General features: G+C 42.8%; 7 protein-coding genes across 7 annotated transcripts in view; 1 reads left to right on the forward strand and 6 right to left on the reverse strand.

Annotated features, from left to right (window-relative positions):
• Positions 1-1021, reverse strand: part of LOC125761307 (uncharacterized) — a 1750-nt gene extending 729 nt beyond the window's left edge. Inside the window, exons 1-2 of the mRNA XM_049422302.1 lie at positions 348-1021; positions 1-85 (exon numbers count right to left, since the gene is read on the reverse strand). The exon at positions 1-85 is cut by the window's left edge and continues 729 nt beyond it. Of these exons, the coding sequence (XP_049278259.1) occupies positions 1-85; positions 348-780 (518 nt within the window). The 5' untranslated portion in view covers positions 781-1021. The remainder of the gene's footprint in view (positions 86-347) is intronic.
• A 16229-nt stretch (positions 1022-17250) lies between these two features.
• LOC125761301 (uncharacterized) lies at positions 17251-19098 on the reverse strand. The gene has a single exon (XM_049422295.1). The coding sequence runs from the start codon at positions 18881-18883 to the stop codon at positions 18092-18094; it is 792 nt and encodes a 263-aa protein (XP_049278252.1). The 5' UTR covers positions 18884-19098; the 3' UTR covers positions 17251-18091.
• Positions 19099-22138: 3040 nt separating this feature from the next.
• Positions 22139-24884, forward strand: LOC125761286 (uncharacterized). The gene has a single exon (XM_049422279.1). It carries the CDS (start codon positions 22679-22681, stop codon positions 23939-23941), a length of 1263 nt encoding a protein of 420 aa, XP_049278236.1. The 5' UTR covers positions 22139-22678; the 3' UTR covers positions 23942-24884.
• A 1462-nt stretch (positions 24885-26346) lies between these two features.
• Positions 26347-28440, reverse strand: LOC125765888 (uncharacterized). Its single transcript, XM_049431386.1, has 2 exons — positions 27835-28440; positions 26347-27680 (listed from the first exon to the last, which is right to left on the reverse strand). The coding sequence occupies exons 1-2, from the start codon at positions 28438-28440 to the stop codon at positions 27456-27458; spliced, it is 831 nt and encodes a 276-aa protein (XP_049287343.1). The 3' UTR covers positions 26347-27455.
• Positions 28441-30556: 2116 nt separating this feature from the next.
• Positions 30557-32169, reverse strand: LOC125761323 (uncharacterized). The gene is made up of 2 exons (XM_049422329.1): positions 31894-32169; positions 30557-31517 (listed from the first exon to the last, which is right to left on the reverse strand). Exons 1-2 carry the CDS (start codon positions 32048-32050, stop codon positions 30823-30825), a joined length of 852 nt encoding a protein of 283 aa, XP_049278286.1. The 5' UTR covers positions 32051-32169; the 3' UTR covers positions 30557-30822.
• Positions 32170-40293: 8124 nt separating this feature from the next.
• On the reverse strand, positions 40294-44400 carry LOC125761310 (uncharacterized). Its single transcript, XM_049422306.1, has 3 exons — positions 44025-44400; positions 42919-43177; positions 40294-42740 (listed from the first exon to the last, which is right to left on the reverse strand). The coding sequence occupies exons 1-3, from the start codon at positions 44160-44162 to the stop codon at positions 42421-42423; spliced, it is 717 nt and encodes a 238-aa protein (XP_049278263.1). The 5' UTR covers positions 44163-44400; the 3' UTR covers positions 40294-42420.
• Positions 44401-69640: 25240 nt separating this feature from the next.
• Positions 69641-70771, reverse strand: part of LOC125761300 (uncharacterized) — a 1943-nt gene continuing 812 nt past the window's right edge. The window contains exon 2 of the mRNA XM_049422294.1: positions 69641-70771. This exon is cut by the window's right edge and continues 101 nt beyond it. Coding sequence (XP_049278251.1) covers positions 70471-70771 — 301 coding nt within the window. The 3' untranslated portion in view covers positions 69641-70470.

A 70771-nucleotide genomic window follows, 5' to 3' on the forward strand; every position in this document is an offset into this window, starting at 1 on the left:
GCGATGGCGACGGGAACCATGGCAGCCATCTTCATCATGAAACCCATGATCATCATGCTCATCATTTTCTTCATTTTGCCGCGGCCTGCAATCGAGAATTCAGGGTGGGGAAAAGGTACAGAGAACGATAGAGATGAGGAAAGGGACTCTGCTCGTAAATTGATGGTCAGCTTAGTAGCCGAAACTGAGCAAGAGTGAGCAACAGATTTAAAAGTATATGTAGATGGAAAATTCAAATTGATGGTTTTTAGCGATACTCATCTCAAAAGCTTTATAGATTTCACGTCCTTTAGGTACTTTTTTACTTCACATTACTTCCAACAAATTCTGGCTTCCCAACAACTCACCTTCCTCTAAGCCACGGCCGAGTTCCTCGCTGGAAAGTTTGGGCAACGTAACCTGCACCGTTCGGCTGCTGAAGATTCCGGCAACCTTCTCCAGGAGCATGTTGGTGAGTGCCTCATCGCGTGCCTCCAGTCCACGGGGCAGACTCTGCTCAAGCTCAGCCTCAGTCAGTGGTTTGCTCGGTTCCGTCGCCGCCCGCTCGTTCCGTACAATCTTGAGATCACCGAGCGCAAGGGCATCCACACGGGACAACCGATCGATAAAGGTAATGGCGCGCTTCTTCAGACACGGAGTGAATCCGGTCTCCGCCTTGGAGCACTCGTCGTACACCCGCACGATAGCCCGCAAGCTTTGGCTTTGGTAGTCCTCGGTGGCAGCAACCACACCGAGCAGCACCACGACGGCAAAGATGATACGCACAACGGATGGATTCATCTTTTTTTTGTAATACACTGGACACGGCTCACACACACACACACAAGCACAATCACGCACACGTACACAATAGAACACGGAATATCCGGTACGACACGGAATGTCCTGTGGCACTGTTTGGCGATCTAGGGAAAATGGGAGACTCCAAGACGGTTCAGACACGAACGCCGGTTGCAAGATCACTGATGCTGTACTGCAACGGTAACGTCATATTTATACACACGCCACCATGGTTTGGGAGCTTTTCCCGCGCCCGCGGATACTCGGGCACCGTGAGTGACAGCGATGAGAGTGAGCAAGGGTAGAAAGCGCCGCTGAAGCACGGATCTTTCTCACTCTCGCGATCGTGCGCTACAGACGCGCAAACGGTTCAATCTCGGTGGTGCAAAACGTGAACCTTTTTCGCGCTTTTGGGCCGGAATGGTTTCGGAAGTGGAAAGGAACTCCGACCTTTTTCCGTTTCGCTTTATCGGTCTGTCTCAGGGGCAGAGCGTGATGGCGCGAATGTTTTCGCTTTTCACGGTGGGAAAAATCGTACGGATAGTTTTCACCAATGTAGCCCCACACACACACGTGGTTCCTCCATATGCTGTCCCATTCTGGGTGATTTTGTTGGGGAATTTTCATACGATTTCTTGATGTTTGTGGTCGTGAATTTACCTTTCCACATTCGGACACCGTTGCTTCGAGCAGCGATCAAGCTCTGGAACACTCTCTTTTCCGTTTCAACAAACGCGGCATAAACTTTGGCTCCTTTGGGAAACTTTTTTCCGGGGCCAACAGAACGGTTGGAGGAATAGGAACGCGTCGGACCAGGGACTTTGAAATGTTGGTGTGTCTGCTTAGTACACGCGCGTGTGATCGCATACGATCGTTTGTTTCTCTGTGTACTTTGCATATATATACACACACACACACACACGCCCATACATATCTTTATGGTTTCCCCGAGGGGCATTAGTCGTCCATTTCCTCACAGATTTGCAGGGTAATGAGGGCGAGTGGTGGTTAGTTGGTGAAGTGTGCCTTTGGAATGACTTTTCCTTTTCGATGTGGAATGCTTTTTTTGTTTGTGGCTGTGTGACGCTCTTGCCAAATGGGGTGGTTTGGAAAACTAACGGTGGAGTGAAAATTCCTGCCCAAGAATGACTCATGCAGGTGCACGAACACATTCGACAAGTGAATGGGGAATCATTGATACTTGACATAAGACCGGCTGCTTCATCCCGTTCCGGATGCTCACCGCGGGTGATGAATAATTAATATTTAACTTTTCACCGGTTGTGGCAAATGGTTGTGATTTATTTTCGTACATTCGCTAAGGGGAGGAGGGTTGGTTAGCCAGGTTGAAAACCTTGAGGGCTGGAGTATATTCACCTGACGGTATCATAAAAGCACACTCGCATGATGAGATGCTTGTCATAGTTGAAGCTGTTTTTTTCCTCGCTTTAGTTCAATCTTAACTTTTCTCATAGAGAAAAGAAAAGAAAAAACGGTTCGACATCCTTCTTTTTCTAAGCGAAAATAACTATTGCGAGTGCTCTAGCTGTCTACTTTTCCTCCGTGAGCTCCCAAGGGAAGTAATGAATTTTGTGACCTCAACGTTATCGTTGGCTGGGAACGAAACGTACGGTGGTAGTAACCGTACGTGGGGTGTAGTGTTTATTTTCATTTTATTAGACAAAGAAAGTCACACACATGTTGGTAAGTGTGTTCCATTTGGAGAGCGTGCAAATGCCGACCGCCGATCCGGGAAGCGCTTTTGGGGGCTTTATGGGTATGACGGCAGCTTACCGCGACGTATTTAATGCGTTTTTCGGTAGGTCAAAGTAATGAACCTGTTTGTTAGTGCTTAATGAACGGGTAAGAAACGGAATTTGCGATCCGTTTTTTGGATTTTGGTTTGAAGGGTTGTTCGGAATGCTTTCCTTAGCTGTGGGGCGTACTGTTCCTTCCGGGGCTGTTTTCACGGCGATGGTAATGGTAACACCACGTGTTGGTGTAACCATGAATGTACGAATAAGTACGATAATTGATAGGGTGGTGTGTAAGATCGTGAATCTAATTGAAAGTAGGGCCAACATCGTGTTAAACAGCTCTAGTGGAAGGCAAATCGATCGCGGATGCTGTTTTAGCTCATTACGGTTCATTTCACATATTAACTTTCATAGATACGCTATTCTATGGATTAATAATAGTAATTGTGCTATTTTAGACATGTTGTGTTGTAGTTGATGGAAAACCAAAGAAAGAAATAAAATTAAATGCCCGGAAAAAACCTTTTATAAAGAGATCTATAGGGGCGGCCCGGTGGTGCATGTGATAAACGGCGCCAGTCCACACGGCCGGACCGGGTTCAAATCCCATCCGGATCGTCCCCCCCGTAGCAAGGTCTGACTATCCGGCTACGTGGTAAAAATAATAAGTCTAGTAAGCCAGAAATGGCCGGCGTGACCTGTAATAAAATGTAATAAAATAAAATAAAAAATATATAATAAAATGGAAAAATTTTAAGTTGGAAACATTAAAGAGCTTTGACAGAAAATTTGACGATGCCAATAAAACGCGAATTAATCAATTTCAAAAGAAAAAGTTCTCAACTTTTACTACCAAAATTCTGTAAAGAATATTTGATGAACATGTTGAGTTAAAAGGTTGTCAATTGTCTAAGAAATTCCAGATAAAATATTCCTCAGAACTTTTATTGAAAAAACGTGCCTTGAGCTATTTCTACTGGAAGTAATTTGCTATAAATAATTCATAGTGAATTTAGAAGTTATTTGTAACAATATATTTCTTAGAACCACCATTAAAAAAATCTTTTTGGAACTATCTCTACTGGGAATAACACGCTATAATAAATTCATAGTAAAATTAAAAGTTAGTTTAGATGCATACAACATCATTATTATGGTTCTGAATTATGGATTATGAATAAAAAGAAACATAATTATTATGGTATGAAATTTAAAAAAAGTAATACAAATGGTCACTAACAACAGCATGTGAACACAAATCATTTACACCTGCTCTCTAATTAATGCAAATATTTAATTAATTTGGTATGATTGTTTATGAAACAGTGTAGTTTTTCTTATCATATTTATTTACCAACTCAAGAGAGAGTATTGGATCAAGTTGTGAAGGGCTTACTGTATGTTGTTTATAAGATTACAATAATACTTATTCATGTTCAACTTCCGGCATAAACGTTGCTTACCAACCGTGACGACACCTTTCCCAATAATACTTTCATTTGCGCAGAGTGATTAGTTTGAAGGTGGCATTTTTTTATATTTTGCTTCAATTCCGTATTCCCCGTAACCCCAGAGTGTATTGCGAATTGCTCATCAATAATTTATGAACCCTAAAAGGGACAACTCTAGGACGCATAAAATTTAATCATTGCTCGCCTACCATTAAGACACTGGCCCGCAGCTTCAAGGATGCGTCTGGCCGTGTTGACTGTCTTAGTCGTACCCATTCACCGTGGGCTTGTTAGTGGCAAAGCGTACGGAGTACAGACGGGGTGCAAACAGTCGCGCAATCGCACACGTCGTCCACGACCGTCACTTGAAATTAACAATTACAATTTTATTAGATTTACTTTCACCCCGTGCGATCGCATCGCGCTGCATGGTTAAGTGCGGCCGAGAGCAATAATCTTTCTCGCCTAATCTCGGTCCCCGGGTCTCGATGCTGCCGTCGCCGAACCATGCAGATGTGTCTGCTCCCTCTTTGTGTGTGTGTGTGTGGATGTCTTTGGCAGGAAAGTTCCTGCAAGTTCCCGAGTAGGGAATAATAAATTTCGGTTCCGCGTACCTTCCACGTTTACCGCGGGCCCGTGCTTCTGTTTTCCTGTGGATGGGGAATTTTGGGAAGGAATATGCTGGTTGCTGTTGTGTGACGCGCGGTTGTAACTGTGGGATGATTGTTGCTTAGAAGTGGGTAAGGAAAACAGGTACTTCCAGTCTAGTTTGAGCTGGTACTGGCTATCTGGTGTCAAAGATCGTATGTTAGCATGTGCAAAAAGCGCTTCCACTTTCGTTTTTTTTTTAAAGATGATTTAGTGAAGAAGACTATCCAGTTTGGTGAAGGTTATGTTTGACGAGTTTAATTTCTATCGTACTGCTATTCTGGTAGAGATCTTTAATATCACACTCACTATCAGATTTACTTTGTGTTTCTAATGCAAGTTGAAGGAAACAATTCAAGCTAATTTGACAATCTTAATGAATTGAAAACGATGTTAGTATTCATTTTGATTATCTACAAAATTATGAATTATTGTTCCGAACTGAAATCAAATCCGTTCACAGTATTCTCAACGTACTCCACAGTACATTGGCTTCTTCTTTTGTGGCTCTACAATTTCATAAGGTTTACTTGCGATTTCTGGTGTACCTTGACTTGATTTACACTTAGCAGGATCAATCTGTAAATTCACATTTGCAAAGCATTCTGTTTGTTTGGTACAGAAATGATTTTTAGTTTCAGAAATTGGAAAAAGATTCCAGATCTATCTTAATACATTTCAGTTGAATATGAAAAAAAAAATCCGGAAATGATTGTCCCTGGAATTCGATCAAAATGTTCGAAATGTTGACGTTAATAAAATTAGAACCAATTCTGGATTCCTTTCAAGTTAAACAAAATTGAGTTAAGATTCATGTAAAATGTCTCCAACTTGATCGCGCTTTAAACAAGGTTTTTAAATCAAATACGATGGAAAGCCGAATATCCTTGCTGATAATGTATGGTTGCAGCATTTTTTGCAGGATGCAAGCAGTTGTTTTAAGTAGCCTAATATTATATATTTACAATGACCAGTTCATGTGGCTATTTATTAATATTAATCATTGTCAATCATAGATTGAGATTGTAGTGCGTACTGTAATCACAATTACCTATTTATGTTTACACATTTTAATTTAACATAAAAAATGTTTCTTTATGCTATGCGCTAACTGAAGGCAAAAAGGTCGTGAATACTTGACCAACTTTCGACCATCATTTCGTCAACACATGTTTGATCACTTGCAGGAGCGACTCACAAACGAGACCTACTTTAACGTGAAAATTTGTCCAAAGTACCAGAAAAAAGCGAGCTAGCAATAAAAAAAACAAACAAAACAAAACGAAAGAATAATTTAATAATGTTCCAAAAATGTTCGACAACGATCGGGCACAACGGCACCAAGTGGAAAATAATCGGTACAAAATTAGCAGCACAATAATGGCAAACGGATCGTTTTCTTTCTCTTCTCGTGTACGCTAAGTCCGCTCCACCGAGCGTTACGAACTGAAATTTCGTCTAAATATTGATAAGCATCAAACTTTGTATTTTTGGACCACGTTTCTCTCTTTCCCCCAAAAACGGCTCACGGCCGGTACGTGTGACAGCAGATTGGATTGTTTCGTGATTGGGTTCACAATTTAGAGCACCACCAATTGTACCCCGATTTTGTGCCTTTTTGTTGACAGGAGTTCCATAAAGAGTTGCAATTATTAGGCCACTTTTCGGTCACTTAATGTGCTGTGGTTGTAGTTCGGTTTGAGAGCATGAGTTAAAATTGCAGTTCAATTTTGTTTCACTTCCTTCTTCAGCTGGGAAACATCTCCACAGGGCAGTACGTCGAGTGCACTTTCGATTGACCAGCGTTTATAGAGGATGTGTACTCTTTTTAATCGCAAATCGAAACCTCTTTACACGGTGATTGTTATATTTGCAGATGGCACAAAATACTCCTAATTGCAAATAAATAAATAGAAACAGCCTCAGACACACACACCATCGGTTCTCTTTTTGTGCGTGCGTGTGTGGTTTCGCACCATGGGTGGCGCTGATCATGGAAAAGCTTTTCTCGTGGAAAAATTTCACCCTAATTTGGCACCCGGAAACCTCTTCTTTTTCCCTCTATACGGCGTCCGTTGGGCTCACCTATAAAAATTAAACCGATAACAGACCGAAACGCCATGACCGTGATCATGGGCAATTAACGTGCGGGGCGAAAACATGATGGCAAATGATGGCTTTCCCTCTGACGCAACCCGGTCCCGTTTCACGCCTCCCCACAACCCTTCGCCCATCCCCACATGAAGGAAGGAAAATTTTCGGGGCCAAACGTTCCGATGCGGGATGTTGTGCCCGGGTTGGTGGTGCCTTATGTGCCGATCGGGTTTCGCTAATTCGATAAAGGAGAAACGAAACGTGTGAGGAAAAGCGAGAAAATCCACCAAAAAACACGGTCGCGCGGAAGTGGGCTGAGTTTTCACTTTTCATTTTCACGCCTTACACCAGTGCATCCTGTAGCAGATCGAATCGGATAAAAGATCTGCATAAACACACATCGGATGGTGTGATGGTTGCGCGTGAGCGGAACATATGTTGCCCATTATGCTCGATCGTGTTCCTGTCCGTTGAGGTGGTGTTTTTTTATTTTTATTTTGGGGTTGTTTTCCGCTCCGTGCGAACGAAAGTAACAATGGAGATGGTTGACCGTTTCGGACGTGCGTCATTTATCACGCTCAGAAGATGGAAAGGAGTTTGCTTTCGTTGGTGTAAAGTTTAAAAAGATCTATTTGCAACACTCCAAGCATCAAACGTGCATTGATCGGGAAGGATCGAAGCATGATCATAAAGGAGATCAAGGAGAATAAGAGCAATAACAACAACAAAAAACAGCCAACCTCACATCAATTCATTCGCTTCAACACGTGACAATTAATGCTCTCTTGCTGGTCGGTGAAGCTGACCGTGGGTGAACCCATTTGCTTTCATCGTTGCGGTATGCTATTGTTTGACGGAATCGGAATGTTCCCTCCGTCCTCTGGTGCGCTGAACAGAGGCGGGAGAAAGTATTGCAACTTCGTTGTCATTCTGGCTCTAGCACTGGCACGTGGACCACTGGCGGATGATGACTGTTATGAAAAGGGGAAGGTCCCGGTTGTGAGTGAACTAAAGAAAAGCAACATTACATTGCACAGTATGGCGGTGTTAGGAACGTAGCCAATAGTGGTGATAGAAGATTCGTGTCAAACATGGTGCCGATTAAACTGCCCGGTTGGGACGGGTTTGAAGGCGTTTCGATCGAATCATACCAACTCATCGTACTGGCTAATCACATTACGATTGACCCCGGCTCGCGTTCGTTCACCTTGACAAGATAAAAACAAAATCCTATTGCCACCATTCGCCGGTATGCTGGAACGAAACGAAGGTGAAAATCATTTGTCACTGTGCAGTGTGTTAGCAGAATAGAGAGGAATGGAGAAATTTTCTGCTGCTTGGTCACGTGTTTTGCATTCTTCAGCGGATAAAGAAAATGATGGCCACGTTCAGCGATGATTAGTACTGAATTTCGATTGCGCATGAAAGCAAGATTGGCCTGCGTTGGAAAAATTATTTGTTGTTCCTATTAATGTTACGAAACAAATAAAACTTTTTTAATAAGATATTTTTACAAATGCAATCAATTTAAAGTGCATTCTAAAAAAAGTACATAAATATAGTTTTCAAATTAAGCAATAAATGTACAACAATTTGAATAATGTCTCTAACATTACTCTTTTTGTGACGAAAGGCCGCAAATCGGAACCCGCCGCTAATCGCGGTTCACCAATGGCAAACTTTCCGCTGGCCACGGATGCAGACATTTTATCGGCGATTTATCAGCACTGCAGGGTTAACGCGCCCGTACGGCCTTTTTGCGATGATAAATCATGCACCGCGCGGGGAGAAATTTCCTCCGAATGCCACTTTCGGGGTCGAACCGCGCATGGCAAGCATCGCTGTCGCTGGATAGCGGACTACCGGACGAACGAATAAAAAAAAAATCAAACCAAATGTGTGCAGTGGTGAACATCGGTGCGCACATCGGTTGTACTACCGGCAGCAATACGTTCGATTGATGGTGCAAAGAAACCCAAACCCGGGCTACGACGCTTCGATAATCGATTTGAACTCCTGCGCAAGCGATGTTCGGAAGTTCAGTTCAGTTACCTTTGAACCTGGGGTTAGAGAAGCTTAGAATTGCATTATGTTTGAGGGAGGGGAGGGGGATGACGAACTGTGAGGAACCGTTTGTGGGAAGGAAAGCCACTCTCGGCGGTGGATGGAATGAACTCGTTTTTGTTGCATCGTTTTGTGGCGCGGAAAAGTATGTCAAAGTCGCGAAACAATGCTGCAGTTTGTGATGCTGCAAGAGAAGGTTCGATGCACTTTGCTGTGCACGGCCTGGCTGGTATGTACGCCACGGGACTCTTGGGATGACTTGATGCTTACGGTGCTGTTTGTGGAACAGCAATTGATCGAATGCAAAACGATGGCAAAAGTGTAAGTTTTGTATCAATTATTGATAAGGGCGTAAGGATGTTTTATCTACCCTGCCGATTCCGTTCTACAACGGTAGCTTGAGAGGATCGTCCTGGATTTGATGTTGATGTGCAAAACTGAACTCGAGCCAGTTCAACCACAACATGATGTGGTTTGATGTTGAGTGCACAGTCAATTGCATTCCTCTAGGGTCGGAAACACCAGAGTGCAACCTAGTTGTCACTGCAATCACAATCACAGTCGTAGTGAGTACAGTATGAAGCCGTTTTCGCAAAGGGCAGTGTGCTGGCAGACGGAGCGGGGAAAAGTACCATTTGCTATGAGGTTTGAGCTTTTATTTTCCCCGTTTGCTTTCTTCGAGGCGGCTGGCACGATGTTGCCGTCGGATGATTGGTAATCTAATGTGAGAAGAAATGATTGTTTGTATGAGATAAACCGACGCGAATGTATGATTCACAGGCGTGCATGAGTGTATGGCGCGCGCTTGCTGAAGTAAAAATGGAAGTGCTGCGGTACGAGTGCCCACTGTAGTGCGCTACACAAAATGTAGCTCGTGGAGGAGTGGTAGAATTATTTTCTTTACTAATTTGTGAAATGTTAGATATACACCGAACAGTGCCAGAATCGTGTGGGAAAAGGCACAGTAGCACGGGAAATGGGAACGGGAACAAGGGAATAATTTTGAAGTATGAAATAGAAGGTTCGCTGTCGTGGTGCTTGTAGGTTAAGCTTCTGCAGCAACAGCAACTATGTGTTTTTTCATATTTATGCAGGTCATTTGGAAAAGGTTAGCCTGGATTGATGTTTTGATAAGGGGTTCGAATTAAATCCCTAATTTATTGCAAATAAATATGTGAAAGCTTACTTGGAAAGATTGACTAAACTCATTCCAGTTGGGGTTCGTTGTCGCTGTGGCTGTTGATGTCACTCGATGTTTGATCGTTAAGATTTCGCATTAGAACAAATACGATTCTCATTCAAGTGATAATAGTGATAATAAGTGATATTTTTTGAGGATGGAATAATAAAAAATAACAAATTAATATTTAAATTGATTGCAAACAAATTAAGGATTTTATTTTTGGTAAATTGAGCTATAGATAAATCGTTAACTCTGAATTGTAAACGTTCGTTGTCTCTGCGACTGTTGATGTCTTTTGGGTAGCGCTTGAACGTTTAATCTTCGAAGAAGAATAAATATGGTTTTCCTGATTTCGTTGGGATATGGTAAATTAAAATAATTTTATTTCAAATTAAAATAATTAGTAATAATTATTTTAAAAATGGTTTCAAAAGTTTGACAAACCAGAAACTAATCAACCGGAGTGGTAAAATGTATCAAGTGCTTCAACAATAAAGCCATTTTCTTTTCCTTTACCCTCCACTATCTCTACTTCATGTTCTGATCTCCCCGGAAGCTTGTTTTTCCAGTGTGCGGAAAACATGTGTATCATACGAAACCGGATGAATGTTTTACAGCCTGGTGTTAAAAAAAACCCATAAAGGAAAAATACAACTCACTATTGCTGAGCTGAGCTCGGCTGGAACCGATACGCTTGTACGCATGCAGATAAAAACAATGTTGCTGCTATTGCTACCCAAAATTTCCACCGAACGCACCGGGACAGCGATGGAGCTGGTGTGCAAGTGAAGGAAAAACACCGAAAAACTTTAATTCAATTATGTTGCCATAGGACATGGCTTTCTCTCGCCATTAAAGGTAAACGCACAAAACGGCAGACGCTTTCAGTTGGTGCAGTTTGACCAAAGCTAAACGTGTGGGCCAAAAGGCGTAAAAGAAAAGTCTGACCATTTTGCCAGTGTTCGGAGTGTGGGGCCGCTAGGGACATGGATCGTTTTCGATTAATGCATCCAAAAACGCCGTCATAATTATCCAACCGGCACATTTAATGGGTGAATCCGACTACCGTTGTGTGAGGCATGGCTTTTTCGTTTGTATGGCGGGTGGCTTTGAAAACAATCGGGCCGGTTTTAGTTTTTGCCTCTTTAGTTTAAATGAGAATTTAATAAGTCATCACGAGTTTGAAAATTTTGAAGGCAAAAAAGTGCTTTCTCCCAAAAAAAAAACGGACGTGGCGCGAAAACGCCACGAAACAATCACGATCTGTTCGGTTACATTTAAAGGGCGTGCTCAGAGGTGTGAATGTGCGGGTGAGGAAGCTATTGGAAATTAAATTAAAATCGTCCTCCGGCTTGTAGGAAGTGGCCTCCACTAGGCCAAGAAGAGATGATCAACGATTCAGCAACCGACCGGTAATTCGTTCTGGCCGGAAGGTTTTTCGATTCACGGCCGCGTTTTTGCTCGCCTCGGTCACATGAGAAAGTGGTGCGCCCTTCCGGGTATCTGTCGAGGGAACCGCTTTTGTGGTACCGCTGCTGCACTCTGTATGCAATCGTGCGGTACTACATGCGCACCTTTTTGACATTTGTTGGCTGTTGAACTGTTGTGATAGTCGCAGCGCAGATAGTGGATCATTTAGCATTTCCTTTCCACTTGCTGCGCTGGGGCACCGTTCGGGATGTCCGGAATATTTCCTTGGGGGTTATAAATGGTTGCAGCATTTATGACTCCCACGGGATGCCATTAAATGGCAGCCGGCGGGATGTGAGCGTCAAAGAATGTAGTGCAACACACTCGAGATCTTGTGTGCGACACACACACACACAAATATCTATGGTAGAGTGTTTGTGGGCGTTGGCAAATCGGATGGGATGGACGATCGAGATGGTTAAAGAGGGAAAGTGACCGTGTGTGTATTTGTGATTGAGCTGTATTGGAATGACAGGCACTCGATGATGGATGTTTTTAGGATGATTTGTACAGTGAGCAAGATGGAGGACAAATATGACGAAGGACTCGATGTACTTGATCAGGGACCAGGAACTAATTCAAATATCACATAAATGTTAGAGGTTTAGCAATTATTCACCCTACACTGATACATTCGAAACATTACTAACTAAAGAGCATAATGCAGTACAAAAAAAATGGTTTTAATGATAAAGTTTAGAGTATACGTTTTAAAGTCTTTATTGTGAAGCATAAAATAGTAATAAATACATAAAGGTTATTTCAAAGTTATAGATATCGGAGCTAACAATAAAATGTTTTGTATTCTATGACACGCAATCATAGAAATTATACCAAACTCTTTGAGAATTTTTGCATCAATGCACTTTATGATATGTTCATTAATTTTATAGATTACTAGCTTACCTCGCAAACCTAGCTTTTAAACTTTTAAAGCTTTTTAAAACCTAGCAATTAAAGTTTTGTAGCAAATCCGTGTGGTGATTAGAGAAAATCGTTGATCAATTGAAATGTTTTAAATTACCAATCACTATTCTTGATCAAAATGATTTTCTCAACAAAAGCATTTTCTTCTTCTTCTGTTGTGGCTCTTTTTCTTCTTTTCTAGCACTTCAGGAGACATTTCTGGCTTTCCTTGTCGATTGGGATTTAATACCAGGTCCTTCCTTGTAAAGTGTCAATTCCACATATACCACCGAGGCGCAAACCAACACAACATTTTTTAATTATTCACACATTTATCTTGCTTTTTACTTACTTATCACTCACTTTATGTTTTATTGAATAAAATTATTTAAATAATTCTTCAGGTGTACCTTTGATTGAGCGAAAATTTCATAAAAATCGGTGCAGCCATTTAACAGGAATTTGCACACTAACACCGCGACACGAGAATTTTACATATGTATATAGATGTTATGTAGATGGTTAGATTATGCATTTGGCAGAATCAAAAAAGAGTGATTACGGTTGTTAAGCCAAATGAAGCATTTTTTTATATTATCCCTAAAACAAATGATCGTAACACTTCTCGTTAATATTACTCCTACAATTAAATCTGCATATGGTATAAACCTTAGTACAGCGAGCTCGTTGGCTGGATCAGGTGGAGTCAAACCTGTCGGAGAACGGATGCAGCCGTGGGTGGAGGACTGCAGCCCTGGACCGAGTTTCCTGGAAACGGATTGGTGACCAGGCCAAGTCTACACGACGTGCTCGACCGTGAGCAGGCCACAAAAGAAGAAGAAGATGGTATAAACCTTTGTTTTAGTTTTCTTCAATTTTAGATCTAAACTTTGGCTTAATATTTGAATTCAATATTATATTAGCTCAATAATATTCTCCTATCTTCAAAATAGTGATTATAGTATCAAACACATTTCATAATGATGAGCGCTTTACTCTTTACGTTTACTTTCAAGTGATCATTAATGGTATTTTGTTGCTCATACTAACTTTAAATGATGCATCTAAGGTTTCACTTTCGTCAAACTCACCGCAAGCGCAGGTGCACAATGCAGCAAGGTGCACAATTACTGTACTGAACGATTATTTTGCGCGACGCGCAAGATAGCTAGTTTCCGTCGGAAATGAAGCAGAAGGATAGTTACATTATTTGAATAACTATTAATTTACATTCCATCCCACCTTGGTGCTCGGTGCCGTTGATAGCGCATCACCCATCGCACAACCGAGCGAGCTTGACAAGCACCCGGACAGGTGGCTAGTTTGCTACAATCTGTAACGCCCCGATGATAGACGACCGGAGAGTAGTAAAAAAAGGGGCATCACTTAAAACGAGGGAAAATAAAAACGCTTCGAAGGCGCAACGGATACAACCGTTTTGTTGGATGGTTTTGCTATCCGTGGCCACTTTCTTTCGCCACAAGTTACTGCACAAGTGCTGCCCGGCACTGCCATGAAGCGTGGGGTCATTTAGGGATTTGCCCAGTTGGCGTGTGAAATGAAATCGAAAACATACGTGTACAGGGCAGTTACATGGCGAAGTGATGTAGGTTGAGCTAGAAGATGGTGCGATCTTTGTGTGTGTGCGTCGCTGATCGTGGGAGCAAAGGTAATATTGAGCACCTTGAAATGATCGGCACACTAATGACCTTCGATGCAGGTCAATTTGGCAAGATTTTAGTGCAATTTCGATGAATGGTTATTGACCCTTTACGGTGGCAGGAAGTAGGTGAATGTGTCAAAGTTTGATGGTAGTTGAGAGTGTGATTTGCGTCCGGTCAAAAGGTGGCGTTTGGAAAAGATTTCAACGGCTGTAGAGTGTGCAACCTTTATTCAGGTATTCACATATTAATTACGTTTAGATTTGCAAATATGACTTATTCGAATAGTTCTGTATAGTCAATTTAAAACTAATATTATCTATTTGTATGTATTTAACATAAGTTAAAAATAAAGTTCTTTAATAGTTCATTTGATAATAAAAAAAAAACAATAAAATAAATTTAGCCCATTTGCAAAATTGTTCAAAACTATTTTGCCCCTACCATTTATTGAACAAAGTTGTGCGTTTTGTTTGTATTTAAATTTAATTAAAAAAATGGTAAAACGAAGCTCATTATGCGCGTGAAGTTACATGCAACAAAACAACCATCACTAAAACGGCCCCCATATGAGAGGTATGAGCACGTCTTCCATGTGTACGGGGCTCGTACTCGTGATCATCGTCAACGTTGATTACCGATCGGTTCACAGCAAATCATGGTTGCAAGATTAATGGCTTGTAAAACAAGCGATTAACACCACGCTGGCCATGAGAAAGTGTGCAAAGTAAGGGTTGGAATCGTCGGGATTGCAGTTTAGTCCATCGCCAGCGGTAAGATGGAGCGGGATCATTTGACAGGGAGATTAAATCTTAGCACCAAGAAAGCTTCAATCACGGTTTGTTGATTGAAATTAAGGTAAAAGTGATGCTTTGTCAAATTGTCCAGAACTGGTTAAGCGTTTAAAGATTCCAATCTGGATGGTTTTATTTACATTCAAAGCAGTTAAATTAAGATGTGTGTGTGTGCTTTTTTCCTTCAAATATTTGTTTGTGGTCCGATTTTTTAAAGGAAATTGAAAGTGAATACCCATTGAAATATGCATTAAAGTCGAGTAGTAGTAGGTAACGAGAAGCGCTACAGTTCAATCACGAAGGGAAAGGAATTGCACGACAGTTCTGGCCGTAGACGATGGACAATGATGGACTGGAGCGTACGAATCATGGTAGAAAGTTTGCCCAGTGCACTGTGCTCCACCCAAATTGTGCGCGATTGAATTTGAAAGGGCAGTAATGATGGGAGGCATTGCACATTTCCATTACGCGGTCCAAAACCAAACCATCGGCGGGTTGATTTATGCTCCGGTTTTTACCGGATCCCTTCGGACACAGTCGTTCAGCCAGCTATGAAAGGGAACCCTTAAAGCCCATCGCGATTGAAGGAGCGAACCAATTTATGAGTCATTGAGGTAGACCCGTGGGTCGTAAGGGTCATGGGTTTTTGCTGGTCCTGGAAGCGGTTCCGGTAGCGTTAGACGTTTGTCGGACCCCGTTGGAGAACAAACGCGTCCGTTTATTCGCGTGCGCGCTCGCGCACATACTTATTTCGGATGCGCGTCGGTTCGGCGAAAGCAAAAGTGACTGCATAAAGGGCAACCGAATGTAAGTGTGTGGCATTTGGGCATTCTTTGCTACTTCTTTCGCTGTCCAGGAGTACTACTTCTCTCGGGGCGAAACAACCGCTGCCGTTGTAATGTGGTTGACCGGGATAGAGTTGGTAGAGAAATTGGTAAGCGTTTGCCGCGTGGAACGGAATTAATTTCAGCACAAACAAACCGTGCTCGGACAGAACGTAATGCCGTTTTGCTGAAGTAGGTAAATGTGCCTTATGTAAATATTTGTGCCGAACAATGTGCATAAATTGCGCAGTTAATGGACGTAAAGGTTCGACTGTGGTAGTTCCCGTGTGTGACTCAGGTTCGTTCACTTTCTCTAATCTAATTGAAGCAAAAATGTTAAAATACAGAAGAAACCCCAAATTTGAAGCCATAAATGCTGTGTCGTGTGTGGTTAAATGTTTTATGATTAATTAAATTTACTTTCGTTAGATTTCCTCAGTTTTCATTTTGATTTACGATTGATTACGGTACACGCATTTTCACATGACTGTGGAAAAAGCGACTTTCAATTTTACCGAAAAAAAATCCCAAGAAAAATATCTGGTAGAAAGGGGAGTTTCACAAATTTATATGAAACAACATCCGTTGAAAATCGATTTAATGCTCATGCTAAATACGTACAAATTGTTCATCAGTGTGATAAAATGTAAAACTTTTGATAGTGTACTGGAATTACTCATTTTTTGCTGGAATTATTTATTTTTGTGATGATTAATTATTTTATTTTTGTTTTACAAGAGACATACTCTTGTGTAGTGGCATTCCGGAGGTGTATCTAACAATCGGCGACGGTTCCACACGACAAGACCGACGATCAAATCCCATCGGGATCGTCCCCCGTAGCAAGAACTGACTATTTGCCTACGTTGAAAAGTAAGTCTAGTAAGCCAGGAATGGTTGGCATGACTTTAGACACCTCAGACTTTAGAGTTAAACCAAGAAGAGAGAGAGAGATTCTTATACATAATATTAGTCTCATTTATCTGTCTCGCCACGATGATGTTTGATAATTTTGCAAAATCTCTTTCTTTGGCATAAGTAACTACATAAGTTCTTTGGGGAATGGGTTCTCAATCCTTAACAACCAGCCACGTCACCAGTTCATTACTTTGGTGCCCTGATAGCATTGTTCTGAGAAGCGTTTAGACATCCCATATCAAACCACACCTTCTTCATTGTTTTAAGTTCGGCATCGAATAACAAAAAAAATTAGTTCCAGGGACGCAAATGCAAAATTTTGCTTTTGAAAAGAGTTATTTTTTTAAGATATAAAGAGAAATTGCAATTATGAGAGCGTTCACAGTTTGCACATACACAGCGATTAGTGGCGACTACAAGAAAGCCTGTTTTGGATATACATTATTGACATGATTAAATGAAAGAATTTCATTTAATTTTAATTCAGCATGAAATATTTTAACCACGCAATAGTTATTTATTTCATTTTTTTTATTTCAATTAGGACGGCCTGGCCTGGTATGACTAACTATGCAAAAGTAATGTTTTTTTTATGTTGCTATTTCCAGAATGGTTAAGAACAGAAAACATTCCGAGTATTTTGGAATGTACTCACTGACCACGATAAAAAAATGTTTCGGCAATGCTTGATTGTTGATAAAGTGAACACCCTGTTGGAAGCATATTTTTTGAATGATAATTCTTTATTTTGCTCGATTTGTTTTGGGAGTTTTAATTACACATTTCAACGTCTGCTCGCGGAAATGGAAGAAGACGACAAAAGATTCGCCCGCATCCGTTGGTCCGACCGGTACACCGTAACGCTTTCACTGGGAAAAGCTCTGAGCGAACCTGGGAGCAACGCGAGCTGGTTTTTTGGGGTGGGAAAAAGGGGGAGTTGTAGGGGGGTTTTGATTGGGAATCAAGGTTTAATAAATAAATAATTTAAATTAATTATATAAATACAAAACACATAAACCCTTTTGCGCCATGGCAGATTCGCTTCCGCGCCTTGTCTAATGGTGTGTGAGGGTGTGTATGTTTCTCTGTGTGTTTGTGTTCGTGTAGATTCCAGGGGTAATGGAGTGTGTAGTGTTTTTTTTGGGGTGTTCGTATGACTGATTGGAAGGTATTGGAGTTATCTGTTTTTTTCTGTTTTCAGGTTGCTTGGCGCACGTTGAACTGTGGCTGCTCCATCTTACGATGAAGTTACGGGAGCTTAATTCTATGAGCAGACCGCAGCAGTTCCGGATGGGTGTTCTTTGGGTCCCTGGATTGACGCCGTGTCCCCCATCCGCACGCAAGGGCGGCTGGATGGCTGGACTGGCGTTCGTGTGGCGCGTCGAAGCTCTGCTGCTCCATTCCTTCCGTTCCGGCGACACATGGTTTCGTAGTTGTTAGTGCGGTTATGGCCAGGGTTGCTTTTTTTTTCTTTCTTTTTTGGGGTTGGGGTAGTCGTCGTCATCATCATCATCCACACGTTTACGGCCGATGAAGCTGCCTTAGTTCTTCGGGACGTGAGCACGGTATGCGCGGTCCTGCATCACCATGTCGACGGAGTTGCCGAAGCTACGGTGGAACTGGCCAGCCTCGTGGGTATCGAAGTCACCGTGGTTGGACGAGTAGGTGTGGCTCTGCTGTACGTGCGGGTGCTTCACAATCTCGTAGGTCGTCTTCTCATGGCCTTCCGGGGTGACGAGCTTCTTCAGACCGATGATGGCAGAGATGACGAGAGCGATCTTGCCGATGATGAGCGCCTTACCGGCGACGATGGCGATCGAGTGGTAGACCATGGTCAGGATACCTCCCTTGATAGCCATTGCAGCGAGGAATGGTCCGAGGTATTTCTTCATCTTCTTGCGGCCCTCCTCGACCAGACGTCCGGTTTCCTGCTGACCCGAGGCGAGCATACGCGGCACATTCAGCTGCAGCTGGTGTCCGTCCATGAAGCGCTGGGCACGCTGGAACAGCAGCTCGTCGATCTTTGCCGAGGACAGCTTGGCCAGGTCGTGTTCACCGAGCATCGGCTCGTTCAGGGCACGGGTGCTCGATTCACCACCGTCCGCTTTCTTTACGATCGACATACCGTCGAGCAGCTTGATGCTCGGCAGCTTGATTGCCCGGTCGGTAAGCTTGAGGGCTTGCACCTTGATGCACTTCAGCAGCTCGTCACTATCCTCGCACAGGGAGTACACTTTGCGCAGGGCACGTACCGTACCGTCCTCGGCGGCATATCCACGGCCGGCCACTGCTAGCACGCACACGACCGCGCACACAAACTTGAACGAAACCATTGTTCCGAAGGGGGGGAGGGAAGGGGTTTTTATGTTGGGTGGGGTGGGACGAAGGACAAAAGGAGAGTCTAACTCTTCCTTTTTGCTTGTTTTGCCACACAAACGGACGCTTATCGAGCTGCTGCTGCTGCTGCTAGACTACCTTCGATCGATCGAGATACTGGATGCACTTCCTTCCGATCTTGGCCGCTCGAAGGTATTTATACTACTGATAGCTTTCAAGGAGCTGTGGGCCGATTTTATCACTCCGCAGAAAGAGGCGCCAGCTGTCCAGCCAAGCGATAACAGACGTGAACACACACACACACCCACGTACATTGTTTCCTCCAGCAGACGTAAACCATCCTGCCACCGTACCTGCTGCCTGCATTTCGGACAAATCAGCTGACTGACTGCACCGACATCATCAGTATCGCTTCGCGTACAAACACAGAAAAAAAGGCATTTGCTAGAACTTTTTGGAGCGTGAAAGCAAAGATCCATCCGCACGCAATTGCAACGAACTGCACGCCCGGAGGATCACTAGGAACGGCGCTCCGGCTGGTGAACGTTACCGATATTTCGCTACCCATCAGGAATGGGGTGGATTAGCCAACGGCGGAAGGCAGGCGGATGAGGTACGATCTCGACTAGCGATTTCTACGCTGGCAAAACACGTGGACACGCGGGTTGCAGAGGGTGGAGGTTCGCCTAACTGCTTCACTAATTTGTGCAACATGCAAAAAGTAAACATGCCTGCAGCGATCGAAGATCTTTTGCCGCTTTTTGGAAGGTGGTCGGGAAGGGTGCGGGTTAGGAGTGGGAGTATGTGAGAGTAGTGAAAAGATATGCACAAAAAAGAAGCAAACTCAGCAATACTCCACACATCCATGTAGCAGCAGATAAGGGGAAGCAGATAAGGAAGGAAGGTTGGTGTCGTGGGTGGAAAAAAGTCGAACTGAACTAATCCGATCCGGTGAGCTCTGATTCCTTCGAATGGACATGCAAAAACCCTCTTTCTCTTTATCAACCCCCAACTGCTCCTCTGCCTTCCCCTTAGCTACTGCTGTAGTCGGAAAATGCATCTACGGTGGATGCGCCGTTTGCTGGTGTGTAGTAGTGTGCAGAAAGCGAAAAGGAAAACTAAGCTGAAAATTAAGCGAAGGCGTTCTTCGGTAAAACATTATTAGCCTTCGAAGGCGAACGGTAGGATTTAGATGAAGTGGAAAGGTAAGTTTTAAAAAAATGCACACAAATACAAACTTACCGTCCGGTGAAATGGTAACTGGCACTGGTAGCAGCGCTTGTTCATCGCATCTGTTCGATGCGCTTGCAACGGATTTTTACTTTTAATTCGTTCGTTCGGACAGCCGTTTCGTGTTTTTCGATTCTTGGCCCCACGGATGCACCGCCAAGCAGCATAGGGGGTACCGAATGAAGTGGGCTGCGGGTCGTTTAGCAGCACGCGCCCGACAGACCATAACCATGAATGTATCCAGGGCCAGACCCGGGTGCCTGCGGTAAAGGGTGCTGAAGCCCTTGTTTTTTCGCGAGCAGATAAACAGTAGTTTTCACTCAGCGAGATTTACTATTTGCCAAGCTATGGAGGCAGCCGGTTACTGTGTGTGAAGGATGTTGCCAAGAGTTCGATGTCACTCGGGCCACTGATCGGGCGTTGATGTTGGTGGCGTTGAGGGGTGGAGTTGGAGAAGGGGCGCGATTTTCTGCACCCCGGAAGTGCTTTACATATTTAAAGGCAAGTCCCATGACCCTGGCCTACTGGCGTGCGGGGAACTGTTTGCTTTGGTTTGCATTGCGGGACACGAAGCCGTGCGGTATTGATCGTTACTAGCGGATTACAACGTGTTTTCAGGTGTCCGTTATGTCATACGGTTGGTAGTAATTTTCAGAGCAAAAACAGATCTAAGAAGCGTCCAATAATTGTTGGATAATAAAGTTAATGTGGTGAAGATTTTTTTAATGTATTGTTTGATTTTGTCTTTTTTATGTATTAGAAGTTATCAAAGATAGCATTTCATACAAAAAAAAAACTGCTTCCTTCAACACAGTAAAACATAAAAAGTAGATAATTTCAATAAAAAAAGAATTTTGAGATAAGGACCATAGCTAAGGAAAAAAAGGGTTGTTACACTGGAGGGAAGGACAAAGGATGAACTTCAATGGTTTAATAGTGATGACATTTTATTCTAAAGTTGTATGATCACTCTTTCGAGATGCAAATTTTTGGCGTTTGCCAGGACGCAACCGGTGGTTGGGCGGGTGCATTTGACGGAAGAATTAAAAAAGAAAAGTAGATGATTCTTCCTAAGGTATAAAGAACAAGGTTATATGGACAAGCCATATAGTCTGTTTTGAACAACGGCGAAAGAAGCCTCTAGGCTGGGTTTAGTTGATGGTTTGAACGTTTTTACTGAAGTTAGCTTATATTGTACTTTGAAACAAATATATATAATAATAACATTTTTTATTTTATAATATTACATAATTTTACGCAAACATAAATTAAGGACAAAAAGCCCGTTGATGTATGTGATAAATGGCACCGATTCCACACGACAGGACCGGGTAACAAAGTCCCCGTAGCAAGAGTCCCCGTAGTCCCCGAGAAGTTTTAATTATATTTGAATGGGAAAAAAGAAATCCACAATTGTAATAGTCGGAACTTAAATTCGGAATAGTATTAGTAGATAATATGCATCTGGTGACCTAATTTAAACTTCTGAGCTTATCAAGTTTTTTTTACAAATTTTTACAAACGTCTGTGATCTGGTGTAGTGAAAACATCTTCTTTTCTAACCATCTCTGGGTAGTTGCTAGCCGTTAGCGGTTTAATTGTTTATAGTAAAAAAGATTCAATTTAATTGTTATAGTCTTCTTCTTCTTCTTGGCTTAACGACCTTACAGGTCACGCCGGCCATTTCTGGCTTACTAGACTTATTTTACCACGTAGCCGGATAGTCAGTCCTTGCTACAGGGGGACGGTCCGGATGGAATTTGAACCCGGTCCTGGCGTGTGGACTGGCGCCGTTTATCACATGCACCACCGGGCCGCCCCCAATTGTTATAGTAAATATATTAATTTAGTGTTTGGCCTTATGGAAGCAACTCATAATCAATGATACTGTTCTAGTCCCACCAATTGCACATCACCAACTTCCTGTCAGTTTCAGATGTAATCTATCCGCTTAAGAAGTGGGTCGTTTACACAACGTATAGCCAAGGCTTTGTGGAAAGTTTTGCCAAGAACAAGTCTTCCACGCCAGATCGTACATATATAAACATTTCTACAGGGATTTTCCAAAGCCATGTCTGAATAACTGGTCCGTCGTATGGAGTCTACTCTACCAGTATGTCACCGGTTATATTATTTGACCCGCCTAAAGCAGTTACGATGAACGATTGGTAACAAGCACTAAGCGAAGCAAGCGAAATGCTAGACTTTTGTTATCTACACGTGCTCCTTCGCTCTAGGTTCCACAAATTAAGAAAAGCATTATAAATCATAGTGAATATAGTTTGTTTACACTAATGGGTGCATGAATAAGTACAAGAACAAGATATACACTGTTCACACGACACAAACACCACTAGGGGGCTGATAAATCATTTCCTTATCGGTGGTGTTTGGCTTCACTATCAACCAGCGAAAAATTCATTATCAAAAAGCGTTCTACAAACAGCTGCTTTATTCGGGCAAACTGTGAGAGGTCATTTAAAGGAATCATTTTAAGTAGAATCTTTAAACGAGACTGCTCGTTTTGAGTCGGGCCAGATTCATTCAGTACACGCCAAAGCATGGAAGCAAAGCGATTAAATCTGACGGATGAAGATATAAAAAAGATAGTGAAAGATCACTTATCATCTAGTGGGAGTGCTGTTGATCAATCGTATTGCGTTGTACGGGCGCTACTGGAACCGTTTAGTCCGTGCCCGGAAGGTTTTCTAGCAGATCATTATGCGCTGAAAGTAAGCATCGAGAGAAGCGGACGTAAGGAGGAGCTTAGCTTCTTCGCAAAATGTGTTCCCACCGAAAATCCCGTACTGAGAAACTACCTCGAAGAAATGGGTAGCTTCCATAAGGAGAGTAGTGTTTTGCAGTACATGATCGGTTCGATTCAGCGCTTCTGCCCAAGGCGAACTTTGGCACCGCGAGTGATCTTTGCCAAGGATAAAAAAATACTCATTATGAATAATCTCAAATCGGATGGTTATGCGATAATAAAGCGTCAAAGTGGACTGTTGGAGATGGCATTTGTGCAGCAAGCGTTAGAAACATTAGCCTGTCTGCATGCCGGCTCAATCGTGCTGGAAGAACAGCAAGGAAAACGGCTGCCGGTGCTGTTTCCAAATGTTCTCAACGAAAATGGTTGGGTTCAAACGCCAACCAGCACAAGAGTGAAAGATGTGGCCAATGTTATCAAACTGTACATGGAGTTGGTTAAGATATGTGATCACTGGCAGGGTGTACGCAAGCAAACCATACTGGAGCAACTGGCGCCGCTGATAAGAAGGATTTACTCGTACGTGGAACCATCGCATGAATTCCGCAACTGTCTCAACCATGGTGACCTCTGGTGTAACAATATCATGTTCAAGTGCAACGAACAAGGCCAGCCGATTGGCAGTGCATTGGTTGACTATCAACTGTCTCGCTATGTACCACCCGCGTACGACATCAATCTGTTACTGTATCTAACGACAAGCCGCGAACTGCGAGATGAGCATCTGCCGGCACTGTTAGACCATTACTACAAGTGTTTTTCGGAAATGTTGGAGCAAAATCAACTCAAAGTGAACGACATTTATCCGCGTGAAACGTTCCTTAGAAGCTGTGAATATTATCGTGTGGCAGGGCTCATTCACTCCACGATCATTAGTGGTGAGGTGACGCTGCCGAGCCGGTTTCTGGAGGAAATCTTCGGAGACTTGCAAACGACGGCAAGTTTCATGCCGGATAAGAAAGTATGGGTTTGTGTTAAGGCTTTTCAGGCAGATGAATGTTACAGGAAACATTTGATAGAGCTAATGGATGAACTGTTCGATTACATAAAGGATTAAGTTATAAGACGGAAGCTGTAAAGTGGGCTACGGCTATCAATTGAATGGCCATTATGTAACTTGAATCGAGTATAAGCGATCGGTGTTCAGACAGTCCGTAAGATACACGGTACCTGTCATATAATTTACAGATTTACACTCATTAAAAAATATCGTCTCAAATACTGAAAATATTAGGAGCAAAGTATAAAAACGATTCTTGAACTTTTAAGGATAAACGATATTGAATCAGGATTTAAAATTCATAGTACGCGAATCTCCACAGATCTTTGCCTTCCAATATGCAAAGGCATGTTGGAGATCTTTATTTTGTAATTCCTTCCTGAGGATCTTTAATATGAGATACAACTTTCAGATGTTTTTTAACACTACAATTCTTGTGTGTATATATAAAGTAAAGAAGAGGAACAGTTTCAAAAGATATAATTGCCAGCACAGAGGATAGATTTATACCTTCTTCCTTGTAATGATCTTCTAAATGCTTGATTAATATCTGATAAACACATGCATATACTGGATGATGTACAGCAGATTTTGAGTTCACAGTTAAGAAAATAATATAAAAATACAATATAAAATATAACACAAAAATTATAAACCTATGTGGGAACATATTTTACACTACAGGTTATTAGACAGGAGGCGCGAATCACAAGGATGACAATGTGACAAGGACACAGTGCAGAACAACAGTTTTTAAAGTGTAATAAATACAGGACAAAATGTTCTTCAATCTTCAAATTAAAAACAAACAACTTCTTGGGGAAATGTCGATAAATACGAAAGAAAGAATTTTATCCGAAAATGACGTGAAATGATTTTTGAATGAATGAAATGAATTTATTTCTTTATTCTTCAAACTGAAAACGAAAAACGGCTTTGGGAAATGTTGGTAAATCCGAAAGAAAAAAAAATATTGAAATATACTTCCCTGCAATACTGTGAAAATACTTCTTCTGCATGTTATTGATTTAAATCAATTAATAAAATTCATTACAACTTTCTTCAATCATTATCTATGAAAAGAAATACTACGAACGTAATAACTTTCATATTCAAAGCGAAAGGTCATTGTCGTGCCGGTGCCACGAAGTAACGGATGTCCGATGCAACTGGCTTTGGGAGTTGTTGTGGATTTTGTTTTTTTTTTTTTGTGCCACAATCCATTACGAAACGCTGTTTTTCCAACCATTCATCCATTTCCCCATTGGAAAGCAAAAGTGTTGTCCCTTCCTAGCCTGCCTTTCCCGAAAGCTTCCTGATTTCTTACGTTGAGCCACCGGTAAGGTGACTTATTGCCATCACTGAGTGCAAAATAAAAGAAAAGGTAGACACAGGAAAGCAGAAATGGAAGCTCTCTTTTTGGAGCCCTTGACTAAAGGTCCAACGGGGAAGTTCTTCTGTCGCCGTATCCCCTGTCGAAGGGTCTCTGTTTGACTAATCCAAAGCGAATGCAATGAAAGGTGGAATGAAAAATGTTTCGGCTAGGAACGGAAGTAGAAGGGGTGAGCGGATTTCCACCATTTCCACCGAGGTCGCGACAGGGAAAAACAACATGCAGCTAGTAAGACTTTCACCCGGCCGTAGCCCTGCGCAATCGCATCGGCCACAGGTTGCATGGTCGCATAAGCATTATAGCTTCCCCATTTTGTGCGGTGGATTATGCGGTACCGGGAGCCAAACTAGGAACGGGTGTAAGGCGAGTAGTACTGACTACTGCCAAAGGGCTCCGTGAGACGGTTCGATGTGTGTATGTTTTGGTCTGTGTGTGTGTATCGAGGTTTCTTCCGATGCATTTTCTCCTGCCTTGTCACATTCTTACTGAGCAGCTACCGAGCAGACTGCTGCACACGGCATTAGGGATGCCATCCGTTGTTTGTAGTTCCTTTCCCACTGTCGAGTTGAATGTTTGCTGCCTTTGCTATTTATTCTTTTGTTCGGTGCTATTGCTTTTGACGCACGGCTCACATCATCGTACACCGTTGGGATGCGATTGAAGGTGCAGATTGCAGTAAGAGTAGAAATTGGCAGTCAGCAACCTGTTTTTGTTTTCTTCTCCCTTTACATCACTCACCCGATAATATGTATGCGCGGTTGTGTGTGTTATTTTATTAGCTTGCACTCGGGTGCATCTGCCTTTTTCGCCGGTCGTGCCAATGTGTACCTTCACTTTATTCATATCGTTCCCACCTACGCCAGGTGAATGTGTTTCATGTTGATCGTAAACATTTCAACTGCGTAGTTTTTTTTCCATTGCAATAGAAACGTGTGTAACGGGTGAAGTTTTAATGATAAAACCGTAGGAAAAAGTTGACAGGAAAGGTTTTTTTTTAGTTATTTTATGGTTTTTCACAAAAAACAAAACAGTTATTAAAGTATATTTATAAATAAGACAACTTAGAGTCTTTATAGTGTTGCAGTCGGTATCATTTATCATTCACCCTATTTAAATCTATTGATTTTTAGGATTATCTGCACAATAACGTATGATCGTATACATCCCTACTGGGCGTTATCGTTAGAATTTATCGCACAAAATTAATCCCCTACGTTTAGCCCCCAAGAAAGGTCGTGAGTTGTAAAAAAATGGAAAGCGTTTTCTAATTTTCACCATAATATAACATCAAGAATCCGGGGCACACCTACAAGAGGATGGATATAAAACTGCAGGCAAAGCATGGTTAAGCTTGCTGTTTCGAATGCTTGCTCACGATCTGACCCATGTGTCGTTTAGCAGCTCATCAGCGGGAAAGTGAAGACAAGGAAACAGCGAACAAGAAGCCACTTACGCAGAAGCGCAAGAGAGAAAAGAACAACGGTTTCCCATTTTCCAATCGGCCCACAGAATGCGGAAGGAAGTTGTAGCGGGTGAGGTGTGTAAAAATGGCTTAAGCCGGCGATCGGATTAAGTGTGCTGCCTGTCGGGGTGACAGGCGAAGTATTGCGATTTCCGTTCGTTTTAAATCGTTTCCCCAATGGAGACGATTTCATAACAAAACGTTGGATAGTGTAGTAGCGGAGTAGTGTCGTGACATGAAAGTGAAATCGATTACGGTGGTAGCTCTGCACGCCCCCTTAGATGGGGGCTTTAAACCACAGCCCCTAATATTGTGCTTGAGAATCATCACCCTTTACCAGCTGAAGGTTGTGATATAATTGTTTTGCAGTAGCAACAACCCATTCCCGTCGGTCATTGACCAGATTTCCCACGCAATCGATCGGTAGTCACACGGCTATTAGCGATGGTTTGATGTGCGAACGTACGAGAGTCCTCAAGGACTTAAGTGGTCTATTAAGATGCAGCTGCAGTGGGTTAATTTTAATGCCTATACTTCCCATAATCAGGGCCGCCGCTGATGCTCATTCAAGACCTGCAGGCTTGGGGAGTGGTTTTCTTTTTTTTTTTTGCTGCCGTGAAAAGCGTTCCATGTTAAGGTAACGAGGTCTGTTTCTCTGCTATTTTTCCTACCCGGCTAATTGGAGCTATTTACAAAGTATGGAGCATTGTCTACATTTAGGCGCCTTCGTATGCATCCTGATAATCGTGCTCGGGGCGTCGCTTCCAGTATGGTAGATCGTCCTCCTCGTAGTAGTGGTAGCGCTGATAGGGCTTCCGTGGCTCGATACTGCGCTGCCAGCCACCACCTCCTCCACCGCCACCCCCATGGCTGGAGTGTTCGTAGACGACGTGTTCGGCCGCATGTCCTCCGCCGGAACCGTTCGATTTCTTCAGCCCATTCTGTGAAGGGAAGCAGTAGCCGTGTTGGGGAAAGGCGAAAGAGAAAGAAAAAAAAAAAGAGAATCCATTTTCAGCCGTTTCGTAGCTACGTACAGTGATGGTGAGCGCCTCCCTCGTGTAGGACCGCGCGGAACACCAGTGCGAGCGTATTTACCAAGGTGGAGAAGACCAGTGCGATCTTCGCCATGATCAGGGCGACCGCTGCCAGGACGGCTACCTTGCCAAGAATGACCTGCGCTATCATCGCCATCAGTGCCATCAGTGCCATCGAGAACATACCACCCTTGTTTTTGTGCTTTTTGCCACGGCCCTCGTCCGTGGAGTCAAGCAGCGCTCGTCCATCGACATCCACCAAACTGAGCTGAAACAGTCGAGAGAGTAGCAGCTCGCGCACCTTCCGGAACAGTCCAGACCAACCGGAAAGACGGGCAATATCCGTGGGGATGCGTGCACTACTACTGGACCAATCCGGATTTCGGCGCACGGTTACAAATGGAGTCACACGAAACGTCACGTTCGAGTCGATAGCTCGATCAAGAAGTCGAAGCACTTCACCACGAAAACATTCCATCAGCTGGCCACTATCAAAACAATTACGGGCTCGATTCAACAGGTGTCGCTGAAGGGTAGGAGAATGGGTATCGTTTGTCGTTGACGCTGTGGGTTCCGCACTTAATAAAACTCGCGCCTCGATTACGTACGATCCTCGCACTAGACAGCCGATCACTAGCCCTAACCAGTAACAACAACTCCGCGACATCTCGTCGAGATCACGGCAGGTCTCGAAGCACCGACGAGCGAATGAAAAATATCCGTCCGGTGTCAGATGGGTGACAGTTTTATACCGATGTGATACGTTCTAGTTTTATTTTTGGAGAAATAATTGAGGGTCGTAAAAAGTAGTGCAACCATCATCCGAAAAGTACACCTCAATAGATGGATAATACCTCATTGCCTTTCTGAAGGGGAATCGTTGTAGGGTCGTGGCCTTGAAACGCACCAGACGGAAAATGAGTTCGTTTTGTTAATTACTGTTCGCCTTACGCGTTTCTTCATTCTCGATTATTTTGCTTCCAAAATTGACCCCACTCTACCTTATCCACTGATCACTGGCTTGATGTGTGGCGTCTTACTCCGAAGGCATAGGAAGTGAAGTTTGGGAAAAGACCACCACAGAAGACCCCGATTGGACGGTTCATAAAGCGAGTATCCACCGTAGAAGATGGAAAGAATCAACAAAGAAAGTAAATTCCAACAGGAACGAACTGGTAAGTTCTTCATTACGCTGTAAGCAATGGAGGTGCGCACATTGTGTATGTGTACAGTGGATTAATTAGGCACAACATACATGCGTGTCGGTATGGTTTATTGTGGTGAAAAAAAAAGGTAGCTGAAAGAAAAGCGAACAAAAAACAGACCAAAAAAAAGCTTTACCCTCTTACCGTTCTTCCGAAGGAAAATGGGGTCTCAGATTTTCCATGCACATCTCTCACGCAGCCCATCGCAGGTGAAGGTGTTTGGCTTAGTAACCCGATTCGGGCTCACTGGTGGCCATTAGAGCGCGAAGAGTGGCTTATTAGTTGGGATGTTCTTCTATTTGAATACGTTTTGAGATGGAATGCAGTAGAATAAGGGGACATTCTGATTGGAACTTGCACTTTCTCCTTTTCTTGAGCATGATTGTCTAAAAGTCACTTTCTATTGTCTATTAATCGTAATTCTATTGCGAAAAAAGGCGTCCGATTTTAAAACTCAATACTACACATTGCCTTGTATAATTAGTAGAGAAATTTTCACAACATTCTTGATGTGTTTGGGTTTTTGGTATTGTGATACAAATCTCAATTAACATATTAATTGTGCTAGTGGTAATGTAGAATGGTAGTGGTTAACCGGTGTGGTATATGGTCCCGTTATCAAATCCCATCCAGACCTCTTCCTGGAACGCAGGACTGACATCCTACTCATGGCAAATATAGCTAAGGAAATCCAAAAATGGCAGGCCAAGACGTTCCTTGCGGTTGTCACATGAGAAGTATCACCTCTACTAGTATGGGTGATAAAATAAAGATTAAAAAAGTTATTCTCAAGAGAAACAATTTTGGATCATTAGTGATCATTAGGACTTTAGTGATCAAATGAGAAAGTTGGATTCCTTTGTGAGGTGTCAAAATGTGTGAGTTGAGCAAGCTTTACACCGAGTGGATTTCACCTTACAAAATTTGAGAAAGGTGGTATGGTTCTATTCAATCGCAATGAATTTTACTCTACTAAGTTGAAACGAATCCAGGATCGATTCTAATTTTAACATTTCATAAAAAATAGAATCTAATCGTATATTCTAGTTACAAAACCAATATAGAAGTGGGTTTTACTAATCCTATTGTCTAAAGAATATCACATATCTCAACTGTTTTCCGCTGGTTTGTGTATCTGCGCCTGACGTTATGCAAATAAGTTTAAAATCCCTCATCAACATCATGTGGGTTTAAGTACAATTAAAGGCACAGACTATTTGTACCATAAATAGGCCTCTAATTCTTCTAAAATATCAAATTAAAGAATGCTAAATTAACGAATGAATGCAACAATTAATGGAAACTGCGGAAGCTTTGAGCGGTCTGGGTGATGTATGCAATAGCCGCGACGGTCTTACACGACAGGAATGTGTATCAAATCTAATCCGGAGCGTACCCCGGTACGTAGGAGTGACTATCTCACTACAAGGTTATTTAAGCTTAGGAAAACCAAAAATCAAAGGCCAAGACTTCTCTTGAGGTTGTAGGTTTAGGTTGTAGCCACTAAAGAAGAATAACTTAGCTTTGCACGTTAGTATAATTAAAACATAACATGTGGTTCAAGTTGTAAAAATGGTTTCTCAGTTTAAAAATTAATGCAACTTTCAACTATAATGTATGATTACGATGCAAATGCATTTTATTTAGACAGAAAACCATAAGTTTCATATAATGAAAATACTGTGAATATTAACCCCGACGTTAATAACCGGAGCTGTATAAAATAAAAATAAATTCATCACGATTTACCTTTGCTAGGCAGATAAACCATCCTTCGTAATACTGAGGCATTCGATTTTTGGTACGATATTTAAGTGCAGTACTTGCGCTTGCTAATCTTCCTGCTAATGGTTACTCCAGGCAAAGTTTCGTCCACTAGTTCCAGTGCCACCTTCTTCCGGGAGCGAGCGTTCGTTTCGTTCGGTTGCCAAATCAGCGGTGACAAAGGGATAATCCGGACCAGCTGCTCCACCGCCCGGATGTTGCTGTTCCCGTTCGTAGAACTTCCGTTCGAATAGTCGTGCGGTTCGATCTTTTAGCATTTGCTGTTTTTCGTACTCGTAGAATTTATCCACCAGCGAGGAAGCTGTTTGCGGTTCTACACGCTCATCCAGATTGAGAAATTTATTATCCTTCTTTTTGTAGTACCCACCACTGGTATGAGAATCATGGGACACACCACCACCGTGATAATCATCGTGATGGTGATGCTGATGATGGTTTTGATGATTGTCAAAGTCAGGACTGTCGGCGAGCGGATTGTTGTAACGGAATGGTTTTGCACCGAACCCGAATCCTCCGAAACCTCCATGGCCGGAAAAGCCTCCACCGTAACCACCGAATCCACCTCCGTACAAGGATGGAGTTAGAAACGAACCGTAGCCAAACAGTCCGGACAGGAAAAGGGCTACCTTGCCCAGAATGAGCGCTTTTTTGCTGAGCAGTATCAAACCGCCGAATACGAGCGGTAGCAGTGTTGCCAGATTGAATTTCAGTCCAAGCAGGAACGGTACGATGAAGCTTTTGGTCAGTATGCGTGCTGTGGGGAAAATGGAAATGTTTAGCGGATTCACCATCAAGCCGCACAAGAGAAGAGCTTGCTTGCATGCAAGAAAAATGAAAGCTTAACCTTGGAAGAGAAAGTAAGCTTTCGTGAGGCTTTCTTTCCCAGATGCATAAAACGCTTTGATGAATGTAATATTCGTTGTTTGTTTTACTTTTTATGTTTTATGTTATGATGTAATGAATGAAATGAGTTATGTTCTAAATAGTAAAATGAAAAATAAAATAAAGTAATTTAAACTTTGCCTCACATTGCGATTGATTATAAAAAATATTAAAAATGCGAATTCTTATGTGCCAACTCGTATGATTTTAAATTTTTAATTAGATACCGGAAACATTCATATACTCACCGGTAGATTTTTCCTCAAACAGCGAACGTTCGTCGTTTTGCACGGATGGATCTAGCACAAACTCCAGCAAACCGGCAGCACCAATCGTAGGGCCAAGCTTTAGCTTCAACCCAGGGTAGATGATACCCATGTCCCACAGAAGCTGCCGCTGGGCCATCACGGCGCCTGCATTCTCCAGAATTCCTCTGCAAAGGGTGTCGGATTTCGACGGTGCGCGTGAAAATGGCGTGAAAAATGCGAAAGGAAAAATTAGGACGCGTTGAAGCAAATTTTCATCCCCACAGCCGATGGTTGATGTTCCGATCCAGCATCGATGATAAAGCTTTTCGCACCATCACTGAGCAGTGGATCAGTGACGCATTAACGTACGCGGGTGGTTTGGTTCCGTTACGAATGGTGCTTGATATTTCCCGTGCGGGAAAAAGATCAAAGCGACATCGCGAGTGGGCAGAAAGCATGGCATTTCGGTGAATCCGAGGAAAATAAAGAATCGAATAGATATTATACCTCGTTTTGTGTTCAGCAATAGGTTTTATCTCGCTTTGAGGAGTTTGATATCTTTGAAGCGTGGGTTAGGGACGGTAATTAGTTTAATATGAGATTAATCGGAAACATTAGATATCTTTACCATGCGCGGCGGAACTTTTGCGATGATGCGAAGAAATGAAAACCACCGGTAGGAGCTTTCGTTCATGTCATTGATTAGAATCCAAGTGTTAGATATTGTTTAGAATGGACGAAATAGCGATTGATAGAAGAAAGAGGAATATAAATGAATTATGTCCAATGAATGTTTTGAATTCATATTTAAACAAGCTTCACAAGACTCTGAAGATAATATTAGTGACTTTCGAATAAACGCAGCAAACAAAAATATTCATAATAGATCCTTTAAAACAGAGGCAGCCCCGTGGGGCCTCGTGCCGGTTTACACGACAGGACTGGGTACCAAATCTCATTCGCACCGTCTCTCCGTAGGAAGGACTGAGTATCCTGCTAGGTGGTAATATAAGTCTTGATACGGCCTGGGTTGGCAGAGTTTTCACCAAAAGGGTCCAGCAGTAAAAATTAACCTGAAACTGCGTGCCAAATACTTGAAACAAATCTTGAAAGCTGAGGATACAGGGGTCACTACTCAAGAGAATAGATGATTTTTTTCAAAAATAAAGTAGATAGATACGACATAATTGGTGTTGATTTGAATTCACAGGACTACAACGAATCTGATATCGTGATAATTGATTTTTTTGTTCTTCGTGAGCCCTACACATTTTTTTCCCGCGGGCCGAATCAAATCATCTACCGGGCTGGATTTGGCCCGCGAGCCCGACTTTGCTACCCCTGCTCTAGAATAACCGTTAGCGCATATTGATATAATAGTAAAATTTCCGCAAAAGAAATATAGAGATATTTAAAGAATACTAAACTATTATTGTGGAACATTTTTATTTTAGAACAGATTTACAACTTGGCTGAATTGTTGATTCATACGAAGGGTTACGAAGAGATCTGATTCACGTGAATTAGATCGGTGGATTTGATCGAGGAACTTGATGATAACATCTTAAAAAATGATCATCTATGCTCTCTCTCTCTCTCTTCTTGGCTTTTAAAATATTTAAATACTCACATTAAATGAGTGAGTATTTCACCAAAAATTCACATTGCTGTGCCTAACAATTTGAGAAATTCTTAAGGATTAACAAAACTATTTGACGACAATGTAATTTCTGAAGAAATACATCATTTCAAACATAAATTTGTATTAGTTATCTGTGTTGCTAAACAGGGATATATAATAATAATGGCTAATAATTTAAATGTAAACAACATTAATCATGTCGAATATGTTGAGTAAGCACTATTAACTCCATGCATGATACTAAAATTCAGCTATCACAACCTGCAACAGAACATAGTTGGGAGTGGATTAGGAAGCCGCAGTGCCAGAAGCGGCTCATCCACTACACAAGCCACTATTGGTAAGGTGGAATGTGCATATGTTAGAAGCATGCCCAAGTGTTTCCATGTGCAGTTTAAAGCTTAACGAATATTTTAAACCAAACAAGGCACATCAGAAAGAAAGTCAATAGCGACTCATCGGGGCACTTGCCATCACATTATCGAACCCTGTCGAATCTCGCCCCCCCTTTGATCGTTGGCTTCCTGTAGCACTCATTTGTTTTCGTTTCGTTTCGCACTTGATCCGTAATTTATTCAAAACACACAGCTCACGGTATAGCAAACGCAACCCAACAAAAAAAAACACAAAAACCCCCTCCGAATGAAAAGTGGAATATCAATTGGGTGTAAACACTCTTGAGCCGCTCGTTCCCAATTTGGCCGATTGACACAAATTCCATTCTGGCGGGCGTTTCCGTTTCATTTCGGTCCTACTGGCATGGTTTTTATTTTTCGTGTACGCACCATGCGTACATGTGTGTCGAGTGGACAGCTGCGAGACATAACAAACTTGCCTGAAATCGAGCGGATCGTGATCGACAATGTTTGGAATGATGCGTGACGATGGTACGAGCGATTCGTCCTTGATCATGAGCAGCCCGCTTGCCAGTGTGTAGTTGTTCGCTTCCTCGAGGAATTGCAGTGAGGAGAGGGCTTGCTGGCCGGCACATTGCAGCAAACCGGGCGAAGGTGTCATGCGGATGCAGTAGTCGAACGTATTGAGCTGTGCGCGGACGGTTACCGCGAACAGGATCAAGGTCAGGAGCGAATGCATTCTGGTGGGTTCACTACGTAATACTAGTGTGCACAATTACGAAGCGCAATACATGCACATTACGCACACACAAAACTACGATTACAGTCGTCCTTTAGGTACAACACTTGTTCACAACAATTTGAGCACAATTTTTGACACCGTTTAACATCGGTTTTATTTCGATTGAACTTTACCCCGACGTCCTCTGGATGGGCACTGAGTGCAAAATTCCACTGGAAAATGTATATATACCTCCAACGGACAACGCTTGTCAACGGTGCAAATCGGATGGAAAAATTCTTCCCCCGCCAGAGAACGCGTGAGAAACACAAAAGCTTCCGCCGTTGACGCAGCCAAAGAAGTCGCGCAAATCTGATGCTCGACCGATCTCGCGGCTACGCGATGCGAAAGAAATTTTATACATTTTGAATGGTAGAAATGGAACCGTCATTGGCGTACGGTGAGCGGTATGGGAAACTTGCAAAGCACAACAATGCACCATCAACGGAGCGACCAGCCGGGTATTCCTGCGATCAGCGATCCGTATCTCCGGCCCTATATCCCGTTCGTCCCCATCGTCCAAGCAATAGGTCGAATTGCGATTATGAGTGCACATTTACATAACCTCGAACCACGAAATTACGTGCGCACTTTTCGCGCCACCGTTTGTGCGTTTTTTTGTTGTTGTCCCGCGACAAGAGGAAGCTCCAAATTGAAAACAAAATGACTCTACACCTTCTCCAACGGAAGGAAAAGAAAGGAAAAGTGCCCGGGTAGGTGGTTTACTTGTGGTGAGCAGGATAAGGCAATTTGAACTACTGGGTAGTTTTAACATGACCAATTGTTATGCGGAACAAAAAAAAATCATGATTCAACTCTTCGCTCAAACTCTCCAGCGAGGGCTGGCGTTTCGAGGGAAAACAAAAGATGGAACAGAGCGGCATCTATTTAAGATGCGTCCTAAACATGACGTCATTGCGGTCAAATTTAGTATAAAACTAGTCACAAAAAGTGAACCGCATGATAAACCCAATGAACTAATCCACTTCATCCCTTACAGCGTTCGTAGCTGCCCTTATTATGCCAGCCCAGCCGAAGGGCTGGCCTATCACTGGAGGTGCATCGTAACGCAAGTTGACAAGTTAATCTAGGCGGAAAATGGAAAACTTTTTTGTGTGATTTTTTTAAAAATTCAACCGTTGTTATAACAGTTTAGGGATATGTAAAAGGACAGAATTGACAGGTAATTCGGTTAGAACAAAGCAAGGGAAAGCAAAATAAGCGGAACACTTCCGCCCGGCTGGCCTTATGATTGACCCAGTGGAGTTAATTTGGGACGATGTTGAGGTGCGCCGCAAACAACAGCAACAACAAACCAACGTCCCACGAGGAAACTAGCCAAAAGCATAGTCATGTTCCACTGAAGGATGTAAGCAGCGGAAGTAATTATGCAAAAAAATGACCATTTCCATATCCACTGTACACTTGGAATTTTGGGATTCACTCTCCCTTTGCGGAGTTACGGAGCAATTCGTGATTTCATTTTATTATCTTTTTCTGTGCCTGTGCCGCGGGTTTATCAAAGGTTTAGTTTGTCAAAAAGTTAGTCTCGCGGTTTGTGCGGAAGATCATCGTTACGGATGTAACGCCAGGGGTTGCGTAGCCACTTAGTATGGCCGTTTGCGGGTGGTCGATGAGAAAGATAAAGACATCCCACTTTCGACCAGAGGTGATGGAACCAACAGAAAAAAAAACTTCACTCAAAAATACGGCCGACAGACTTTGGTGAGAGAATGCATGGACTAAAATTTGAAGGAAAACAAAAAAAAGCAACAGAACTCATTTCCATCCGAAATGGCAAATGCGTAGTTTGCGAAAAAAAACAACACTCAAGCAGTTGCGAATCATGCGAAAGTGTCCGTTCGGAAAGTGAAAGTGACGCACGGGGTCGTCTGAAGGAATCAGCAGGAACGAAAGCTTCAAAGAATGTGCCGAAAGTATCTCGCCGTCGCCGGAAGCGCTGCGGACCGTATCATCCCGTCCCGTGCACGTTGTGTCGTGCGTACTGTTGTTGGTGTAATTTTTCGGTGAAATGAATATCTGTATTCACACGCAACAATGGCCTGATCGGGCGAATTTCGCCGGTCCGGACGAATGATCGTTAGCTGGCCATTTCGCGAACGCACTGTGTGTGTTTATTCAGCTTTTTTTGTGTCTTTTCAGTCCACTTCGCCATTTGTTTCCTTGTTTTCTGCGAAAGTGATCTTTTGATGGAAAGATGACGCGGGGGTCGTTTTTTTGCGGTTAATTTTATTTTGCTCTCATTCGCGGATGGATGCTGCTTTTTTGTGCAGAGGTGGTAATTATTACAGTTGGGTTATTGTGGAGAGTGTACTTCCGCCGACCCCTCCCCACTTTTTTATGTTACAAGCGGATGGTAAAGGTAGGATGATATTTTATTGTTTGCCGCAACCGTTTTTGGGCTCCCCAGTTGGGGTTCTATGAATAATAAAAGTAAAAGTAAGTATATAAAAACAGCCTCATTTTATTATGTTGCTTTAAACAATGGTATGTTACAAAACAACTCAAGTTTTTTTTTCTGTTCTCATAATCTGTTACATAATGTTAACTAACTTTTTCATTTGTTATCTTTTAATTAATTTTATAATTTACATACAAAAAACATTTTTTTGAAAAACAAACACTAAATCAATTTTAAGTAAATAAAAATAATAAACATATGAAACATGCTATTTATCATATTTTCTTAATTAATTTTTCTGTAATGTCTGTGCACGATGTGTTAAATACAGAACCACCGTTTCTGACAATAAATTATACTGGAAAAATATTTAATACTAATCTTTGTATGCGTGGAAAGACAAAAGAGGAGCCGCCATAATGAAGAGCTCTACGAGTAGGACGATGAAATCACTCGGGCTGGTCATGCCATTTGAAAAACCCTGGACCTCCCATTCGGTGAAGTCCTTTAAGGTGAATTTCTTTAAGGCAGCTGAGATGTTGTAATGGGGTTAATATGTTCCCCAGAGAGCCCGGGATAATAGATTGAGGGACTATGGTCTTTGTATAAAATTAAACGTTTTATTAATGAATTTTTCTAATCATTTTAACTGTACTTTTTCAATTAAACTCATCAATCACTTAATTTTAAATACTTATTTCACTGTAGAATTATACTGTTTAATGCTGATATCTAATTTACTTGAAATGTTAATCTTTTTTTTAATCAATTTAAGTTGTTAATCAATTCTCATATGCTTATAAGCTTATACGTATTAATAAATTAAGATATAAGATATACGAGGTTAACGAATATTCTCTCTTCATTAATTATTATTTTACGAGCTTGATTCTTCTAAACCAAATAGGTATCCGGTGTCAAATTGTCTATGTTAATCACTAAATTTAAGCGAGTTTTAACTATAAAATCAACAATATCCCTGAAAAGACTCAGTATAGTTAGTTCAACTAACATTTATTTTTAAATAACATGCATTCACACGAATAAGATTGAAGCGAAATTCATTTCCTGTTTAAATTTATCCCCAGTATAATCCTTCCTTAGTACACCTGAAACTAAATTTACTAAAAATCATAACTGCCAGTAAACGGACGCACACATGCACTAGGTCAAAACTTGTGCACAAATAAAACGTTATACGGTTCATGGCCCGGAAAAAATAAAAACCATACATCTATTAACATTGAAAACACTTCAACCCACCCAATTGCGATTCAATTAGAGCTTCTTCAAAACTTCAGCCCGAAGCTCTGTTAACGAACTGGCGCCTTAATGTTGTGTCTGTATTTTCTCGCTGATAGTGTTGGTACCTTGCCACCACAGCAACAACAAAAAAAGTAGGTAAACTGCAAACACAAAGTAAGCATCAAAGTTGATTGATCTGGAAAATTGCAGGAAAGGAAGGAAAGGAAAAAAATCCTCACAACAAATGCTGTACAACAACTGTTAACCTTTTAGCGCCATTGCTGCTGGCTGCAGCGGTTGCACTGGTGCTTGGAAGTAGTGTACCATTTACAGCACAAAAATCCGGCACACAAGCACAATTATCCTCACTTAACCGGTTAATGTTCGGTACGGTTTTTTTTCTTTCTTTCTCCAGCAAACGGGCATTGTGCATATGTTTAAATCGCAATACCAAACCAGACTCACAAGCACACTTCTTCCCACGATAGAGATAAGCTCCAAAAGAAGAAAAAAAAAATCACACCCCAAAAACTGCATATATTCGCACCAGAAAGTTCCTTGCGCCATGTTTAGCAGGAATCGAATTGGGAATGCTTTCTAAGATGCGAAACAGTTCAACAAAAAAAAAAAAACAGACAAATAAACAAAACAGTGCTTTCGTCTGGGTGTGTAATTCCAATTTCCATTCCGAGTTGCCGTTTTGGATAAATTTTTGGGATGGAATAAAAATAATAACACTTTGCAGTAAAGTAAGCACTAACTGAACAAACCAGTACGTAGGCTAAAATGTACGCCGGTATGCACACACGCACACGGTGCCCGAAAGCTCGAAAGCCGGTGCGTTTAGCTGTGCGAGCAGCTTCATAAAAAAATCAAACAGGTACTTCGGAAATGGGCAGGAAAAGTTTCTCCGACCTACCAGTGGGTAGGTGTGTGCTGGATGAAAACGAAGGGAAAAGGAGAAATACACACTCACCCACCCACCCACACCCACCCGCTCTTTGTCTCAGCTGTATGATAAAAAAAAAGAAGCGCAACATAAAAAATGATGATGTGGTGGCAGCACTTAAAAGTAAAAATATTATCGAAAGCAACTCGAAAGAGGTTTTTGGATTGGCTTCACAGGTTTTGTTTTTGTATTTGGATGTTGAAACGGAAGCGGGAAAGCAAGAACGCGGTACGCGGTGAAACGTTCGAGTCAATCGTTTATTCGACAAGCAATGATGCTGTCCGAAAAAACTTTCTCCAATAATGACCTGCACGTTCTAATTCATGCTGTGGTTGTTTTCGGGGGTTGTTGACTATGTTTGGGGTGGGTTGCGCCGGTGTTGGTGTAGGACACAGCATGCAGCAGAATTTGTTGTGTATTTATTTTTCCATCTTCTCTTCTCCCCCGCGGCCACTTCGTCCATACCGCTTACCGGTGCCCTAGAAACCGAAAAAAAGAATACTTGCGCTCCGATCGAGCTACTGACGACGGATTGTGTGGAACGGATGGAGAAGCCAAAAGACAACACTTTCGATCTCAAGCAATACGTGGGCATTTGGGAATATTGGTACCGGAGGGTCCCGAAGGTTTCTCGGCTAAACCAAGCTGTCCCGGTACTGCTTCTTGACACACATTGCACTTTCCCTTCCGGCATGAAGACCTGTCGGCGGGGGAGGGGGAGGGGAAGGGGGGAGGGAAAGGTAAAGTAAGGAGCGAAAGGCGAACGTACAAAAAGGTTAAGGACCGCACTGGATGACTGGATGGGCCCACCACACCGTTGAAGATCACTTTCCCAAAAGCCGGTTTTCTGTCGCTCGAACTTCTTGCAGGGAGTACAGTCTCACGAAATGCGCTCACCACGGTCTCACCAACGGTGTGTTGTTGTTTTATTAGCCTTGTTTTATTGGATTAAAGTATTGACTTCAAGCTCGTCCATTTCTCAACGCCATCTTCTCCCCACCCCCCAAAAAAGGAACCCATTTGACAGCTTTCTATTTTTTTTTCGATTCATTTTATTTCATTTCTGTCAAATTTTTGTTTGGATTGATTTCCCATCCCAACGCCCAAACGCCGTGGCGTGAAGCGAAAGAGAAGGAAGCATTAAAGTTACAATAATTTAAACAATAAATAACAGAACAGATCATTCTTACAAAACGTTCTTTCCTTCGAGCCTCTGGTAGTAAACCTTCCTAAACAGGCGCACGGGGTGTTGAGCGCTTTACGCATCGTACCTGTTCTGGGGTGTGTGTTTTTCTGTGAGGTTTGTTTTTTAGAATTTGTTGTTTCCCTTTCGCTTCCTTGCTAGTGTTTTCTCGCCCGTCTGGTCTGCCCTAAGATGGCTTGAAGTAGAGTTAGTAAAAACAAATAAAAGCTAAGAGAGCAGAGGTGCGAAAATGTTTGCACAAATAGAGCGAACGAACCAGTGATCGTGACGGTTACCAGCGATCATTTCCATTCGTTCGCCTCCTAAAGAGGTAGAATATTTGCAGTGGGGTGGTTTTCAAAAACGAAAACATCCCCCCGGCCTATTATTAGTGGAAAGATGTGTACACGCACATTGTGCGTGCAAAGAAAGTGAAAAGTAGCTAGTTTAATATAAACTTTTCGTTTTTTAGTAACGTGCGACTGCTGGATAAGCGAGTTCGCAGGCCGAGCAGCAGCTTCTCCGGGGAGCGAAGTTCTTATTTCGCACAAACCGTTATTTGTCACGATTCCCATTGGAAGGGAACCGGTTTGACAAAAAAACAAAAACCAAAAGCCAATGCGCCAAAAATTGGGTGCAAAAGACTTGGGCAAGCAAAAGCTCACACTCGCACACGAGTCCAAGATTTTGAAGCCCGAGGTTCCTCTCCGGCAACTGAGCTGACCTACTTCCACAATCGATTCTGTCGATCATCGGATGCTCTCGTTTGCCACTTTGCGCGGTCAGCACTGGGACAGAAGAGCTATTTGGCTGTGCGAGACGGGCACATAGATTGAGGATGTGAAGAGATCAGATACGGTGAAATGCTAAGTGGAGGCGCTAGAGAAAAAGAAGTATTGAGACGCTCGTTTCTTTAAGAATTGAACCGATCGTGAAGAGTAGCTAACCGATCGAAAGACGACCAAGGTCGGTTAAGGTCACTCGCAAATGAAACTTTCAGGGCCAAATTCCCACATATCACTGAAACCACCAACCGAAGAAATTGGTCCGGTCCCCACAAAACGACACGGCTGCTTCAAACGCTTCTCAGCGTGCAAACCTGCCAGCGGGGTGGTATACTTTCAGCGGGCTGTGGAAGGAAAAAACAACTGGAAGAGAGATTGGCGGGTCGGGGCATTGTGAAAAAGTGGAGCAAACAAACAAAAAAATGAAGAAAAAAAGGAAAGGATCGTTAGCTCGCAATAAATATCTCTTTCCCGATCGCAGTAGTGTACGCTACGACACAAAAGAAAGGATCCTGACGGTTAATAAATTAATTTAAATACGTTTTTTTCATTCATCTGTGTACTAAGGCTGCAAGTTTTTGTATAAACGTTTTGTCTACTGCGGGGTTGGTGAATGTGTGCTTGTGTCTCTACTGTTTTGTGCGGAATGCACGCGGCCGTACGGCAAAGGAAGGAGAACGAGTGAGGGGTTGTTTTTTGCAAATAAATTAAATTAATCTAAGCTCGTTCTCGCGACCTTTCCCGGTGACCGCGTGTCTATCCCGATCTGTCCCACTGTTGGTTTTTCTCTCTCTTTTATCTTTATCATTCTCTCTCTCTTGTTAAACTATCTCCTGCCACTAGTGGTTTGAGTATGTTTGAGATGCTGCACCACCCTTGTATACTGCAAGGATGGGTTAGCATTTTGTTGCATTGGGGGAAGGTTCTTTTGTTGTTTTGTTAGTTTTTGGGTGGGGGTTTTCTTTTAACCAGGACAATTGCCCCGGGGGCATCGAGAGGTAATGGTCGGCTGAAAGATGTCCCGGATGTCGGAACAGCCCTTTCACCCTTCCCCCATTTGTCCTCTCCTCTGCGGTGACGGTAAACTTTGACGTTGACGGTTACGCGGTGGCTTTTGGGCGGGCCGCGGCCGGGTATCTGGCTTCTCGCTACAATATGGCAAGCTTACTGAGCGTGAGCGCCGTAGGCCAGGTTTTGGGCGGCGTCCATCGAACGGGCGTATCCGTGATGATCGTCGTACGAGCTCGAGTGCGAGTAGTGCGGGTGGGCAACGACCTCGTAGCTCTGTTCACCCTTCTTGTCGAACAGCTTCTTGAGTGCGATGATGGCGGACAGGATGAGGGCAATCTTGCCGACGATCAGAGCCTTGAAAGCGATCAGAGCGAGGGCACCGAGGGCGAGCGGGAGCAGAGCGGCGGCCTTCAACTTGAGGAGGAGGAGCAGAGGGAGGAGCAGCTTCTTGACCTTCTTCTTCTTGCCACGAGCTGTGCGTAAGGAAAATAGACACCAAAGGAAACCATACGGCAAAACGTTAATGGCCGCATATTTGATATTGGATCATCTTCCAAGGGATGATCTTCCGGTGCTGTGATTGCGATCTCATCGGGGAAGTAATAGTGCACCGGAACAGCTGGTGCAATGAGCTGCGCGTGTGTTGCTTACCTTCATCCAGCGAGCGCTGCATGTCCTCGATCGATTCCTTCGGTACCTGGAACTGAAGGGTGTGGGTTCCAAGGAAACGGGCGGCACGTTCGACGAGCAGTCCATCGATCTCGGATTCGCGGGCTTCCGGCTCGGCGGGCAGGGAGATATCGTTAAGAGAGCGGCCCTTCTGGGTGTTCTTTTCGGTCTGGACGAACTTGATACCGTCGGTGATCTCGAAATCGCCTTCGGCACCGTCAGCTAGTCTTAGTGCGCGCTCCTAATCACATCATCAAGCGATACGAAAGTTGCGTTGAAATTTATGGACGTATGATACCATTTGGTCAAGTACAAACGGGAAGAAAGAAAGAGAACAAATATATAGGTTAGTGTGCAATCGGCGACAAGATCGGATAGATGGGGGATATTTTTTTAAAAGCGACATTAGCGCTTGATGAGTCTGTTTTCCAAGTCTTTCCTTCCCGGCTGTGGGTCGGTCTGCAAAATTACGTCTGTTGTACGAACAGGTATTGGGCCGATTTTCCCAAGATCTGAATGTGGGTTGACCATAGAAGTCATGGATACCCGACCCGGAAGATTGTCGCTGGTTTCAAACAGAGCCGGGCTCAACAACGACAAAACAGAAGCAGCAGGAGGTAGAAGAGGATTCCCATTCTGCAAGCATTTAGCTGCAGCCGTACAGAAGGTGATAATAATTGTAACACAAATCATGAACGGGACGAAACGGTGATCGCATGCGGACCGACGGAGGGCCGGTTTCGGTGATGATTGCTTGCATTGCGTCGTTTACTCGTTGTGCTGATTTCCCGGTCGCTCACATATTCCCTGAGTGTGTTGTTTTGCCCTACTGTTTAAGTCGCTCTCCATATTGGGTTCATCTTCTCAATTGCGATACGTTAAACATTGGATAACACTGTGCACTACTTTCGATTAGTTGCTTTCAGTTTAACTTTCGCGTTGTTGTAATCTACAGAAGCCTCCTGACAGTTGACCGGATGATCGTTATCGATCTGTAGCCCGTGTATGAGTAATGCCACCAAAAACAGCACCCAACAACCAAAGGTATACATAGACGGGTGCGATTCGTAAACGGTCAGGCGGCTTACCTTGGCGCACAGCACAATCGACTTTTCGCCACAGTCCCGCACGAACTTCAGGGCGGAGGTTAGTAATCCATCGGTTTCCGAGGGTGGGGCGGCAACGGCCACGGCCAGGACGGCGAACAACACATAGAACTGCTTCATTGCTTTTTCTGTTTTCGTTTCTGTTCTGTTTGATTCTTGCGATCACACTGCGGTTTGTCACAAACACACAAGCACACTGCAAGTCCTTTTTGCAAATTCCGCTCCTTCGCAACACTAAACACACACGCACTGTGGTTTCACTGCCGGGCCTGGGATGAGTCCTAGCTAGGCTGTTAATTGTCGGAAAGCAACCGGTGAACTGTGACTGGAAGACAATGCTGCCGCGGGTTTTATTCTCTTTCGCCAGCGCACCGATAACCGGGGACCTGGACCCCGATACTGGCCACTTCGTGGTTCGGGGCGACCGATCGATGGCCACCAAGCGGGTGCGAACGAGCGCACGGGTACGTACCGAGCGAGATGCAAGAGCGATGCCCGATCGCATCATCATCATCGCCATCATCACGATCATCCACGGGGATACAGCCGGTTGTTTGGGGGGAGAGATACCCGACGAACACATATCCACACAGACACATACGCACGCACAGATAGAGACATGCACTCCGTCCGCTGTACCGTTGAGTTTTCTTTCACTTTGCCCATTCGACACCTACACCAAGGGGAGCGGAAGGCAGGAAAGCTGGCCTGGGGAGGGGTTGTTCGAGGCGGCGATTGGCCTTCCGTACCGGTGCTGTTCACGATCACGATCATGGTTAAAGGTTGGAGAAAGAAGAAAGCACGATCGGGTTTCTGCTTGCGAACCGTCCACCAAACCTCCTCATTTTTCTCCTTTCCTTCTCTCACTCTCTCTCTCTCTCTCTCTCTCTCTCTCTTGCGCGCGCTCTTCTTTCTTGGTGCGGAGCGCGGTACGGTGCCCCCATTGGGGGGCTTGAACCAAAACTGTACGTTCAAGGGAAGAAAGAGAAACAGAGGTTCCTCGCTTGTCCGTGCGTTGATGTTGTTCGTTTGTTTTCGGCTTTGACTTGATCGGTTGCTTGTGGATCTGTGTATATGTATGTATATGTGTGTGCTTTTTTGCTGCTTCGTAACTTCTCCCATTCGGACGATGGTTTGATTTTTCTACTATCCCTCCACCGGCTAACCCATCATCATACCGCCATCCTCTTTCCCGTGGTAGTGCGTGTGAATGTGTATTTTTCGCTTTTTCTCCGATCGTACGCATCCGCGGTAACGAAGGAAGTGTGCGCGGGTGCATACGTACGCTCGAATCGGCTTCAGATCGCACCAGTATCTCTGTATGATAGAGTACAACAAGCAGGAACGGTTTCGCTCAAGTGGTGGGGATCGGGTAGATTAATTTAAATAATTTTCAAATATTTTTTCCCCGCGGCATGATGATGCGAAGGAAGCACATGTGTGATTGCGGCGAGCAAATTCGAAGGTTTTCTCCGCAACTATGCGCATTGGTCCGGGCGGCCTGTAGTCATCGCCCGCGTACGCACCGCTCTGCACTTTCCCTCGCTCGTATGATACCGTTCGAAAATCGTACCGAAAATTATTGCCCTGAAACTACTGAAAGGTCGTCCCGATCTTATTTTATCAATTTTTACTAGGATACAAATAATGTTTCTTTTTTCTGGTGCTAGAAATTATGCTGATTCTTCGCTAATAATATCGGAGCGTCGTGCACCGCCTGGAAATGGAATTAAAATCATTTATGATTCTTGGCAGATGAACAGCCCAATCAGCACAAACAGTGTCCCCTCATCGATCGATACGAATCCAAAAATGCAAATCACACACTTCATCAAACGATTAGCTGTGCGCGCGGAGTCGATATCGCATGTTGCTGTGCGGGCCAACGAAAGTTGTGTGTCAAAATTAGAATTTTAAAGTAGCAACCCCAGGCTCTCATCTTTCACCACGAACAAGGAGCAGATTAGGAGCACTTTCTCTCGTGGGCAACGATAGAGATTCCACCATTCCTTGCGGATGTAGGGCCGCATCGATTGGTGCGTTTTGCCGAGGTCGATTAGGGTTCAGTTGGGTTGATTTTTCTTTCACTTCCCAGAATTTGTGGGTCATTTGGCTTGGTGGTAGCGCTATTTGCATTTTTGGCTCGTATGGTTTTATCAATGAGTCCTAATGGATCATGCATTAGTGGACTGCCAGGAGATGGAGCGATTGACTTCCATTCTCGGACGCGTTTAGCTCATGTGCGGCATACTTCCATCAAATTGTGGCTGGATATTTTCTATTTTGAGGTTAGGAATGTGCAAGAGATAAGAATGATAGTCGTAAAACTGGTGGGTTTTAAGTAGAAGAAAGTAAGGATGTTTTGTTTATCAACATTTTTTTTTATTTCTTTACATCCGGTTAAGGTTGATTTTAAATGAGGCATTATGACTGTATTTACGCAGTACAAGATAAACCCGGATGTAGTATTAACGGTAGTTGGTGGAACTATTGGATTTAAAAATGAGAATAATCAATAATATTCAAAGATCTGCGTAGTTACTAGTTACTTAATTGACAAAAAATCGTTTAAATATTTTTTGTGAATCAAATTTTCTGAACTTCTCAAAAATATAAATCGTGTTTGTTGAATTCGAACATTTTGTAGAATTTTTTTTAATATTTTATTTCTTTTTTATTCAGCTCTATTCCACAAGATCATTAATATTCTATGTGACTGTCAAGCAAATAATTTGGCGAATAAATCTAAATGTAGTTATGAAGAGAACTCACTAGAGAATAAAATAACAAATAACCAGCACAGCTTTATTCGCAGATAAAATGCTGAATTTATATCATATGATGTTTTTTAGCTGTCGTTTTTATAATATATTACCCTTCGATTTAATAGAAAATTTCGAAAATTACACCGCAGCAATGATGCAATAATACAAATCTACGTTATTCCTTCCATTACGTTGTATTCATCATCTTGAAAGGGAAAAGGTATTCAATTCTGGCCAGGGTAGGTTTTCTCCTTAATGTCATATTGCTGGTGCATTTCGATCGGTTACAAGTGAAACTTTTCGGGAAAATGATCTTCGATATCTGAGATCACTGTCCGGCAGTGGGATTTCTCAAGATCTGGGATGTTTTGAACCATTGGCATCTAGTGAATGATAGTATGTGTGTGTGCGCGCGTGTGTGCTTACGTATGGCAACGTGCGTGTTATTTTATTTCACCTTTTCTATTCCGATATCGAACCTTATTCATCTGGGATAGTGCTCTTCTCGTTTGGAAAGCGATCGACCCGTTTTCTAATCAATCGCCACTCGGTTGTTTCTGATCGTTTCTGAATATATTTTTTCTCGACCTCTCGCTCTCTGTTTCCCTCTTTCACACTATAAGTGTATTCCTGTGGTGTTGTAGTTCCCAGATCCCGGTCAATTTTGGCCTTTGGTGTCGTGAATGTTTTTTTGTTTTGTTGTTTTTTGTTGTTGGTAGTTTCGAAAGTACAATTTCACATTCGATTCCTGCTGCATGGTGTCCGGCTGATCGGCGCTTGTCACGGTGGATATGGGGTAGCTATGGCTAGTAACTAAATACAACAATAACAACAACACCATCACTACCCACAACGGCTAAACAGCTAAATCGGACGCATTCTCCTGAAGCAAAAGCTGGCTTTGAGGGGAAAAAAGGAAGAAGGAAAACGAAAAAGAAACCCCAAAAAACCCTTACAACCGACCCATCAACCTCTTTCTTCGGGAATGATAGTGTTGCCTAAATGTTGCCTATCACTGGAAAGAAAAGATGGCGCTGTGCAGGAAGGTCGGCAGGAGTTGGCGCGTTTTTTGGGGGAGGGCTCGTAGCCATCGTTGCAGTCGCGGACACAAGATGAGTGGAACGAAAGAAAGGAAATGGCAGGAAGAACAACACAACGCCACGGCGAAATAATCGGTCAGCGCCGATGTGAAGGAAATGTGTGGCGTGCAAGATTTTTCGGTGATTGGAGTCTTTTTATTGATCCGCCGATTCGAACGGTGCCCTCGGTGCCGTTGAATTGGCTGGCCCGCGCAGAGCCGTTATTAGGATGCTGGTGGTGTGTAGAAGCAGTGTAACACTAATTGTGACCTTCGTGCTGTGCTGTGCTTCGCATCACCCATACGTTCAGTCCATTTATTGCACGATCATCGTACTGGCTGGCTGGGGCCATTTTCATCGTCAACTATCAAAGCTGTCATGGTCATGGTTATCGTTTTTGGCAGTAAGAGGTTTGCTGCTGGTAGTTGGTTTTTGCTTTTACAGGAAACCATTCTTCCCGTACCCGAACGGACGGAAGCGAAACCCGAACCCTTTGACTGCTCGTCAGCCGCGACCCAGTGAACTGTCTGTTATTGTACGCGCCACGAGAAAGGGTTTTGGGCGGGCGCGAACTTTGGCGAAAAATAAAAAAAAAAAACTATAATACCTCCTTCCAGCTTGGTTGCCGCCTCCTTCGACAGCACAACGGCAAATTGAAAAGCGCGAAAATCCAACCATTGAACAGAGTTCGAAACGATCGAGACGAGGAAAAAAAACAATCCCTCCCCCAGCTGGTAGGCAATTCTTTAGTTCATCCCGGTATTCTTCGAGACATAAGCCGTTTGCTACCGTGGCTTAATGGTGCCCACTTCAAGCTTATATACCAGTGAATAGAGAATTGTGAGGGGGAGCAAAAAAGGGAAGTTAGTGTCAAATAAATATTCCTCGCGCGCTGCCCACCGGTCACCGCTTCGGGCGGGGCAGGTTTTGAGCGGGAAACCTTATTACTAGGTCAAATTAGTGAAGGCAAGAATTATAGGCCATCCTCATTTGTGAATGTGTTGTATGTGTATGCCGACTGGTAACCCTTCCAGCTCAGGGTGGCCTTCAGAAGATTGAAACGCAAAACGCTTCGTGGGAGCGAGTGTGAAGCAGAGGGAAAAGAAACGTTATTCATCCCGAAGGGTGAAGAGAATCCCGTGATGCCCCCGAATATTGATCTTCGAGATTCTCGCACATATAACCACACACACACACACACACACACACACAAACATACATATACGAATTTTGGGCCATCGGGGCACGAGGCACAGGAAATCCGATCCATATTCAACCCTTCGCCTCCTATTCACTTTACCGTGCTGCTTCGACCGAGTCAGCGATTTAGCGGGACTTTTCCCCAACAGATTTGTGACCAGGGCAGGATCGCTGTAACGGGGTTGAAGGTGGAACTGAGAATTCATCCCCAAATTTAAAGCACGAATGTGAGCAGTGTTCAGCAAGGAATAGCGCTCGATAGCTTTTGCTCTGGACACCCTTTGGCAGTGTGGTGTAACATTTTATTAGTGAGCAAATTTGTCTACCTCTAACTTTATTGCGAAACTTTTCATCCTTACCCATTTCGATTGCGGTTTTGCTGGTAGCTAGATAAAAAAGTTTTTCTCCCATTCTGTAACACCGTTTCGATGTGTGTAACTGCATAGTACCATCGGGGGTTCGGTAGTATACCGGTGGGAGTTCTAGATAATTTGCATAATAAAAATGGGATCCAAATTTTCGGCCTCATTGTAACGATGTACATTTATATGAAGTGTTTGAAGCAAAACAAATTACATGAGAAGACATTTGTACAGACAAGCATGAGAAAGTATTTGCATTTATCATTAAAAACATGAGCATCGAAGGAGCATCGTAACAATTGTCCCTCTAATACGTATCATTTGAACTGTTTTGTGTCTAATTTAATGCATTCAGGAAGAAATACAGTTGGGATGGTTAAAAAAAATCTTGAACTTTACTAATATAATTTTCTTGTTGATTGTTGCTTGTTTGGTTGTTGGGGTTTTTGTTTAGTAAAGCAAAAAATCCCCGATACGTACACCAATAAAAGCTTTTAAACGTCTTTTCTGCATACAACATTTTTGCATGTTAAAAATTCTAGGAAACTTGTGACCTAATTATCTGAAAATGATGAAAAGCAACTGAAAATTTAACATAGTATTTATTAGATGATATATTATAATAGAGACTAAATACTGCTAAATATTCTGATACAAATCACTGTTTTAAACCTTGATAGAACGTTATTTAGTAATTTGTTACATAAATTAAACCTTTCAACATTCGGATATTTTTTTTATAAATCAACTGAAGAAACACGAGTGTCGTATATTTTTTCTTAAATAACTGTGTATGTATTATATCAAATAACAAAATTTAAAAGAAAAAAAACCGAAAGGATTACGTTGAAAATCCTTACCGACACATGTTCACAAGATGTTAAAAATCTCAATGCACTTTCCAGTGAATGTAAATGCAACGAATTTCCTTTTGTGGAAAATGACAACATTTCTCCAAAGCACCCAATTGCTACACACATCACGTACTAAGCTTGTGAAAGAACTCGCCGAGTGGTAGCGTAATCTGATCTAATTTGCTTTCAAAGCCGTTGTCACCTACTGCTTCGTATACCCTGGGATTAGCTGCGGATTTATGGTGGTTGCCACTGGCAGTGGTACGTGTTGTATGGCACGTCTGGAAGGCAACTCTTAATTTTACGTTACATTCTGGTCGAGCAATCTTTATTCGATTCGATCCCGGACCCACCCCAAAAACCATTCGGCAAAATGGATATAATCGAATGGTTTATGAAATTGAAGATTTTGGACGTTTTTATATACCTATTTTCACCTTTGTGGAAAGGACATTAATCGGATATCGTCTGAACGGACGGATTCGCACAAATCGATAAAAGCAACTTGAATCGGGGAACAAGAAATGGGGAAAATCGGGAAAAAATAAGCCGTTAACAAAGGCGCTTTCATCCACCGTTAAGCTGTAGGTGATTATAGAGATGCTCATCGGTTGTTAATTTGTTGGTGAATGGGTTTAAAGCGACAATTTGCCAGCAGACGACGAACGTTGTACAATTTCATTTTGGACATGAACACAAAACAATAGGGAGCTGTTGTTCGCCGAAAAGTGAAGATCACTTCAAACTGTTCTCTTGCTGTCTATGTGTGTGGAGGATGTTAATTAACTTAGCATAAATTAGTATGTTCACTGTTAGACAAAAACACATTCACTTCACAACATTGCAGATGTGTTCGTTTATCTATTTAAAGCCACGAACAATTTTAACTTCGCATGTGACCAAAGTTTACACAAACAGAGCTGGGGTGTTGAAGAGAATTAAATGATTAAAGCAAAAAGTGTTCGCGTGAAACGTTCACAATCAAAAGCGGAGGTAAATATGGGCAATGTAAGGTAAATTAAACGGGAACTTTTTTCCTGGACTACGGTTAGGTCCGAAAGACCGCGTGAAAGTGAAGCAGATAATACCTCTTTGCGGCATTCACTGTGCATAGGTTATTATGAAGCACCGAAGATCAGCGCAACGATCATGTTCACGGCGCGTTTAGCGAACGAGAGCATCCCGGGAGGGCTCGAGTGACCATATTGGAGCTTTTCGAACGGTTGGCAAAACCGTTTAGTGTGAATCAATTTTCCCGCGGAAAAAAGGGTGACTGTCCCGCCGGGGAAACGACTTCTCGCTGGCTTGGTGGAAAATTGGAAAATAATTGTGCACCGATAGCACAAAGCTCGAGGGAAAAGAAAAGGTAGTGATAAAAGGGGGGAAAGGAAAAGGACTGATGAAATGATCGCCAGAGTTACACGCCACTCCGGGGTCGACACTCCGGCCGGCCGGTCGGCCCTGGTCATTGGCACATCGGTGGTGGGTCGTCGCCACGTTATGTCGAACATGTACGTGGTGTGTGTGTTTGTGTGTGGTTTAGTGTTGTTGTACGCCTACCTCTTCTCATTTGGGAAATAAGGAACGCACCAGCGTTGCGGAGATGGGTAGTCGATCGACCGATACCGGTCGAAATGGAAATGGACTCCCATTTCCAGTGGTGGAGAAAATGCGGACGCAGGAATATTAAAAGTACATCCGATTGCCACCGCCCGTTTTTTTGCCGTTGGCCGTCGCACTTTCTCAAAAATTGCCACTACACACACACACACACACACGCACGCATAGAAACGTGGTCAAAGGATTGAAGAGTTGCGAATCGTACGCCATTGAACTGGAGCGAATCAATTTTCCAAGCCCGGCCCGTTTTGCTATTGAGACGCATCGGGCGAAAATTGTCGGCCGGCCGTGTTACCCTCGGATGTGGGTTGTGGCCAGGGCCACCCTCTTTGGCCGGATGATTACTGCTACTCGTGTGTACATGCCAAGTACGCATTGGCAAACGGGTGGCCCGTTGTACGATCGTGTTTGAATGGATGATCGGTGCGAAGCCGAGTTCAATGGAGGGATTAGCGCGTGATATGTTTCCGAACGGGAGATGTAAAAAGCTGGCAAAAAGATGTTGGTTGAAAAAAAAAAAACACACACACACACAAATGCCCAAAGATTTATATTTTTGTAGCGCTTCTAGATGATGGCTTTATTGTGAGGAAAATGATTGACGTCATTACGCGCCCGAGTTGGCCGAATGGGAAGTTGATTACACCCCATGATGAGGGGGAAATAAACAGAGAATCGATTCGCTTTTGATGGGAGTTTTTTTGTATAAATATTTGACAGCTTACAGCGAAAGGATTACCCTTTCTTTATTAACATTGCCGGAAAATTTCGTTGTTTTATCTCTCTGAAGGATCGCGTTTGCGCTGTTGCAAGGTAATGACTGGCAGGCTTTTTACCAGCCGGTTCGAGTATTTGCTCAATTGAATATGCTCATTGATAGGTTTTTTAATATATTTTTCAATTTAATAAATTTTGCGCGAAAATCGTTTCTGCACGACAGTATTTTTGATAGCGCTGCATAAAACGATTCTCGAAATTTGAAGCTGAAAATGATAAATTGCACGGCTGATTTTGAAAGCGGAAGGCACAACAAAATTCCAATAAAGACCATTGAATGCAAACATTTCTTTTCTTGTTTCGTTAAAAAAATCTATCTGTGAGTGTTATTCTTGGGATAATGGGCCTTTTTGGTAAATGAGTCAGAAATACATTTCACCAAAACGTACAGCCTCTCCATCTGAGTAATTGTCTGCTGCTCAGAAAGGATTAGCTTCAGGCGACCCTTTCGGGTTACAATGTCTGTTATCTTCAAGTACCTCTTTTCGATTAGGCCGATTGCTTCAACTTTGGGGCAAAAAGATGATGTTCATTTTGCTCTAGTTCTTCATCTGTAGTGTCTGCTCTCAAATGTTTCCAAAAAAACAATATATTATTAAACAGCCGAATCAGCTATATCCAGCGTATATGAAGTGACACACGAAGTAAAACAATCTGAGATCCGACGTCAGCTATTCAAACAAATCTTCGAACACAGTTCCCTGGGACTTTTCGCAGTGATAGCTACTACTAGCCTTCGGCCAACAGTATAGCAACAAAACACGAAACTAATCTCGGTTTAAGATTTGTGACAGAGAACCCGTACGAAAAGTCGCTAATATCAGTTTGTAATGCATACGTTGCCAGATAGTGTTTACGAGAGGATTAATGTGGGAAGGATTAAGGAACCGACATCTACACACCAGACAGCAATGGATGTGTGGATGTAAACAAAGAGCGACGATACTGAGCTGAAATCACCAACAATCGTACCATCAGCACCAGCAGCCACAACTATAGACGAGGCGAGAAAAGCAGTAACAACAACAAAAAATGGTGCCACTTTCTCAGCCAGCTACGTCTGTCCAGCGATGCGTGCGTGTGTGTGCGCCCCTGTATGCGAGGAATCCTGGTTGTTTCGCATTTATTTGGTAGATTGATGAGTGAACGACGATCGGACCGGAGTAGGTGTGTGCTGTGAGCTGAATTCAGCGAAAGTTCGGTGACAGCACCATCGGCCACTCGGCCCAGCCCAGCCGGTGTATATCTGTAATGATCGAGGTTCCGACCGATCGGCTGAAGTCAGAGTTGTCACCGGCTGATCGTTTGTGGCTCATCGTTGTAAGTAGAGAAGGTGTGGGTTTCGAGTGGCTGTTTTTTTTTTGGTTTTGTTTTTCGCAGTAAAATGCAATGCGTGAAGAGAAAACAAGGAATTTGACACGCACCTGTGAGTCATACGGTACCGATGTTGCGCTGGGTTGTTCAATGTAGAACGGAGCATTGGCTGAGGCGTACAAAATAGCAACAATGTTTTGGTATGTGGAATGTAACCAAGCGTAATTGAATCACCGGCCTTAGTACACGGCGATGGTGAGTTTGAATTTTCGAACTCTCTTTCGACGAGGGGGCAGTTGTGTAGTACGATACGAAACACTGTCGCTGCCACTGATGGCAGATCCACCCCAAAAGCAAAGCGGCAAAGCAACGCAAGGTGGTCCGAAAGTGAAAGCGATACGGTGTGAGTGCGATTTACACTGCTACACATTCGCACATTTGTGCCTGAATCTTGCGCCGAACGAGTTTCGCATGAATCGTTCATTGCCACTGCCACTCTGGCGTTGATGTCTCCCGTTTCGTGAAGGTGACTTGTCATACGGGAAAAACATCCGAAATTGGCATGCGAATTGTGGCATCACCCCGTTTAACAACACGCACACACACACACACACACATGCGGCACTGTTTCGTATCCCTGACCATTACTTTACCACAGGACAGTTGAGTTGTATGAATTGCTTTCTTTTTTTTCTCTCTCTCTTTCCATTTTCTTGTCGCAAATAAAACCACTCCCCTCTTGCTCCCCTTCCCGATGGATGGGGTGATTTTTTTTTTTAGGGAAGTCTCACGGTTCCGTTTTCTTTCTTGCTTGCGGTCTTTCGCCAACAGGTGAATGTGGGCGCCGTGTTTCGTGCCAAAATTTGCATACGGTGACAAAGTGCCGGTGCATTCCGAACTGGCAGCGCGGTGGAGGGGTAGGGAACCTAAACGAACCGTGGGTGAGGATGAGGCCAGAATCCAGCTCGTACGCACATACACACACCCAACCACAGATACAGAGGCTGGAATTTCGGCGATAGCAGCTTTCGCTCTCATCCGGCACGGGGCGCGTGAGCAGCATGTGCATGAACAGTGATTGAGTTCACGCGAATGGCCGCAGGCGTTACTGTCCACGGCACAGTACGGAATGCTTTTTTTCTCGCTCCGTGGTTGCTCCAAACCGATCATGGATGTACGTATTATTGATTGAATGGACGAGAGGTTGAAGCAATATGTAGGACTCGGATATTGATTCCGTGAGCTAGTTCCAGGTGTAAGACAATTGGACCCCCTGGAGGGGAATGAAAAGTTGTTGCATTTCGATGGGACTTTGCCAGGTTTGAATATCTATTTATTATATCGTATAGGCTGGAAAGTCGACGTGTGAGTTCCACAATGGGGATGATAAAAATGTTCCAACGGATGCGCGTTGCAAGCTGATGAATATGCCCTTCAACAACTTCGTTGTGGAGTTCCTGATATTGCAATTAGAAAACAAGCGCTAGACAACAGTTTCAAAACTGTAAGCTAATGAAAATAAATTTATGATAAACTTTACCAGCTCTGCACCTTACGTTACATGTGTTCTGTACATGGCGAGACTCCGAGCATCGGTAACGCTCATTGTCTTGATGTGTTGCCCGTTGGCGTTGTTGTAAAGCTGATGATGATTGCGGCCTGCAGGCCTGCAGTGTAGGTACGTATCCTACATCCTGCTTGCACCGATTTCACTATGTCTTTCGTAATGGGTTCGGCATTTCCTAAGGGTGTGGTGGTTGGAAAGTTTCGCGTGCGCATCAGCCCAACACGGGTTGACATACTGCTGCTGCTGCTGGTGCTGCTGCTCACCAGCGTGTGGCAGCAGGATTTGGAGGTGGCAAGATCCTCACGCATTTACCGTTAGCTGCTGGTTGGGGTTTTTGCTGGTCCGTTTAAACATTGGGGAAGCATTTCCACACACAAACGCCTGCGAATGAAACAATGCGAGCGAGCATCGTTCCAGCGACCGGTTCCAGGAGCAACGGTACTGCCCTCTGCAGCTACTACATCCGTGCCACTTGCTGGAACCGAAAATTGCTGGCACCACTGGCCGGTTGTTGATTAGGGATTTGCATTATTTATGGTACTGGCTTCCTCCACCATACCTCCCCAAAAAAAAAAACAAAAGGCATCCCGAGACCGATTACTGCCGGAAAGCGAGAATTAGGTTGAACCGTTTTGGAACGGACCACACCGCGGTCACCAGCCAAAAACCACTCGCAGCATCCGGCGGTTTAAATCGCAGCCACAAACTCGATAGTGAGCGTGCGCTTATTTATTGCCATCAATTAAGGTATATTCTTTGGTTTTAGTGCGGCTCGGTGGGTGCCGTTCCTTCCGCATTGGAAATTTGTTCGTCTCTTCATCCCCTCACAAACACACACACACACACACACACACACACACACACACACACACACACACATATAGATGCGAGTTTTTGGTTGGCAATTTATGCAGCTCCACACCATGCCACCGATCTGGGCGATGCGTCAGGAAGCAAAAGCATCAATAAGATTCCGTGCTGTTAGAGGCGTTTTTTTCGTTTGAGTGGTGGAAAAGCGTTTCGATTTGTCTGTTTTTGTTTTTATTAGATTTTGTTCCTTTTGTGTGTGTGTGTGTGTTTTTTTCTTCGTTGGGGGGACAAGATTTATCGCTTAATACGTTCGACAACAGGTAAGATGCTGTGGACCAACCAACGCTGGTCCGGTAGTATTCAAATCCGGGAGAAATCGTACAGAATTCGTTCCGAGCGCTTCGAGCTGGTGTATGATTAATGCAGAAAACTGTTATAAAAACAAGAGAGGAACATGGATAACACGATAAGGGGAGACCGATAAGACGACCGTCTTTTGACTGGGCGGTATTTTTGGATGTTTTTTTTTTCTTCTTTATTTTACTCGGTTTTTCTGGTCAGTGATTAACCTTCAAAGCAAAACGGTGGAATCGGAAAATCGGAACGATCGGAGTTTTCCCGTATGATCAATGGCTGCTGCACAGTACTTAGTGCGGTGGGCTCATTTTTCACCTGGAATGAGTTGTTTGTTTTTGTGCGTTGCTTTCCCCGTGGTTCTTCAGCTGCTACTTGGCCATTTTGGCCAGCTTTGCTGTGAGTGATGCGAACGCTTCCGTAAAACAAATAAGCACTGAGAGGCATGGAATTACTGGATCGGTTGCCACTCCAGTCGTGCTGATCATCGTATAAAGACTCCATTAGCGGGAATGTTCATGCGTTTCCTGTATGTGTATGTGTGTTGCTGTTGTTTTTTGTAGCTTAATTTCCCTTCAGTGTGTACAGAGCGATAGAGAGAGAGAGGGAGAGAAAGAGAGAACGAAAAAAAGGGGAATAAAAAACGCGAAAAACTGAACCCCACAAAGCGCGTACGATTTCAGCAACGAGCCACCATTAATTTTCCAATCATTGATTGGTAGCAAACGTGTGGTTAGATTTTTGGTCCTCGGTCCAATTTGGCAAACTCACTGTAACAAAACGCTATCCGCCGTTTGGTAGTCAGGAAAACCAACAACGCCTGTCTGCGATCACCGAACTGTGTTCGCCACGAATCAAAATTAATTTTCCCTCGTTAACCACATTTCTCCGGCTATTTGTGGAACGCAGTTTTCGGGTGGCTGTGCGGTTAGAGGTCAGCAGCAAAACAGCAAACTATAGCTGAACGTAGCGTGGACGACTTCACTGGTGAAGTCCAATGTTAGGGTGAAAATACAGTTAATTTGTAATGAAACGAGGTACGTCACGATGGTAACAAATCTGATGTTGAACTGAATTTTATTTAGAAAGAACTGAATGTTTATTTGTGTACAAACAGGTTGTAATTTACAGTACCACGAAATGTGGTACATAATTAATTTTAAGTCATAGCCATGCTTACACAATAATTGTTTACATACAACCAACATGTAGTACGATGTATTAATTTTGCGTCGATAGAGTTTTTACGAATCCTGATACTGATTCTGATGAAACAAAAGAAAAGAGCTTTGTTTATATACATACTTAAATTTCCCACCATCAAAATTGCTCATTATTATATCGCTTGAAAATCTACTTCATTTGTTTTTGGGAAAAATAAAATTAGAGCATTTTAGAAAAATTGAATTAGTTTTTAATAAAGTTTTCAAAAAATTGTTTAGAGCCCATGGTCTCTGGAATAAATGGCAACATTTTCAAGAAACTTTCAAATATACTTGAAAATATGCCTACAATAAAAAAATATAGCATAACTAATAACTAATTACCCAGAGATAACTTACCATACAAATTTCATACCATACAAATTTAAATCAAAAATCCCGTTTTCAAACACTAGCGACAAAATATTTTTTAATCTCAAGTCAAATTCTAGAAAAAAAATTTCTTTTATAAAATTAAAAACTTTTGTTTGTTTTATTGTGTATCGAAGGTAATTCCAAAACAAAACTATTAAATTATGCGGTTTTAAAATACATTCTTCACACCAAAACACTTCCCATTTACTGTAGAAACCATTTTTTGGTTAATAGAAAGAAAATAATATATTTTTACAGCTCTTGAATGCATGTAAACCTTCTCTTCAAACACAATAAGTTGTGGCAAGGATTGACTAGAAGTTGAATGGTGATGAATTCGTATATGTGTAACAGATACTGCTTAAATGGGAACCAAAAATTCTACAACAATTGTTGAAGCGAGAATGATAAAGAAGGAGATTAGAATTTCAGATGATTTAGTAAATCGATAAATGCCAAAATCTTGATCAACGTGAAAAAACTCTGTACCATATAAGCTAATTTAGCTATATCTGATATCAACTGTACCGTCTTCGGGGACTTATTCATTGTGGAACATATTTACAAAATATCAACATAATAAATCACTTGTACGCTTCGTTTACCCATGCGTCGGTGCGTCTGTGTAAATGATGAGTTTTCCAGCCACATCCACAATGACGGTAAAATCGTTAAGTGACGTGAAGTTTGAGTGTTGAAGATTCGGGGTACAGTTCATTTTCACCATCGAATCGGTGCCACACATTAAAACCGGTATAGTACCGATCCGCTCGACAAGGTATAGAGCTCGTTCCGTTAGCTGCACATGATTCGCACACTGGGTCGTCGGCAGATTGGCCGATAGTGGCGCACATATCGCGCACCGGAAGTGCCCGGAAGCGATCGGGTCGGTCGTTATAAACGAACGAACGTTGCCTGGTTGTTAATCTGCTAAAGGGTCAGCTGATGGGGTGGATGCTACGGGAAAGAATCGGACAAAAGAAAACGGCCGAACACAATAAAACCCGCTCCGTTTTTGCCGAAAATGCAAAATCAGTCCAGTGGAAAGAACGACTGAAGCGATCTCGTCGTTGCGCAACGCTGAGGATTCATACGGGTGCCACTTATATTTCTTCGCCTGCCGTTGGTGCGGTTCGTGTGTGTGCGCTTCCTTTGCGTCCGGTTGCTAGTGTGCCATGCCGAAAAAGTGGGACTTTCGCTTGACCTGTTTCCAACCGGGGGGATCTCATTCCGATCGGTTCGAATGGTAGCCGATCACATCCATCCCACCAAAGGGGAACGCAGAAGGCCGACGGGGGTTAGAGTCGAGTGCCGGTGAGGTGAGAGATGGAAGAGACTGGAGGAATTTTACATATTCATCCTCCGATTTCCAAAAAACCGATGGCTTTCTTTCGACGAGACCCACGGTGTCGCGATTTGACGGAACTAGTTTTCCGGGGCTCGCGCTTTTTTCTTCTTCTCACTTTACGGTATTCGGTTCGTTTGCTTTATCGTGGCCGGTTCCAGGTCAGCGATCAATGAACTTTCGGGCCGAGAAAATTGTACAAATTTCTCAATGATCAAAGAAATTTGATAGCAGTCCGCGGAGACGTGCGGCAAAGATTGGCGGATAAGGCAGGATAGCCGCACGCAGCCAACGATGACGCCAAATCAACGCCACGCAGCGAACGAAAGGTCTCCGGGCACGGATAGCATCAGTCTCCCACCCCCTCGGTCAACCCCCTCTCCTCCTTAGTCCCGGTTGGGGTTTGGTAAAAGTTGGAGCGATTGGAAAACTTTCTTGCATGTTCGAGAAAGTGAAAGAGATAAAACTCGTGTGGTCGCCAACAAAGTCCGGTTGCGTCCCGTAGCACTGGCCGGGATGTGACAAGAGCCGATCTAGGGACGGGGTTGCTATACACCGACCCGTATGGCAGTGTCAACGTACGTCGTGTGACCGTTTAAGCGCGCGTCTCTCGGGCAAATCGTCTGGAAAGTGCGAACCGTCTGGCCGTCTGGCTGTCGGAATGGTGCGGGAAATGCAGCCGGTCAGCTCGGTGACCATCCCCGACCTGTTGTCCGTTAGACCGGTGATTATCCAATTGCGGCCCAGTACGGGGTGGACTGTTTAGTATGGACTCCAAAAAGGAAGTCTCACAACCGGCGAAGGGAACATTCAACCTTTATCGGACGGGGAACATCATGTGCGTCGCATGATAGCCGCGATTGCACGAGACATTGTCGTAAGAAATTACTGCATCACAAGCGGCCGGTTTTCCACTGCTTCTGGTAGCAAGGGAGAGCTACACAACCGGTAGAATGAATGGTTTGATCGAAGCGTTTTGTTGGATGGTATGCTGATTGCCGTGACATATTTCGCGTGGGAAAAGATGAGCCCCGAGCATATCATTTATAGTGAAAAGAGTTGTTAAAATTGAGTGAACAGTCTGTGTATACTAACGATATTCAATGGCCGCCATAAAGCTGGGAGAAAACCTGTCGGGTATTTAGTATTATTCGTTGGTTGTTCAACAAAATTGAAGTTTTTTTTTATTCCTGAAGAACAAAACTTTAAGTTATACTTATTATAAATAAAAAATGGAAAGATAGTGTTACTCTCTAATTTTCTCTCACATCTACCTAAATTTATTGATTTTATCTCCTTTTAACGAGGATTGAATATCCAAATTAATCATTTGCCTGAAAACCACCCAGTCGGTAAACCCTGTTAAAAGTACTAAATGAGCATAATAATAGAAAATTTAATGGTTTTGATTATCATTTATGAAAATGATGATGATAGTCGCACCCTATCCTCTCCTTGAAAGTCCAAATCTTTACAGAAATCATAAATTATCTTTAGAAATTAAAATAAATGATTGATGATAAGTCTTAACAATTTGATAATAGTAATGATTGAGAACCATCAACCGCCCAGGTAGGGAGTAACCTCTTCTCGATGCATAAACTAAGCTATTAACGCTTTAACCGACTTATCTTGCTTAATCCCACCAAATAGTCAAGGAGATTCAGTCCTTGCTAAGGGTTTTTATCAAAACAAATTGATACTCACAAAAGCTTTTTGTCTAAATATTCTTTTTCAGTAACTTATATATTGTAATAAATTAGCCTGTATTTCTATGTAAATATTTACTATTTAAATACTTATCATTTAAATACTTACTTTAAAGTAATTAGGGAGAACGCTCAGAACCTCTTAGGTCAAATGTGATCATTTTTTTATACTATCTACTTCTAACGTTTTCACAAAACCTTTCATTAGAGTCACTGTTTCTTCTAGAATCGTTAAAAATATGAAATTAAAAATGTTAGGAAATAAGATTCAATATTCTAGTACTTGAAGAATTAGGTTTGTATTTTATCAATTTGTGACAAAATTGCGACTGTTAAAAAAATTAAAAATGCGCTTTTAAAATTTAAAATACATCCGGAGTTTGTCTATAAAACAGAAAGGAAACAGTCTCTAAAGCGTCACATGCAGCAATTTCACGTCAATCAGATTTTTGAGCTAGAAATTCTGCGTACCGTTTCCTCCTTGAACTCCTTAAACTGCAACTTCTTTATTTACTGAGTACTTGAGCTTTTAAAACAGATTCGTTTTTTTACGGATTTATAATTATTTATGAAACTATTTATCTTCCCCTTAAAATAACGAACTTCTCCAAATTTTTAAGTACAATAATACAAGAACCGTGTGCAGATGCGTACGTCCACTCTTGCTTCCTTTTGTTTCGGGGAAACTGTTTAATGTTTTCATCTGTTGCCATAGTTTCTTTTCGTGTTTCCCTTGGCAGGATCACCCGCAGCAAAACGTAATGGTAACCACCGTTGGCCTTCGGAACGCTTACAAACAGTTGCTCGGATGGCAGGAAACCGGCTCCACTTTCGCTTTTTCTTTTCACTCGAAACACTCTCCTGTACGCTTGGTATGTTCCGTTGCACGAACTCGCTGGTACCTTGTATTACTTAGTTTTGTTGTTGTTGTTGTTGTTGTTGTTGTTGTTGTTGTTGCTGTTGTTTGGTTTGGTTTACCATCTCGTCGTCGTCCAAAACATCCCTACGGCATCAACATACAATGGTAATGGGGAGAAGCACACATATTCACACAGGCCAGAGTCGCAGCGTTTGTGCGGGTAAACAAGCTTCCGCTTCGATCGTATGCATGATGGGAGCGTTTAGTTTCATTGATTGGCCGGCCCAAAACCGGCTCTCCGGTTGGTCCGGTCCACCGAAGAGAGCCTTTTCCTTCGCTTCGCTGCTCATCGTGATGATCACGTCTGGTGGCACGTATTGTTCGAGTTTGCCGGATGGGAAATGATGCACTTTTTGTACGTTTTTTTCTTTGCATACGGCGCACCAACCTCTGTAGGTACTCTCGGTGGGCTCTCGCTCGATGACGCTACGGTGGTCTTGTAGTGTGTAAGCATGATAAATTGCCTACAGGTGTCTTGGTAAGACAATGTCATCTTTTGTTTAACCCGATGAGGGATAGTTTGCAAAGTGGGCAAGAAATTGCATCCTAAAGCGGTGCATTTTAAATGTTGGAAGTGTTTGAACAAATTAGATCGCCGCTACCACAACGCCACACCGGCCAAGATGTACACAGTATCTATCTTCCCTCCATCACGGACACGGACAGACCACACCGTCCAAGGTTAATGCGAGGGTTCATGTTGGTGGGGTTGGCATGAAGTAAGTGATGAAAACCTGGTGTCTCATTACGAGCACTAATGGATTTTGTGACAGCCAGTGCTGGCACCGCGCCATACGATGGGCAATGTTGCGAAAGTGGGTACGATTTGTGAGCTTGGCGACAGGTTACGCTAGCTGCTAGATGGTTGATCGTTCACTTTCGGTCAAACGGTTTGAGTGTTTGATAAACTTTCCACAAATAATTTCATTCACCGGCAGCTTGCAGGTGGTAGCTGGGGCTGTAAAATTTTCTGAATGAAAATTGAAAGTTGCGATCATGGTAACCCACCATTCGGGATGGCTTGCGGCGCCATCAACGGTTGAACGATGCGGTTGAGAAAGGTGTTAATTGCTTACTGAACATTGCATCTAAACGGGAATGGTGAAGGGATCGAGTGACATCGATCGCTGGACGATTTTTGAGCCAGATGCCTTGACGAGCTGCGTTGAAGTATCTGCCGCAAAAGGGCAAACAACGGTTTTCGTTTTCTATCGCGAAACATTGCCGGAAGTTTCTGGTAGTTTGATGGGATTTGAAAGGTTTTCGTGTGTACGAAAGGATGCACACAGTCGGCCGGCATGTTTTGGGTCGATGTGTAAAGTGAAGTTTGAGCAATCTTTGTGTTTGGATTTCCATGCCCCAAAAGGATTTGTTGCAGGATTTGTATCACTTATATGTTTTGTTGGGAAAAGCAACTCGTGAAAGCGGGTTTGTTATTTGATGCAATAATAAAGACATTGTGAGGGGTGTACCTCGATGGATTACGATGAAAAAATATCTCAAAAATTATCTGCTGATATTTAACGAACAAAAGAAATTAAGTCTTTGTATGGTCTGTCTAGTAACATCATTAAACTTGGTCGGATATTACTCCAAAAGCAACAATAGCTAGTGAAAAATTGAACCGACCAATAAGATATGTTCGAATCAAGCACAATAGATAAAAACAACACAAGAAAAAACAGAAACAGGAAGCAGAAAGGGAAAGAGCATCACAATAAAGGAAACATCATTAAACAAAGAAAGAACACACAAAAAAACGGTCATAGTATCGTTAATCATGACAAAAAACTTTTATTGTAAGCGCGTACCGCGTCTTATCTGCCGACCGGCAGACGGTCGGATTGAGCCCGTTCGCTCCCGATTCGCATCAACCAACGTTCGCCTCAACAAGTCAAACAGTCAGTCGTAATGGCTTCGGAGGCATTTCGTATCGTGCCGGACAACGCGAGATGCAACGGTAACGATAACGGGTGGAAACGAAAATGTAAAACTTTCGAAAATTTGTTCAATCCTACCGAACGGGCTCGGAGACCGCTCGAGCCACAGCTCAGTGGGAGTGTGTGCGGGCGAAAAACAAAACCAAAAAACACAAAAAAACCAACCCATCCAAATTTGCCCGGAATCGTTGGAACACGGTGCGTGTGTTTTCTCTCGCGTGACCTGTCGCGGTCACAGCGGTACGGTTCAATCCATGCGGCTGCTTAGGATTGGGACTGGGCAAGGATGATGCCGGACATCAGTTCCGGCATCGCGTTCGGTAAAGGGTGGCCAGCTTACGATGGCCTAAAAGCTAGGAATTGGTAAGAAGGGCGCTAGGGTTGGATGTACAGAAGAGAGCGGGCCTTTATGTTGCGCTTTATGGAGCTGGGAGTGATTGCTGCTCTCAGCGTGATTCGGACGATGATCGATGGCGGTCAGAAGGACGAAGAAAGCAAACTTCGTTTTCGCCCGACGAAACGTCGTCGGATGTTTCGGTATTTGGGGTTTCACACCCTACCCCCTGGACCATTCGGCACATCCGTCTCTCCATTCGCGTTGGATAGAGCCTATAGTCAGACCTCATCCTTTTGCCTTCTCCAGCGCGTCTGTTTGTTCACTTTCGACTTTTTTTTTCTTCCTCGCATCATCCGGATCCGGCTTTGGGCGGCATTTTGAATGAAAATGGAAAGTGATCGAATTTGGAAGGAACCAGTCAACTGTGCGCGCCGTGATCAATCGATTGCAAACCCGGCAGTTTTTTGGTCCGCAGTTTGCTGCGCAGTATCATCGATCGGTTAAGGTTAATGACTGGCCTTTTGCTAGCGGATTGGAAAGATGGCAGCTTCGGAAAGCAAACACGTATCGATAATAGCGCTTGATTTTATGTTCGGAGGTGTGTCTGTGTAAAGTTCGCTACAAACGGCTGAGTACTTTAGATGAAAAGAAAAAAATAAAAAAATGAAATGAACTTTATTTGTAACTGAAAGTAGAATTTAATCGTTTAATAAGACTAATCAATTTTGGTAAAAGAATTTAATAACGTTAGTAATACATTTTAGTAGTATTTTGCTTTAAGTTTTCATTTGATCTTTAATCCACAGGCTTTTAAGGCAGGAATGAGCAACCTTTTAGAGCTTCGGGCCACATTCAAAATCAAAAACTGGTTGGCGGGCCACATTGCAGGATGCATTGATATAATAATGAATGTAGTAAAACTGCTTTTATCCGGACTTTTTCGGACTAGATGCATTGTTGTATTTTTTAAAAATGAATTAGGATTAAAAATCATTTTTTTTAGTTTTGCGTGTTGCATTAACCGGGTAATTTGCACTTTTAATTCTTAATAACATTTGCTATAAAATTTGCTACTGGCTATTCGCGGGTCGCATAAAACCACTTCGAGGGCCGCATGCGGCCCGCGGGCCGCAGGTTGCTCATGCCTGTTTTAAGGTGATGTGCAAAGAAAGAAGTTGTAGAATGTATAGCTGTCAGAAAAACGTAAAATAAATTGTGGAATATATATTACATATTGAGGAAAACTCACGAAGAAAATGAGGAGAAAAAACATTATCTTCCGATGAATTAATGCGTTCGTTGTAATTAATGTCAATGACTTGGATTTACTTTTAATAACATGGGTATAAGATAACAAGTTAGTGAATATGTTTCAAGAAAAAAATAATGAAAATTGAGTAAAAATCTCAATTAGAACACCGTTGATATTGTAAAACATAAATTATTAAGCCATGGATTTGATCATTTTTTTTAAGAAATCATACAACAACAAAAGTATTTAAAAAAATCTTGTTTATAAATAATAAAATTTTACATAAGACGATATGATCATTAAAATAATATTACAAATAAATAAAACTGTTGAAATTATCATATTGCTTAATTTTTTTCACTTACTCTAATTCAATTCCTTTCAAATAATTTACCTTATTGGCAAAGTTACACCAAAATTGAAATTACTAAAGTTATCGTTGGATAAAAGAGTATGAGTAAGCATAATATCAATGTTTTGAAAAATATTCCGAGATTAAAATTAGTGTTGTTTTACCCTCAATACTGAGAATAATTAATTCATCAACGATGCTGATCAAGTAGCAACTATAGAGATTTCAATGAGCGAAATGAAGGGAACACCCATTCGGAAACTGATATCCATTTTTAACCTTATACGTTTTCGTAGATGGAAACATGTCTAAATCTGGTTCGACATGTTCTATATTTTAGTATCTTCGTAAAAAAAAATAAATTTTGAGTTTATATCTCGCATAGTTTTTGGCGAAACGCAAGCTTACTCAGGATATTTTTTAGGGTTCAGGGGAAAAGAAATTTATATTATTCACCTAATTATTTAATAATTTATTTGTTTAAAAAATATTTCAAAAGGTTTTCTTCCCTTAAAGTATCAAAACAACATATTTTTTTATAATTTATTATGAAAAATTTATAAATCAATTGTTTCGGTAGGCACACTAATCCATAAGCTGTCAATCTGTCATACATTACTCGCCGGTATATTTTTAGACCACTTAGGGACTTTCGCCTTCGAATGGTTACACAATATGATTCACACTGCACCTAGTTGTCGCATCTAGGGGTACACTGTAATCAGACCAAATTGAAAAGCTAACCAAATATAATCGCCCCGAATAAAACCGTTTATCGGATTGTGTAAGTCGTGACGTCTGCAAACGATATTGGTCGGCATTTGAAACGATTTGTTGTCTGTCGGTGGTTGAAGCGATACAAAACGGAACCGGACATGGATTTAACATATTTTTAATGCTAACCGTGGGCCGCGATGCGTGCTAAGTAATGGAAATTAATGATGCAACGGTGGCATGGTCGCTGTTGGTACCACTTTCGCTCGTCTAACTAGAGGTTTTCGTGATGATCGGATGTAGATGGCAGACCCGCGGTGTGTGATGTGCGATGAGCTGGGCTGATCACTTTCTACTTAGCGTGGCAGCGCTGCTTGAAGACGTGTAACGTGTTGATTGGTGGTAAAGATGCCAGCTTCTATCGAATTTCACGTAATAAGCTACAAAACTGCGGTTTTTGCTGGAAGAGTGCTAATTGTTGCTCTGTGTGCAAAAGTACAATAACCATGAGACAATTGTCGATCTAAAAGAAATTGTAATAAAACTCACAGTGCTTATAACATCATCGATTCACTCTCAATGATTACTGGCAATGAGTCTGTGTGTCATGATGAGTTAATTCGCTACAATAGAGCAAATCAATTTTACACCTTTTTCCCAGCTGATTCTGCACGGTTACTGATGCGTATCGTGTACGCGCGTTTAAATGAGCTTTACCCCCGTGTGATGACTTCTTTAGGCGCCTTTTGCTGAACTGTTTAATGAGCCAAACCAAGTCCACAATGCGGCGTGAGTATAACGAGCTATAGCGGCTTTGGTTGTTCCGCTTGACTCGCTTGCAGAACTAAACCGATGTGATTATGTGGTCGTTTGCTGGTGCATTGAGTAATGATTGCTTTTATTAGTCGGAAGTGGTAAAACAATAAACCGGTGGATAAGGTTTGGTTTGGGAGAGGGTTTGTGGGATGGTAAGGAAATGTACTCAGCGCTATTAATAAGCGCGATCAAAGGGCAATAAACCACAACGATGAGCATGATTGGTGACAAAACATTATACGCAGTGGCATTTTATGTAACAGTGTGTAATAGACAAGTGTTTTTCCCACGATTTTCATGCTGATATTCGATTATTATGTAATGTCACTATTTAACGATCAATATTGGAAAAGCACCGAATAAAACCGCGAAATGAAATTTCAATTCAATAATAATAGAATGTCCCGTAACAGTCGACCATCAAAATATTTCTCGAAATAAGATACAATTTTACATGGAAAGAGAAAACGGAAAAGAAATAAGATTAGACTATTTGTCATTTTTCCTACTTCTTAAGCAAAATATAACTCCCCGCAATATCATTCGCATAAAAGGAAAATGAAAATGAAAAGCTCAGCATAAGCATTATGTTGAAACCAAGTGAAATGTTTCCCTCGCATAAATGTAGAAAAGTAGCTATAAAACGAAAGAAAAGGTAAAAGGAAATCGATGAATGATCGTATAACGCTTGTCTGAGCTTACCTTGAGCGTTACCTGCAAGCTTTAAGATTTTGAAAGCTTCCGCGATCGCTGTCGATCGTCGGAAATAGTGTAACGCAAAGTGTTAAAATTGGTCAAAATTATTTTATTTTTAAAGTACGCTCGCCTTTAGTGAAATATAAATAAGCTCTGCAAGAAATATTTTTTAAGAGATGACAATGAAATAGAATACAAAACGGGATGATTTATTTTACTACTGTTCTTCTTGTGTATACTTTTTTTACTTCTAGTGGTGTATGTTGTTGCGGCACAGGTTTTACTCGACTGGGAACGGGTAGCAATTTTAATCCTCACCGGATCCGGATCTTACTGAGGAATGACTATTCTGTTACGAGTAAATGAAGACAAGAAAAATTGATAGCAAAGAACCTCTCGACGTTGTAGGGCCGCAAAAGAAGTGGTTGTCGTTTCGATTGAAGTGTATTCTAGTTAAGAAACAGCACTAATTGAATAAGAGATGCGAAGTAATGATATTAAAAGAGCTGAAGTCTAGGTTTAGCTCAGTCATACTGATATGCGTGCCGCATTCATTGAATCGTGCAATATTAATAACCCATTTGAAAGTTGGTTGCGTTTAAATGCACTTGAAATGCATCCAACATTGCGCCTTCCTCAGATATGCATTCTATAGTGCGGTGCGTAAAAAGCGGGGCAGATGTTCCAGTTCCTCTTGGGGCGTTGGAAAAACTGCCATCTGGGTGCTCGCTGGCCGGAGAAAGAAAGTGGAAATCTTGAAGGAGAAATCAGTGAAATGCATTCTCCTCCGGTTGCGATGTCCTCGGCTATTGGGTAAGGTAGTGGCTGGTTTGTTCCGGGAACTGTTTCCTCGCTATTTGTACTAGTTCTGTCATACGCTGAAGCAGGTTTTGTTTCTTTTTTATCTGCTTCACAACTTTCGCACCAGGAACCGGGTTCAATAAAGCCGTGTACTCAATTTTCCACGAATGCCCGTTTTGCTGTGCGTGTGGCTCTGCTGTGCGAGTGATGTGACATGCTTTGGAACTCGTTTATGCTCTCGAGCTTGCGAATGATGCGTTTTTCTTTTCTAAATGTTGTACTACAGAATTTCCACGAAAATTAGACCACCATCGAGAAAGGGGGTACAACCGGAACTGATGAAAGGTTGCTCCATAAGTGGAGTGAAAGTCATTCCGAGTGTATCCTGTATTGCATTTATTTCCTACATGACATGAAGAGGAATGTTAGTCGAACATGAAATTGTAATGCTTTTTTTCTGCGTAGTGGGAAACATTGGGAAATATTCAAACAAATCGTATACTTCTTCAATTAAGTTTTATTTGACTGCATTTTTTACACAAAAATAGGACGTATCGTACAAAAAAATAACGAAAACGAAAAAAAAAATACAAAACAAAAAAAAACTACAACACATAAATTATCAGTTCTGTTGAGAAGCAGTACAATAAATTAAATTAAGTTAAATAAATAAACTGTCGTGTGGTGGACCGCACTCCGGCAAAAACGGGAGCCGCCTCGACCACTAAGAGCTAAAGCTGGTGTGCCCATCGGATGTTTCCCACTCTCGAATGGGAAATGAACGGGACCGATGGGCCTTTGTCGGGTATGAGGATGTGTGACAGTAGTAGGGGTGTTTGGTGAGTGGGGAATTGGGGGGATATCAGGAGGAACGTTTTTTGGTTGTGTAATGTTCGCTTCGGTTTTTGTAGATGACGTTTTGCATGCAAATTCCATGTGACACGGCGTGATAGAACGATGCCCAACCGGTGGGGTATCAGTTCGTCAGTCGGTATTGTGCGAGTTCGTTACTTGTTGCGCTGGCGTGTCGGGAACGAGACCGTCCAAAGATGTACGAAGCGATCCTAACGGCTTGACACCGATAGCATCTACCGCTTGGGAGTTTTAATGGGGAGTTTTGGCTGTGGTGGTCGGTGATGCGATCGATGGAAAGGATCGGATACATTGTTCGGCGTGTCTGCCCCCGGCGTGTTACCGTTGCACCAAGCAACCTGCTTTTGGGGGCGGGATGGATGTTGTTTAGATGGGCAGGTCAATGGAAACTGCGCTTACTGGGCGTAGTGTCCGTAGCCGTTGTAGGCAAGACCCTGTCCGGATCCGATACGACCCCAGCCGCCACCGTGTCCACCGGACACGACCACCTCATGGGCGGACTCGTGATGGCCGTTACCGCTCGAGATCAGCTTCTTGATGCCGATGATCGAGGCGAGGGCGAGAGCCAGCTTGGAAACGATGAGTGCCTTACCGGCGAGCAGGGCAAGGGCACCGAAAGCGAGCGGGACGAGCGTGCTGCCGAGCAGAAGCGGGATCATGATCCAGTGGCCGTTCTTCTTGTCCTTGTCCTTGCCA

Source organism: Anopheles funestus, chromosome 2RL (genome assembly GCF_943734845.2).
Source record: "Anopheles funestus chromosome 2RL, idAnoFuneDA-416_04, whole genome shotgun sequence".
Lineage (NCBI taxonomy): Eukaryota > Metazoa > Arthropoda > Insecta > Diptera > Culicidae > Anopheles > Anopheles funestus.

What these genes read in the sequence shown, in the direction of transcription:
- LOC125761301 (XM_049422295.1), bottom strand. Translation starts at nt 18,883, where the DNA reads ATGGTTTCGTTCAAGTTTGTGTGCGCGGTCGTGTGCGTGCTAGCAGTG.
- LOC125761286 (XM_049422279.1), top strand. Translation starts at nt 22,679, where the DNA reads ATGGAAGCAAAGCGATTAAATCTGACGGATGAAGATATAAAAAAGATA.
- LOC125765888 (XM_049431386.1), bottom strand. Translation starts at nt 28,440, where the DNA reads ATGTCGCGGAGTTGTTGTTACTGGTTAGGGCTAGTGATCGGCTGTCTA. An exon ending in CACTGGTCTTCTCCACCTTG is followed by an intron (nt 27,681 to 27,834) that starts GTAAATACGCTC and finishes TTCCCTTCACAG; the next exon opens with AATGGGCTGAAGAAATCGAA.
- LOC125761323 (XM_049422329.1), bottom strand. Translation starts at nt 32,050, where the DNA reads ATGGCCCAGCGGCAGCTTCTGTGGGACATGGGTATCATCTACCCTGGG. An exon ending in GTTTGAGGAAAAATCTACCG is followed by an intron (nt 31,518 to 31,893) that starts GTGAGTATATGA and finishes TTTTCCCCACAG; the next exon opens with CACGCATACTGACCAAAAGC.
- LOC125761310 (XM_049422306.1), bottom strand. Translation starts at nt 44,162, where the DNA reads ATGAAGCAGTTCTATGTGTTGTTCGCCGTCCTGGCCGTGGCCGTTGCC. An exon ending in CGATTGTGCTGTGCGCCAAG is followed by an intron (nt 43,178 to 44,024) that starts GTAAGCCGCCTG and finishes TGATGTGATTAG; the next exon opens with GAGCGCGCACTAAGACTAGC. An exon ending in GCAGCGCTCGCTGGATGAAG is followed by an intron (nt 42,741 to 42,918) that starts GTAAGCAACACA and finishes CCTTACGCACAG; the next exon opens with CTCGTGGCAAGAAGAAGAAG.